At 38.7% G+C, this 72,089-nt stretch overlaps 3 protein-coding genes and 1 long non-coding RNA gene across 5 annotated transcripts; 1 reads left to right on the top strand and 3 right to left on the bottom strand.

Moving 5' to 3' along the window:
• Nucleotides 1-15,284: 15,284 nt before the first annotated feature.
• Nucleotides 15,285-21,957, top strand: LOC146659894 (uncharacterized). Its single transcript, XR_014913837.1, has 4 exons — nt 15,285-15,405; nt 17,165-17,197; nt 21,251-21,410; nt 21,630-21,957. It is a non-coding gene; the product is annotated as an uncharacterized LOC146659894 (long non-coding RNA).
• Nucleotides 21,958-25,590: 3,633 nt separating this feature from the next.
• Nucleotides 25,591-48,613, bottom strand: LOC146659893 (ferric reductase 1-like). Its single transcript, XM_085423869.1, has 15 exons — nt 48,245-48,613; nt 45,132-45,268; nt 35,697-35,794; nt 35,282-35,426; nt 34,457-34,660; nt 34,067-34,168; nt 33,770-33,914; nt 32,933-33,040; nt 32,127-32,242; nt 31,764-31,850; nt 30,139-30,230; nt 28,164-28,222; nt 27,909-28,046; nt 26,934-26,965; nt 25,591-26,848 (listed from the first exon to the last, which is right to left on the bottom strand). The coding sequence occupies exons 1-15, from the start codon at nt 48,429-48,431 to the stop codon at nt 26,759-26,761; spliced, it is 1,740 nt and encodes a 579-aa protein (XP_085279995.1). The 5' UTR covers nt 48,432-48,613; the 3' UTR covers nt 25,591-26,758.
• An 8,381-nt stretch (nt 48,614-56,994) lies between these two features.
• Nucleotides 56,995-64,501, bottom strand: rpz4 (rapunzel 4). Of its 2 annotated transcripts, none has more exons than XM_085423868.1 (3): nt 64,358-64,501; nt 60,414-60,478; nt 56,995-60,288 (listed from the first exon to the last, which is right to left on the bottom strand). In XM_085423868.1, exon 3 carries the CDS (start codon nt 60,270-60,272, stop codon nt 59,097-59,099), a length of 1,176 nt encoding a protein of 391 aa, XP_085279994.1. In that variant the 5' UTR covers nt 60,273-60,288; nt 60,414-60,478; nt 64,358-64,501; the 3' UTR covers nt 56,995-59,096. The 2 variants fall into 2 exon arrangements, with proteins under 2 accessions (XP_085279994.1, XP_085279992.1); XM_085423866.1 differs by having other exon boundaries at nt 56,995-60,284; nt 64,358-64,498.
• Nucleotides 64,502-64,688: 187 nt separating this feature from the next.
• On the bottom strand, nt 64,689-68,645 carry rpz5 (rapunzel 5). The gene is made up of 2 exons (XM_085423865.1): nt 68,488-68,645; nt 64,689-67,007 (listed from the first exon to the last, which is right to left on the bottom strand). The coding sequence occupies exon 2, from the start codon at nt 66,944-66,946 to the stop codon at nt 65,765-65,767; it is 1,182 nt and encodes a 393-aa protein (XP_085279991.1). The 5' UTR covers nt 66,947-67,007; nt 68,488-68,645; the 3' UTR covers nt 64,689-65,764.
• Nucleotides 68,646-72,089: the final 3,444 nt, after the last annotated feature.

Raw genomic sequence — 72,089 nt, 5'->3', positions numbered from 1 at the left:
TATTCTGCTAAATCATAGTATTTCTGGTACTTTTCGGTACTTGTGCTAAATACAGTATTTCTGCTAAATCATACTATTTCTGCTTTTCATAGGATTTATGCCTAATATAGTATTTCTGCTAAATTATAGTATTTCTGCTTTTTATAGGATTTGTGCCTAACATAGTATTTCTGCTAAATTATAGTATTTCTGCTTTTTATAGGATTTGTGCTTAACATAGTATTTCTGCTAAATTATAGTATTTCTGCTTTTTATACTATTTGTTCTAAATTATAGTATTTCTGCTTTTTATAGGATTTGTGCTTAATATAGTATTTCTGCTAAATTATAGTTTTTCTGCTTTTTATAATATTTGTGCTAAAACATAGTATTTCTACTAAATGTAGTATTTATGCTTAATAATAGTATTTCTATATATTTCTGCCAGGTCCCCAGGCAGCCAATCCTCTGTGAGGACTGAGACATTCAAATTTTCAAATCAGGGCCTGCACAGTTTCCCAGCCAATCAAATAAGTGTCCTGAGGCATTCAAATTTGCATATTGGGGCCTTCGTGGCTTCTAAGCCAGCCAATCATATCTGAGGGCTGAGGAATTCAAATCCACAAATCAGGGCCTGCACGGCTTCCCAGCCAGCCAATCACATATGTGGTCTCAGGCATTCAAATTTGCATATTGGGGAATTCGTGGCTTCTAAGTCAACAAGTCATCCATGTCATATATCTCTAAAAATTCATATTTTAATATTAAATTGTCAACACTTGAAGATTCCCCCATCTCTTCTGAACAAAACGGTGTAAGAATGACCGTTCTAGCCCCTACGGTTAGGAAATTACGGTCATTTGTTTGAGGGGAGTCGTCACTATGAGAAATAGACTGCAAAAATCCTGTGTCTCTCTGTGCTGCTGCGTGTGTAAACAGATGCACCTGTTTTGGTGGGGAAAAGTGCACAGCCTCTCTGATTGGTGGATTCAAATTCACCAGCTCCCAGGCTGACCTAGAAACTTACTTCTCTCTCCCTGTGTGTGTGTGTGTGTGTGTGTGTGTGTGTGTGTGTGTGTGTGTGTGTGTGTGTGTGTGTGTGTGTGACAGAGAGAGAGAGAAAGGCTTTTAATGGGATGATCTCATTCTAAGATTTAAATTCAATATATTTAGACTGGTTGACTGAATTGGATCTTGTGTGTGGGTCTCTCTGTGCATGTGTGTTTCCTCATGTGTACATATTTGTGATTGTGTGGCTGTAATAAATTTTTTTGCAGATTTTTGTCATTTAACAAGTATATTTGAGGGACCCTCAGCATGTTCAGCATTTTTTCAGCTGTCCATTTTGCTTTTCCAATTTTTCTGTTTAACTTATTACTATTGTGCTAAATCATACTATTTCTGCTATTTTATAAGATTTGTGCTTAATATACTATTTCTGCTTTTATAGGATTTGTGCTTAATATAGTATTTCTGCTAAATGTAGTATTTATGCTTAATCATACTATTTCTGCTTTTCATAGTATTTGTGCTTAATATAGTATTTCTGCTAAATTTAGTATTTCTGATTAATTATAGTTTTTCTACTAAATCATAGTACAGTATTTCTGCTTTTTATGGGATTTGTGCTAAAACAAAGTATTTCTACTAAATGTAGTATTTGTGCTTAATCATACCATTTCTGCTTTTTATAGGATTTGTGCTTAATATAGTATTTCTGCTAAATTATAGTATTTCTGCCAAATTATAATATTTGTGCTAAAACATAGTCTCAATTTAAAATTACAATATTCATAGTTCATCACAGTGTCTCTGGTAAATCACAATATTTCTGCTCTGTTGTACTATTTTTCTAAATCATAGTGTTTCTGTAATGTTTAAGTATTTTTGGCTAAATATATTCTTTCTGTTATCTTATACTATTTCTCCTAAATTCTTGTATTTTTGAGAAGTTATCATGTTTCTGGTAAGTTACAATATTTCTGCTAAATTCTGCTATGCTATTTCTGCCAAGTATTATGTTTCCTCTAAGATATTGCAGTTCTGCTAAGTTATTCCATTTTAGCAAACTTCTTTTGCTTTTGCAAAGTTTTTACAATTTCTGCAACTTTTCAGCTTTTTCAGCTACTTTTTGCATACAGCTTCAGCTTTAAGCATCCACACTGCATTTTCGCAGGAAATGCAAATTTTTCTAGTTAGTTCTGTCTCCTATTGGTGCTCTTCTACGAGTGATCAGTGCTTGATGGCTTACTAAGCTTAACTTTTTTCCACAACATTGATAACAAACACACACAGAACAACAACAACATATGTTATCTAAAAAAAACTTGATTGGACCAAAGTTTTGATGTTCATCCTACATGTTTATTGAGATTGTCTAATGTCTGCGACGGTATCTTCTCCCACGTCTGCGGACACCCGAGGCCTTGTGGGGTCTCTTGTGTCTGCGAACGGGGCGAGAAGACCTCGCATGTCTGCGTCTATACCTGCGTCGTGGCATTGTCCAAAACGGCGGTACCTGCTCCACGTCACGGGTTCTATTTATGGACTCACCTGGCAACTTTAGTGATGTCACTGCTGATGTTGTCACTGTTGGTGTGACCTCATGACTCATTCATGCCATCTGAACTGTGGTGTAATTATGAGGTCACAGGGGGACGTGAATTTATTCACAAAGTTGATAGAGAGTTTGGGTCATAACTCAAAGACGCAATGATGCAGTCAAATCATTTGGAATTAAATATCTCTGTCAGTGCGCCCCAGGGTGGCTGTGGCTACAATGTAGCTGCCATCACCAGTGTGTGAATGGGTGGATGACTGGATGTGTAAAGTGCTTTGGGGTCCTTAGGGACTAGTAAAGCGCTATGCAAATACAGGCCATTTACCATCTGTAAATTACAAGATTTAGAGGGTTCTGACATCACAGTCATCTTTCTGACATTGACATCCAGTCTCTCTGTTGTGATGTCAAATATTAATGCCAGATTCGTCTCTCTGTTGTGATGTCAAATATTAATGCCAGATTCATCTCTCTGTTGTGATGTCAAATATCAATGCCAGATTCGTCTCTCTGTTGTGATGTCAGATATCAATGCCAGATTCGTCTCTCTGTTGTGATGTCAGATATCAATGCCAGATTCGTCTCTCTGTTGTGATGTCAGATATCAATGCCAAATTCGTCTCTCTGTTGTGATGTCAAATATCAATGCCAGATTCGTCTCTCTGTTGTGATGTCAAATATTAATGCCAGATTCGTCTCTCTGTTGTGATGTCAAATATTAATGCCAAATTCGTCTCTCTGTTGTGATGTCAAATATTAATGCCAGATTCGTCTCTCTGTTGTGATGTCAAATATTAATGCCAGATTCGTCTCTCTGTTGTGATGTCAAATATTAATGCCAGATTCATCTCTCTGTTGTGATGTCAAATATCATTGCCAGATTCGTCTCTCTGTTGTGATGTCAGATATTAATGCCAGATTCGTCTCTCTGTTGTGATGTCAAATATCATTGCCAGATTCGTCTCTCTGTTGTGATGTCAGATATTAATGCCAGATTCATCTCTCTGTTGTGATGTCAAATATCATTGCCAGATTCGTCTCTCTGTTGTGATGTCAGATATTAATGCCAGATTCGTCTCTCTGTTGTGATGTCAGATATTAATGCCAGATTCGTCTTTCTGTTGTGATGTCAGATATCAATGCCAGATTCGTCTCTCTGTTGTGATGTCAGATATTAATGCCAGATTCGTGTCTCTGTTGTGATGTCAGATATCAATGCCAGATTCGTCTCTCTGTTGTGATGTCAAATGTCAATGCCAGATTCGTCTCTCTGTTGTGATGTCAAATATTAATGCCAGATTCGTCTCTCTGTTGTGATGTCAGATATTAATGCCAGATTCGTCTCTCTGTTGTGATGTCAAATATTAATGCCAGATTCGTCTCTCTGTTGTGATGTCAAATGTCAATGCCAGATTCGTCTCTCTGTTGTGATGTCAGATATTAATGCCAGATTCGTCTCTCTGTTGTGATGTCAAATGTCAATGCCAGATTCGTCTTTCTGTTGTGATGTCAGATATTAATGCCAGATTCGTCTCTCTGTTGTGATGTCAGATATTAATGCCAGATTCGTGTCTCTGTTGTGATGTCAGATATCAATGCCAGATTCGTCTCTCTGTTGTGATGTCAGATAATAATGCCAGATTCGTCTCTCTGTTGTGATGTCAGATATCAATGCCAGATTCGTCTCTCTGTTGTGATGTCAGATATTAATGCCAGATTCGTCTCTCTGTTGTGATGTCAGATATTAATGCCAGATTCGTCTCTCTGTTGTGATGTCAGATATTAATGCCAGATTCGTCTCTCTGTTGTGATGTCAGATAATAATGCCAGATTCGTCTCTCTGTTGTGATGTCAGATATCAATGCCAGATTCGTCTCTCTGTTGTGATGTCAGATATTAATGCCAGATTCGTCTCTCTGTTGTGATGTCAGATATCAATGCCAGATTCGTCTCTCTGTTGTGATGTCAGATAATAATGCCAGATTCGTCTCTCTGTTGTGATGTCAGATATCAATGCCAGATTCGTCTTTCTGTTGTGATGTCAGATATTAATGCCAGATTCGTGTCTCTGTTGTGATGTCAGATATCAATGCCAGATTCGTCTCTCTGTTGTGATGTCAGATAATAATGCCAGATTCGTCTCTCTGTTGTGATGTCAGATATCAATGCCAGATTCGTCTCTCTGTTGTGATGTCAGATAATAATGCCAGATTCGTCTCTCTGTTGTGATGTCAGATATCAATGCCAGATTCGTCTCTCTGTTGTGATGTCAGATATCAATGCCAGATTCGTCTTTCTGTTGTGATGTCAGATATTAATGCCAGATTCGTGTCTCTGTTGTGATGTCAGATATCAATGCCAGATTCGTCTCTCTGTTGTGATGTCAGATAATAATGCCAGATTCGTCTCTCTGTTGTGATGTCAGATATCAATGCCAGATTCGTCTCTCTGTTGTGATGTCAGATAATAATGCCAGATTCGTCTCTCTGTTGTGATGTCAGATATCAATGCCAGATTCGTGTCTCTGTTGTGATGTCAGATATTAATGCCAGATTCGTCTCTCTGTTGTGATGTCAGATATTAATGCCAGATTCGTGTCTCTGTTGAGATGTCAGATATCAATGCCAGATTCTTCTCTCTGTTGTGATGTCAGATATTAATGCCAGATTCGTCTCTCTGTTGTGATGTCAGATATTAATGCCAGATTCGTCTCTCTGTTGTGATGTCAGATATCAATGCCAGATTCGTCTCTCTGTTGAACAGTATCCGGGTTTACACCAGCCCACCAGATTTCTTATTTGTGTTGCCCTGTAGTAATCCTGTAGGCAAGGGATGCCTAATCCTCCTTTATCTTTGGGAAGCTGAAGTGTTTTGAACTTAACTCTTGGCTTTTTACCCGCCCATATAAATCTTGAGAGGGTCCTATCCCACTCTACAAAGTATCTATCAGGGTTTTCTATAGAAACAGACTGGAATAAGTACAATATCTTTGGGAGCATATTCATTTTTATGATGTCCACTCTAGAAGAAATGCTTAGATAGACCATCTGCTAATATTTAGCATGATATCTTTTTTAAGTAGGGGGTAGTTGATTTCTTCCAAGCTAGTTATATCCATTGATAAGTTTATGCCCAGATATTTGATAGTTCTTTTGTCCCAGCTTAGTTTGTATTTGTTGAGCAGATTCTGGGGAGGGCTATAAAAGCTACTAAGAACTTGTGTTTTTTGTATATTCAATTTATATCCCGAGTATAGCCCATACTCCTTTAACACTGACATGAGCTCCATAAGTGATTCATTCGTCTCTCTGTTGTGATGTCAAATATTAATGCCAGATTCGTCTCTCTGTTGTGATGTCAAATATTAATGCCAGATTCGTCTCTCTGTTGTGATGTCAAATATTAATGCCAGATTCGTCTCTCTGTTGTGATGTCAAATATTAATGCCAGATTCGTCTCTCTGTTGTGATGTCAGATATTAATGCCAGATTCGTCTCTCTGTTGTGATGTCAGATATTAATGCCAGATTCGTCTCTCTGTTGTGATGTCAGATATTAATGCCAGATTCGTCTCTCTGTTGTGATGTCAGAAATTAATGCCAGATTCGTCTCTCTGTTGTGATGTCAGATATCAATGCCAGATTCGTCTCTCTGTTGTGATGTCAAATATTAATGCCAGATTCGTCTCTCTGTTGTGATGTCAAATATTAATGCCAGATTCGTCTCTCTGTTGTGATGTCAAATATCAATGCCAGATTCGTCTCTCTGTTGTGATGTCAGATATCAATGCCAGATTGTCTCTCTGTTGTGATGTCAAATATCAATGCCAGATTCGTCTCTCTGTTGTGATGTCAGATATCAATGCCAGATTCGTCTCTCTGTTCTGATGTCAAATATCAATGCCAGATTCGTCTCTCTGTTGTGATGTCAGATATCAATGCCAGATTGTCTCTCTGTTCTGATGTCAAATATTAATGCCAAATTCGTCTCTCTGTTGTGATGTCAGATATCAATGCCAGATTCGTCTCTCTGTTCTGATGTCAAATATTAATGCCAAATTCGTCTCTCTGTTGTGATGTCAGATATCAAAGCCAGATTCATCTCTCTGTTGTGATGTCAAAAAACATGTAAACAAGACGGGAGAAAAGGACATTACTGAAATACATGAAGGGCCAGGGCTGGGACAGCCAACCAGTCACTGACAAAGAGCCACATCATACACCTGGGCACACATGAACATCACCCATCCCTTCCTCTGTCCTGCGTTCAGTTTAGGGTATCGAACTCAGGACCCTAGCCTCATCAGGCCGGGGTCTTTGTGTGGAGTCTGGATGTTCTCTCGAGCTTCCTCCCACAGTCTAGGGACATGCAGTTAGTGGGGGTCTTCTCGCCCCGTTCACATTCACACAGAGATGAATTGAAGATCACCTTGTGGTTAGTGCCTTCTATTCGATGTACAGACTGAATAATAACACCTTCTAATTAGTTCTGTCTCCTATTGGTGCTCTTCTACGAGTGATCAGTGCTTGATGGCTTACTAAGCTTAACTTTTTTCCACAACATTGATAACAAACACACACAGAACAACAACAACATATGTTATCTAAAAAAAACTTGATTGGACCAAAGTTTTGATGTTCATCCTACATGTTTATTGAGATTGTCTAATGTCTGCGACGGTATCTTCTCCCACGTCTGCGGACACCCGAGGCCTTGTGGGGTCTCTTGTGTCTGCGAACGGGGCGAGAAGACCTCGCATGTCTGCGTCTATACCTGCGTCGTGGCATTGTCCAAAACGGCGGTACCTGCTCCACGTCACGGGTTCTATTTATGGACTCACCTGGCAACTTTAGTGATGTCACTGCTGATGTTGTCACTGTTGGTGTGACCTCATGACTCATTCATGCCATCTGAACTGTGGTGTAATTATGAGGTCACAGGGGGACGTGAATTTATTCACAAAGTTGATAGAGAGTTTGGGTCATAACTCAAAGACGCAATGATGCAGTCAAATCATTTGGAATTAAATATCTCTGTCAGTGCGCCCCAGGGTGGCTGTGGCTACAATGTAGCTGCCATCACCAGTGTGTGAATGGGTGGATGACTGGATGTGTAAAGTGCTTTGGGGTCCTTAGGGACTAGTAAAGCGCTATGCAAATACAGGCCATTTACCATCTGTAAATTACAAGATTTAGAGGGTTCTGACATCACAGTCATCTTTCTGACATTGACATCCAGTCTCTCTGTTGTGATGTCAGATATCAATGCCAGATTCATCTCTCTGTTGTGATGTCAAATATCAATGCCAAATTCGTCTCTCTGTTGTGATGTCAAATATCAATGCCAAATTCGTCTCTCTGTTGTGATGTCAGATATTAATGCCAGATTCGTCTCTCTGTTGTGATGTCAGATATTAATGCCAAATTCGTCTCTCTGTTGTGATGTCAGATATTAATGCCAGATTCGTCTCTCTGTTGTGATGTCAAATATCAATGCCAGATTCGTCTCTCTGTTGTGATGTCAGATATTAATGCCAAATTCGTCTCTCTGTTGTGATGTCAGATATCAATGCCAGATTCGTCTCTCTGTTGTGATGTCAAATATTAATGCCAGATTCATCTCTCTGTTGAACAGTATCCGGGTTTACACCAGCCCACCAGATTTCTTATTTGTGTTGCCCTGTAGTAATCCTGTAGGCAAGGGATGCCTAATCCTCCTTTATCTTTGGGAAGCTGAAGTGTTTTGAACTTAACTCTTGGCTTTTTACCCGCCCATATAAATCTTGAGAGGGTCCTATCCCACTCTACAAAGTATCTATCAGGGTTTTCTATAGAAACAGACTGGAATAAGTTTAATATCTTTGGGAGCATATTCATTTTTATGATGTCCACTCTAGAAGAAATGCTTAGATAGACCATCTGCTAATATTTAGCATGATATCTTTTTTAAGTAGGGGGTAGTTGATTTCTTCCAAGCTAGTTATATCCATTGATAAGTTTATGCCCAGATATTTGATAGTTCTTTTGTCCCAGCTTAGTTTGTATTTGTTGAGCAGATTCTGGGGAGGGCTATAAAAGCTACTAAGAACTTGTGTTTTTTGTATATTCAATTTATATCCCGAGTATAGCCCATACTCCTTTAACACTGACATGAGCTCCATAAGTGATTCGGTAGGTTTTGATAAGTAAACCAAAATGTCATCTGCAAACAAGGCCAATTTCTGCTCACTTCCAGTGATATTAATCCCTTTTATGTTACCATTCTGCCTAATCCTTTCAGCCAATGGCTCTATAAAAATAGCAAATAAGAGTGGACTCAGTGGGCATCCTTGTCTTGTGGACCTTTCAAGCTTGAAAGCATCTGAAAGTTCACCGTTAATCTTTACTTTTTCAGTTGGGCTATTATACAAGGCCCTCAATATAGTGATGATGGACCCATTAAACCCATGGATTTTTTTTTAAAATATGAAAAAAATGTAACTTTTTCCTTCCGTCATACTTCAGAAATATAATACATTAATTTTTTGAACATTTTAAAACATTTAAGTTTGCTCGTTGTATTTATAAGATCCTACATTGACGTGCTCCACAATCATTGGTCAGTCATGTTAAAATCCATTATCAGTGGAAAACAAACCTGATCCTCTACTAGAGGCGATTGTGCAATACCTTTTAGACATAACACTCAGCAAACAGTTATTATTAGTTAAAGTCAGTGAGATTTGGAGTGATACATGACACATGACGGAATAAGACACGCAGACTTAGCATGACGAGCCGACGAGGAACACGTACACTGTGAATACATACAGAGGGAAAAGGGGACAGGAGATAAGACATGGACATAACTAAGCACAAACAGAACATGATGGCTGGGGGGGAAAACACACGTGACCAATAATAGTAGACCTGTGCTACATTTGTCCAGCTAGGCAACACATATTTCTGCATAAGAGATACATGAGACACCCTTTAAATAAGCAAATTTCATGTTTAAAACATGGAAATGCAGCCAAAATGGACCATACAATGGCCTCAGTGAACACATCAGCACATAAGTAGAGATAAGGAAACTCAATCACATTAGATATTAATATTACTATGAGTAAATTATATATATTATATATTCTGTTATATGGTTTAAAGAATACAATGTGATAATCACACAGGAGAACGCTGTTTCCAGTTATACAAATTTATTTTATTTCACTATTAAAGAAACCAATTATGTAAATAAAAGCTCACCACAAGAACATCTCCCAACCCAGTCTTACAAAGTTGCAGTTACAATAAAAAATGGGTAGGGAACATGAACTGTTGGTGAGCTAAAAAACAATCCTGGTGCTGATGCTTGTCATTGAACGTTTTGGACAGAGCTCTTGATTGAAATGCCTACCGTTGTGTGTAGGCATTTCGGTCCAGATGTTATGGAGTTCAGTTCAGCTAAGATGTATTTCTAAAGCACCGGATCGCAAAAATAGCCGCTTCTCGGCTGTTTATATTGTAAGGTAAAGACCATACAATATAAGAGAGAAAACCCCCCAACAATCAGATGATCCCCTGTGAGCAAACCCTTGATGACAGTGTCTGTGAAGGTTATCAGTCATCAAGGCCATAGTAGTCTAAGGAGCTTGGAAAGAAAAGCGCCTGGACTTCTTTAAGTTAAAGAAGTCCAGGCGCTTTTCTCCAAGCTCCTTAGACTTGGTGACGGTGGGAAAGAAAAACTCCCTTTTAACAGGAAGAAACTTTCGGCAGAACCAGGCTCAGTGAGGGGCGGCCATCTGCCTCGACCGGTTGGGGGGGGGGGCACAGCTGTTATAACCCCTGACGCAGCATAGCTTCTAATTCTGAAAGATACGTAGATACCTTAAACCTGCACTCTATGCAGGACACCAAGCGATGACACGACTTGCAGTACTATAGGAGTCTATGCAGAAACAGTTTTCTCTCTTGAATCTCTGTAATTTTTTTGCTACTGAGTGTCTGGGTGCAGTCACTCATTTTGGGCCAATTAAATCAAATGAACTTCCATTGTCTAAGTTATAGCCCTATTGAACCTGCGTTAACCAGGTTTAATAGGGAGGGCCAAAGTCGTAGTTGTGCTAAATTTCCTCGAATTCTCCTCGGAGATTTTCGAGTAGCTTCCTTTGTTCTTGAAAGTTCTTTTCCATTTGTCTCATCGCTTCCCGTCCATTCCACATCTTTTTGGTAAGGTCACTAACCGTATTTTCTAAGGCCTTATTTTGTTGTTTGAGTATGTCAACTTGGACATCGTAGTTGTTTATCAGATTGTTATGTTCTTCCTGTGAAACTTTGGGAGTCTGAGCTTGGGTTTGCAACGCCATGTCTTCTGTTTTCAAGGCTTCCTGTGAATCATACTGATTTTTCTTGACCTCTTCAAGCTCTCTTTTCATTTCCTCAAATTCATGGCACAACAACTCCTTTTCTCTGTTGGTCACTTCAAAATCATGTTCGGAGTCTTTCTCAGTGGCTTTGGAGATCCGTGATTCTCCTTTCACACCCTCATCGTGTGGTTTCAGTTCTTTTTGAGAATCACCACTCCTTTTGGAAAGCTCCTGGAGGTCCTGTTCAAGAAGTTCGTTATGCCGCCTCAATATGTCAATTTCATGTGCAAAGCATTGGCGTTCCAGGGTCTGTCTGAGCTGTTCACTGTCCGTTGTTTTGTTTTCCTCATTCATGATCCTTTTTCTTTCTTCACTCTCTTGTAACTCTTTAAAGGCTGTGTTTGCCTGATGGAGCTCAGTTTTAACAGCCTGTATTTCCTGTTGCATGTCATCTTTTTCCTTTTCAAAGTCCCTTTTCAGCTCACACATGCGTTTTACCATCACATCATTTTCCTCTCTTAAAGACTGGTTGTCCTTTTCCATGTCTCCCACTTTTATAACCAAGCCTGTCTTGCTGCTTTGCAACTCTCTGATTTCTGCCTCCATTTCCTGCATCACCTCTTTCTGTTGCTGGATCTCTTTGGTTTTGGAGCTGTTTAAATCCTTTAGAATTTGGTTCCAATATTCCAGCTCTTGAATTTTGAAGTGAATTGTTTCATTCTCTAGTTGCAGGTCTCTTTTCCTCTTGTTTTTAGAGAACCCACTTCGTTTGAAGAGAACTTCAATGTTTTTTTGGAGAATCTTGTTCTCATTTATGAGCTCTCTTTTTTGCTCCTTAAGGTCGGCGTTCTCGACTTTAAGGTCACGTATGGTAGAGTTTTGTTGTTTGAGAGTTTTATTCTCATTTTTCAGCTCTTTGATTTGCTGTTTAAGTTTTTCGTTCTCGGCTCTCATGTTGCATACAACAGGATTTGACAGACTCATATTTCAAATTGAAGTTGATGCTAAATCTCTGTACCAACTAAAAGATTTTTTAAAAATACCGTCAACTGTGTCAGAAACGCAAGTTTCGAGTAGTTTAAGTGTTTTCCTGCCTAGTGAATTCTTCCACTCTCTTTGAAAGACTGACAAGAGTGAGAACCTCTCCCCTATTTATAGGTTTTCGTGTGCTGATGTCATAAAGAAGACCAGAGATCAAAGGGATTCTGGTGAAACGTCACTGTGTCTGGTCTGGGCAGTTCTGAATTGAATAATAACAAAATGACGGGGGGCGTGTCTGGTAGCCATGTGAAGACGTGTTGTACAGGGCTCCTCAATGGACTAACTTGTTCCCAGCCAACATGTATATATGGGCCCCACCTGGTTTTTGCTCGGGCTGGATGGGTACCATGTGGGCATGGGCTCAAACTGGGCTTTTTGTATGGGGCCTACTTGGGTTCTTCACATTAAACCCATATGGGCCATCCCAAGTGAGCACTTTTAGTAGGTCCTAGCTGGGTCAAACATGGGAAACACTTAACTTGGTCCAAAATGGGAAACACATGTAGGACCCACTTGGGTTTTCCACCTGGGATAGACATGGGCAAACACAGTCATTTAAGGATAGGCTGTTGTTGTGTGCCCCAGGTGGGGCAAAGTTAGGTAATCAATATATGTTTTAGTATCGATGACACAGGTGGGCCCCACCTGGTCAAACTAAATGGGTCGCACATGGGCAAATGCAAGTCAGACCCTGAAAACATGTCTATGTGGGCCCCAGGTGGGGCAAAGTGAGGTAATCAATATATTTTTTTAGCACTGATGACATAGGTGGGGCCCACCTGGTCAAACTATATGGGTCGCACATGGGCAAATGCAAGTCAGACCCTGAAACATGTCTATGTGGGCCCCAGGTGGGGCAAAGTTAGGTAATCAATATATTTTTTTAGCACTGATGACACAGGTGGGGCCCACCTGGTCAAACTATATGGGTCACACATGGGCAAATGCAAGTTAGACCCTGAAAACATGTCTATGTAGGCCCCATATGGGTTATGTTAAGTTAATATGGGCATATATTTTATGTGGGCTCAAGATTGTTTAGTATATATGGGACCCACTTGGGTTTCTCACATGAAAGCCATATGGGCAAAACCAAGTGGGAACATATAGTAGGTCCTGGCTGGGTCAAACATGGGAAACACTTCACTTGTTTCAAAATGGGAAACACACGTAGGACCCACTTGGGTTTTTCACCTGGGTTAGACATGGGCAAACACAGTCATTTAAAGAAAAGCGTTTGCTGTGTGCCCCAGGTGGGGCAAAGTTAGGTAATCAGTATATATTTTTTAGTACTGATGACACAGGTGGGGCCTACCTGGCCAAACTATATGTGGCACACATGGGCAAATGCAAGTCAGACCCTGAAAACATGTCTATGTGGGCCCCATATGGGTTATGTTAAGTTAATATGGGCATATATTTTATGTGGGCTCAAGATTGTTTAGTATATATGGGACCCACTTAGGTTTCTCACATTAAAGCCATATGGGCAAAACCGAGTGGAAACATATAGTAGGTCCTGGCTGGGTCAAACATGGGAAACACTTCACTTGTTTCAAAATGGGAAACACACGTAGGACCCACTTGGGTTTTTCACCTGGGTTAGACATGGGCAAACACAGTCATTTAAAGAAAAGCATTTGCTGTGTGCCCCAGGTGGGGCAAAGTGAGGTAATCGGTATATATTTTTTGGTACTGATGACATAGGTGGGGCCCACCTGGTCAAACTATATGTGTCACACATGGGCAAATGCAAGTCAGACCCTGAAAACATGTCTATGTGGGCCCCAAATGGGTTGTGTTAAATTAATATGGGCATATATTTTACATGGGCTCAAGATTGTTTAGTATATATGGGACCCACTTGCGTTTCTAACATCAAATCCATATGGGTGGGCATCCAATGTAGGTCCTAGTTGGGTTAGTGATGGTAAATGTGTACATTGGTTCAAAATGGTAGCACATGCTTATGTGAGGATTCTTCTTCTGTGAAGAGCCTGAGAAAGTGTTATTTGAATAAAGGAGGATTTATTCCAAACAAGCCCATCACAGATTGCGCACAACCCAGGGAGTTCTGAAAGTCAAATTGTAAAAATAATCTCAAAAGAAAGTATGAACATAGCTCTCTTTTATAACCTGCAGACGGCACCCATGTGGTACCATTCTCTAAGAAATCACCCTAACTTTAACATATTTGGCACAACCTCAGTCTATCACTTTTGCTACCCTTACGTACAGTCAGATGTTCTTGACCCTTCATTTTTGACCCTCTCAGTATTTAGCCTTGGCTAGCAAATGTACTCAAAGTCCACATTGAGACCTCAAGATGTTATGTGTTATCAGACACTACAACCCAGCTGTCAAGTGAGACTATAGGAACTTTGGTGTTTTTGAACATTCAATGTTACTCAAAACACTCTGCACACTATTCCAAATAACTGGTTTGAAACTGGTTACTTTTTAATTTTAGATTTCATTTTATGTACTTAATGTGAACTCTGCATGGTAGGCTGCATGGTGAGGCTCAGATAAGATAAAATAAGGACTTCATGATTCTTCTTAGGTAAATTCACTTGTCACAGCAGCAATAATAAGTGATTAAAACGGACACAAGAGTAGAAAAAAAGAAAAGCAAAAAATACGAATAAAAAACCTAAGATAAAAGTGAATTACACAGACAAAATCCAGATTTGGCATTTGCAAATTAAGGATTACTGGTTGTTCAAACAATTAAGACTATTTACTTGAGCAAACATGCAGTTGAGGATTTTTAGTAGATCAGACACACTCTACTGTATTAGAGAAAAGACAGTTAGTTACATGGAAGATGGAAGTTTTGGTTAATCAGATCCAGTAAAGCTCCTGAAGTATATTACCGATCTGTTAAAATGTTACTCTTCAAACTTGTGCCCTCAAATTATATAACCAGAAATAATTTATATTTTCTTTGAACTAGTGGAAAGGAGAGGGAATGGGGTCTTTCAAGCAGTCACACTTCAACTGTGAAACTCCCTTGTCCTTATGGTGTATTGACACTATTGAAACTTTTCAAAACCAGTCTAATGTTAGAAGAGCTTTTAGGTAAACTGTTATTCTTCTTCTTATCATTATTATATTTTTATTAATTATATTTTTATTATGATGTTGATTTGGGTGACACTTTTTGATAAATATTATATATTACTTTTTAAAACATATTAACCATCCCTATGCTTAAAAAACTTTTAAAAATAAAATTGTTCTTTTAAACTTGTGCATTGTTTGACTTTTAAAATTTTTGTATCAGGTGTAAAACGACTTTTTAAATAAAGTTGTTTTTAATGTGAGCAGCTCCTATTGGCTCGTTTAAAAAGAGGGAGGAGCAGATTGCACCGCCTAGCGTCTAGTCTTCGCGGTCTTTCGTCTGTAGCGCCTTTTCTCTCCCTGGTGTTTAAGAACGTGGAGGACAAAAGGATACCAAAGAATCGAAAACTATGACAAAGGTAAATACTTAAAGTTTGATACGTTTTCATCAATGGTTATTTTAGTAACTTTCTATAGTCGTCCTAAACGGTATAAGGGGGAGAAGCATAACATCTTTAGCTAGCAGGTAGAACTGGGTTAATTTGCTGCATTGTCTTTGGCAAACATAATTTAAAGTTAATTAAAAAACTCTTACTGCCTATATTCTACTCAATAAAGTTCATCTTATCTTATTCTGTTTTCATTGCACCATTCTCTCTATACAGTTTTTGAATTTACACACTATAACGTACACGGCAGTTTTTTTCTGTGCTTCTGCAACTGTTTCTTGGGTTTTCCTATAAGGTTTTTGTAATTAATTAAAAAAATTTATATTATTTTTTTGGCTTTAGTGGATTCCTGCTCAGCTAACTCGGCCATTATGCACTACCCAGTAAACAAAATGGCTGAACAGTATCTTAAATGTCTGAACATGAGCTAGTCATACCATGTTACGTAATATTCATGTGCAGTGTAGCAAGGTGATTGTTTAAATTACAGGAGTAGATGCCTGCAGCTGAAACGGTTTTCTGATCTGAATACGGTAATGTTACCAGATATGCATTGTACTATGGGAAAACGGTGGTGGATCAGTGTGTAAAAAGCCCCCAAAAGAAACACACAGCGTCTTTAGCTCAAACACTGTCTGATCACTCTCTTAGATACTGTGCTGTTCCATCTAGTTATTGGTTACTGAGAAATGTTAGGTCATTAATTAATTAAGAGAGTGCAGCTGTTCAGATCAGATGGTGAAGTAGGAAAATGCAGAACATGTTATTATAGCTGAATGCTGTGTAAAATACTAGTAATAAATCTAACTCCCATTTATGGCTTTTACTACTGTGGGGCTAAATAAAAAATTACAGACATAATGAAATCTGCTACAATTACAAAGCTTAAGTTTAAAACAATTATTATATATTAAGCATTTTTTTGCTCTTTTTTTTTTTAATTCTTTTTGCTAATAATGGACTCAATTTTATTATCAACTTCAAAGACCTATTAAACTTTTAAACCATTAAATCCAGGAAATTAGATGCCCGTAAATGTACGAGACCCTCTTTATGTCTAGTATCCCCAAATATTTAATAATCCTTTCTAAAAGTACACAAATTTTGTTCTTTTCAATTAAATATTGCATGTTCAATGTATTCTTGAGCAGGTAAAAATTCCACTAAATTAGTTTTTGCATATTTTTAAGTATAATCAAATTTTTATAGTTTGCGAGTACTTTTAATTTGGAGATTTTGCCACTTGATTTGAAGTTTGGATAGTGCTTTATAGTAATTTGTAAATGTTTTGAACTCATCTGGCTTCTTAATAATTTAATAAAAAATTAACAAGCCATGTAATAATTTGAAAACCACTAGGGACCACTTATAAAAAAGTAATTCCTTTTTTACTTAAAGGAATTTAGGATTTATGTCTGTCAAGTCATTTGTTCTGGCATATGCCAGAACAAATGACTTGACAGACATAAATTATAAAGTCACCATTTTGATATATCTTCCTGTGACTTTAAAGTCTGTCAGCTAGTTAGATACATTTTTGCACTGCTAGTGTTTGCTGCTTGAATTAGTCAGTTTATCATATAAACACATGCAGTGCCTTTCAAACTTTTAATTACACTGTTCATTTTGTGCATTAGTAAGAGAATCTTTTTTATTGAATTATCCTGGGAAAAAACAAAAATGTTTGTATTTTCTCATGCACTTTCTTTCATTTCCTTATCACGTTTAGATTCTTCAAGATCACAAGCACCATCTTTGACATGTAAGTAACTTTCATATTATTTGTATTACTTATTATTATTATTATTATTATTATTATTTTTGAAAAGTGATGGTCTTTGGGGCATCCTTTTTTTTTTATTGGTATTAAGTATATATATTTATTTAGGCACAGGAGGCAATGATCTATTTTAAAATTTAACATTTATTTAATTTTCATCTTTTATGCTAACAATAATGCCAACAGTGTTCTCTTCACTTGACCCACAACTCTGACAGTTTTGGTCCTCTGCTCTCCTCACAATTGGCTGATTTCCATCTGAGCTGCTACTGTCAACTGCATTAAACTGATTTTACATTGCCTTGTTATTCTAATCTTTATCTGCGTTTTGGACTCCAAACATTCACACCTGCTGTTAGTAACCAGAGCTCACAAGAGTGTAAGGCGTGTAGTTCAATAAAGTGATCGATGTGTTCACTAGCTGATTTCAATAAACCGGTAACTTATCAAATCCATATTTTATAGGAAGTACATTACTGATAAAAGTGGTAATAAACACGGTAACCAATAAAAATTTAAATTTCCTGTTATAAAAAAAAATACTGCAGTGAGCTCGGTTTTCTAACACCAGGTGTGAACATCTACAGTCTTTAAGCGCTGGTAAAGATTTAAAAATAAAAGCATTCAATAACATAACATTAAACACTAAATTAGTTTGATGGTGTTGACTGCAGCAGCTCAATGTTAATCAGCTGATGGTGATGGAAGCAGATGAGCGTTTTTCATCATGGTTGTTAGTGATGTGTTGGTCAAAACGAAACGGCTCTTTGAAGTGAACGACACAAGCGTGTTTTTTCTCTCTCTCTCACCCTCTCTCTCGCACTTTTTTTCCGCTTCACTCCGCATGCGAGCCTTGTGCTTTGCGCTGGGAAGAGGGGGGAGGGGCGGTTGTTACACACGCAGTAGCACAGTAACAGAGCAGGAGGGAGAGAGAGAGAAAGAGAGCCAGGGACAACAACGTCACATTAGAAAGGTATAGTAATCATCCACAACTATTTTCAATTGCGGATGATAAAGGATTCAGAAAGTTTATTCATGCAGGCCCATATGACAGAGAATGTGCATCTTCTGTTTGTTTTCATATTATAATTTATATTTAATTGTGTTGTGGTTTGCAGTGTTTTGTGTTGTTTCACTTTAAATTTGTTTAAAAGGAAAAAGCTGAAAATTTAAATAGTTAAAAGTTGAAATGTAAATAGTTGGTTTTTTTTGTATTATATGATTTATTTATTACATTTTATGTGGAGAGAATAAATAAAAGTATATTTACGGTGGCTGCTAGAGACAAAGCACGTACAAACCCCAAAACACGTAAAAACTCCATAGCACGTACAAACTCCAAAGCACGTACAAAACACAACAGAAGTGCTCCAGGATGCTAGGCACAGTGTTGAGATTTTGTTACCTAGTGGCTACACAAGCCAGGAAGTACCAACGACCGGATTTGGTGTGTGGTAGTAACAGGTAAATGAACAGCTTTTGGAATTTTTTATGAATATATATGAGTGCTTGTGTATAAATACACAAAAAATACACATATGATTTCAATTGTGTAAATTAAGTGATCTAGATAGCTCTGTTTTGGAAGTTCAGTTGACGCTAGAAATGGGTTTTGGAGTTTGTACATGCTTTGTCTCTAGGGGCCACCATATATATTTATATATAAACATATATAAATAAAACCACATTTCTTTTTTTACATTAGTAATTCCTTTTGTTCATAATTTTATATTGTTGTTAATAATAAATTAATTAAAGCAACAAAACAACCTGAAGAGCCGGTTGGGAGCCGAAAGAGCCGGCTTTCTAAAAAAAGACGAAAATCCCATCACTAGTTGTGTAATATGCTGGTATTGATATGATCAAAAATGAACTGAGTTGTTTCGTATTCTATAGAAATTGTACATCTAATTAATAACAAGGCTTTCTGCTGATGTTATTAATTAAAAATTTATTGTTTTATTTTTAAGCAACAACTTTTTAGCATGCAATCAGTCCATGCTGTACAGGACAGATTTGTAAACTGTGCATACAAAAATAGACTATTTTACAAAATTGCTCTTTCAACAAATGTAAATCACAGCAGATTTTTTTTGTTGTAGGTGCACTGTCACAACTAGAAATGTGGGGGGAAGTCCTCAAAGTTGAAGGCAGAACAGGAAAATACATGGAAATAACAATTTTCCTTTAAATGGTAAATGGCCTGCATTTTTATAGCGCTTTTCTAGTCCCTAAGGACCCCAAAGCGCTTCACACTACATTCAGTCATTCACCCATTCACACACACAATCACACACTGGCGATGGCAAGCTACATTGTAGCCACAGCTGCCCTGGGGCGCACTGACAGAGCACATCAGTAAAGGTCGATCTGGATACTTGATAACTGTTGGTATAGGTATGACATGAATTTGAATCTCCATTATCACAGGTTTTAATTGGGAGGGAACATGCAGATATACAGGAGGACTATAAACAGCAATTCCTATTGCATACAACTGTTTTAGAAAATACCAACAACACTGTTAATTTATCACTTGCTGGTCTATAGACTTTACAGTGTGGATGGATGGAAAATCCATCTGGCTCCACTCTGGCTGAATTGGTGCTACAAACAACTCTGCGCTCGGCTTTCCTGGCTGTGTGTGGATTTATACTTACACATCCAAATTTTGACCCTATTTTTCTTCCTTTCAGCTGATTGGTCAATTTCATGTCAATCACCAATTAAACAATCCAATCAGAGAACATCTCCAGAAGTTGATTCTGTTCATCTGGACGTAGCATTTTCAGTGGGAGAAAATGCTGCAAGCGCTACGTCCAGATGAACAGAATCAACTTTTGGAGATTTACTTACCTGGATGATTGAGCATGCATCAAGACAATCAGAGAACAGATAGGTTTGGCTGTTGGAGGGCTGCATTACGGAGCTTCAGGTCCTGGAAGAATAAATTCCCTTTTACATACCAGACCAGCATTTTTCTTCATTAGCACGAAGGAAAACAGTCTGTGCGTGTCAGAGTTCTGTGGTTTTTGTGTCACAGGGCTTATAATATGTGTAAAAATCTGGCCAGGGACCATCACATCACACTGCTATCATATTTTTCTGTTGCTATCATGTTTCTTTTCTGAGATGTTGTTACTTTTATGACAGATGTAACGAGAAATCTTCCAGAAAGTTAAATTTTTTATTCTAATCAAATATTTGATTCTGATAACAGATAAAGATTTTTTTTTTTACTTTTGTTCTGCTATTTCATAGTTTATACAAATTTTGGCCAATTCCTATTTATTTTAACCCTTTAGCCCCCAAAAAGTCGCCAGCGACAGGTTTTTCCAAACCTGTCTCGTCAAACCTGAGCTCTGCCAGGGGCCCAACACGCCTGGACTTTTAGAAGAAAAGAGATGTCCGAAAATAAACCACAGGGTCAAATACTTAATTTTGTTCAGTGTTTTAGAGTTATTAATTTGAATTGACTAATTTAAATATTTTATTCATGTACATTTTGATTGCCTTTAGTAAAAATGGCAAAATTTCAATTTCTTTTTTCTTTCTGTTATTAATCCTTGATTACATTCATATAGTATACAGTAGAGGAAAAAACCTACCAGACCTACCAGTTATCCTGCGTAACATTATTGGGGATAAAGGGTTAAGGAAGCGGAATTAATTTTTTTAGTTTAGCTTGTGTTTACTACCATTTTTTTTTTATCACCACACAGTAAACATTAAGTAATATGTAAAGTGTCCATTTATCCTCCATTCCGGTCCATTATCTTAAGCTTAGGCTGCTGCCCCTCGACCCAATCCGGTACTAAGTAGAGAGGCCCAGACTTCGCTCTCTCCAGGCACTTGGCCCAGCTCTTCCGGGGGAATCCCAAGGCATTCCCAGGCCAGCCGAAAAACATAGTCCCTCCAGTATGTCCTGGGTGTTCTGGGTCTCTTCCTGGTGGGACGTGCCCAAAACACCTCACCAGGGAGGCATCCTAACCAGATGCCAGTATCTAATCTGTCCTTTTTGTATGTTCCCCTCAGGTTGCCATGGTAGCAGATACAGGGGAAACAAGTGTAGACGATGCCACAAGAAGGATGATGAAATTCCTCATATCACCTGAGCTGGCTGTGGAGTACAACATGCTTGGCCGACATGGGGAAAAAAAGTTCAGAGATTTGCGTCTTTTTAATGTTGTGTATGGTAAGTTAGTTTCACTTGAGACATTTGAACTTTAGAAAACTAAACTTTTTTAATAAAGTGTTTGAAAGTGTAACTGAGATTGGTTATCATGCAATTTGTATATATTTTTTGAGGCAATAAAGTGAAATAAACATTGTTCTTTGAAAATCATCACCAAATGAAGTAAGCTAAGATTAACTTTACTTTGGCTTGCCCGTTTTTCTTCTTCTTCATTTGCAGAGGCACTGAAGAATTATTTAACATCAAAAGTCAACTTGCAAGAAGCAGAGAAGGCTCTGTCCAAGTGGTTCAGTGGAGCTAAAGACAGAGGAGGACCGAGGGCTGCAAGGGTACAAAATAGACTTACGGCTCTGTAAAAAAACAAACCCTGCTGATTCAAGATAAGCTTTTGAGTTTTCCATCTGACTTTTTCCCCATGTTGCTACAGTTCCAAATATCTAAGGAATTTTGCTGTAGTTTGACATTTCTAGTTTTTAAACGTTTACGCACTTTGGAATACAGTTACGTAAAATCACAGTTGTTGGACAAAATAAATGTGAAAAATGTTGTTTTGTGTACCCTCGTGATTTTTGAAATGGTTTTATTTACAAACTAGATTTTGTTTGCGGTCAGCTTTAATATATTTGGTGTCTTTGTGTCACAGAACCCGTATTAGCCGTCTGAAAAATTGATTTTGTGACTGTTTTACTACATGGGGCCCACTCAGTGCCAGAACTTAGGCAATTCAAACTAGAAATAAGATGCAAATACAGAACCCACTGCTAATGCCATTCCAACTTTTTAGCTCATGTTTTCCTCATGTTGTACCCACTAAGAACTTGAAAAATGGGGCCTAGGTGGGTTTCAGTGTACTTTGCCCAGTTGGGGTCCATTTAGTTCCCAGATTTTACCTATATAACACCGAGATGGGCTTATAAAATGGGGTCATTATGGAACCCGCGGACAATCCCACTTAAAACCCACTTTTTAGCCTATGTGGTACTCACATGGTACCCACAAAACAACTTGAAAGGTGGGGCCCGGGTGGGTTTCTGTGTACTTTGCCTAGTTGGGGCCCATTTAGTTCCCAGATTTTACCAATATAACACCGAGATGGGCTTATAAAATGGGGCCATTACGGAACCCGCGGACAATCCCACTTAAAACCCACTTTTTAGCCTATGTGGTGCCCACATGGTACCCACAAAAAACTTGAAAGATGGGGCCCAGGTGGGTTTCTGTGTACTTTTCCCAGTTGGGGCACATTTAGTTCCCAGATTTTACCAATATAACACCGAGATGGGCTTATAAAATGGGGCCATTATGGAACCTGCGGACAATCCCACTTAAAACCCACTTTTTTAGCCTATGTGGTGCCTACATGGTACCCACAAAAACTTGAAAGATGGGGCCCAGGTGGGTTTCTGTGTACTTTTCCCAGTTGGGGCCCATTTAGTTCCCAGATTTTCCTAACATAACACCTATATGGGCATTTAATATGGGGCCATTACGGAACCCGCGGACAATCCTATATGGGGCCCATTTTTCAGCCCATTTCCAAACCATATGGGCCCCACATATAAATGTTGGCTGGGTTTCATAATTCCATTGCTCCAAAACTAACGAACTTTTAACAACAGTACGATAACACGCCCGTGTGCTGCTCTGAGGCACTTTTTTACATCTTCAAGGCTACGGTGTACGACATATGAGCAAAACTAGATCGGGGAAAGAGCAGGCCGCAAAAGCCTCGGACCTGTCACGGTTGTTAAAGAGTGGACTCAGGCGCGGAGCTCAGAAATAATGACAGTGCATTTATTTACAGTGCAGCAAGGTGACAACAGCTCAAATGTGCAACAATGGTGATAGTGCGTCCCTCCTTCCGTGTAAGCCCGTGCGTGGTAGTGAGTAGGGGTGGGTTTTTATAATCGATTCATTGATTAAGATCGATTATGGCTTGGATAACGTAAAATCGATTAATTAAAATCCTGAATCGATTTTTTTAATATAAATTTATTTTGCCCGAAATGCCAGAATCTCTGGTGACATCTCACAAAATTTCAAGAACCACCAAACAGCTAAGACAGTAAATGAGAGCAGGAACACGGATTCTGCACAAAGACTTAAACACACAGCACGACCCGCGGATCAGAATCATTTAGATGTCGCCTTTCTCACCCGACGGCACGGACACGGTCGGGGCTGAAAGCCGACAGCTCACTGATTCTGATCTGTCGGCGGGTCCGCGCTTTGTGTTCACGCCCTTTATGCGCTGATTCTAAAGCTGTTAGTTTGATCTCTTTCCAAACAATATTGACCGAACCAGCAGCAAAAGAAGATTCACATAAACATCGTCATGAATTCACTCTGACTTTTACTGTTTTGCTTCCACCGCGATGCACAGCTCTCTCTCTCTGTCTCTCTCTCTCGCCCTCTCTCTCTCTCTGTCTCTCTCTCTGTCTCTCTCTCGCCCTCTCTCTCTCTCTCTGTGTACTTCAAGAACAGTTTCCCTTTCTTCATTATTCGCTTGCTTGTTATGCACAAGTCTACCGTTGTTTACAGCGCTGTCGGCCGCTGTTTTTCTTCCCTTTTACATTCTTCCGAAAAGAAAACCTCATTTCTGCTGTTCAATACTGAACAAATTTAAACTTTTTAAAATTATTCAAAATGCAAAACGCTTAACCGTGTCTCTAATAAAACCTCTGTAACTTCAGAGGTAATGTTCATATGTTGATTAATGGTTTTCTTTCGTTTTTGATGTACTGCAGAATATTTTTATAAAATCCCAGGCCAGGAAAACCACCTTCATGTTTTTCTGTGTTTTATCTTCAGCTACTTTGACACAAAGGCATCTGCTGTGATGCTTACACCTTTGATAAAGTCTTGCGTGTGTCAGCTTCCTTTTTATTGATACAAAAATATGTAAATGTACTGATCTGAATTATAATATTTCTGACTGTCAAAATTTCCCAGATTTAAATCGAATCAAATCGAATCAAATCGAATCGTGGATCGAATCGATTCGGGACCTTGTGAATCGGAATTGAATCGATTCTAGAAATCAGTGACGATACCCAGCCCTAGTAGTGAGTGCCCGTCTCTCCTCCAAGTGCTTCCTTAGTGTCCGTAAATCCTCCGTCAATCCCTGGGTGAACACACACACACACACACACACACACACACACACACACACACACACAGAGGCAGGTCGACCGGTCAGGGCGCCGTCAGATCCTGACAGGACCATGCTGAAGACAGACCGGAGGCACCACCCCATGACATGAGTGAGATTATGAGAGCTATTGCTAGCTCTGAAAAAACGATATTGGACCGTATCGATTCAAGCACGAAAGATTTATTATTCCAGAGGTTGGGACATATTTTTTCTGCACCTGCATTTTGGTACCTGAATGGCAAGCTCGCAAAGTCATCTGCTCTTCGTTTTATAAGCTGGAATGTTAAAGGTATAAATAATCCGGTTAAACGCACAAGGGCTTTGACTCATTTAAAATCATTGAGATCCGATGTTGTATATCTGCAGGAAACACACCTCCGATCAAGTGAACAAATTCAACTAATTAAACTGTTTCTCTGCTTGTCTGCATTGCCACAAATTGTTCTATTTGGTGATGTATCATAGAACTGTACTATATAGTGTATGTAAGTTTCTGTGTTTGCTAGTAACTACCATCAACCTAAGGTCTCAGCTAATTTATCTTTGCAGAGATGTTCATTTGATTGTAACAGCAGTAGGAAAGAGCAGTAACAAGAGTAGGACAGCTAAGCTAATTATGGCTAAACATTTGGAATTTAGTGAAAGCAAAAATTGACCTTGCAAAGATGGATAGGTTTATTTAGAAAGTCAGCTATTTACATTTAGTGTTCGTCCCAAGTAGGAGATTTTGAATTGAGTCTAAATTGACCGCAAATTTACTTACATCAAAACTTACAAATTTACATCAAAACTTCTGAAGATGCAGGTCTCTGTGCAGCAGCTGAAGTCTGTGGTGTAGAGGGTGAAGAGGAAGGGGGAGAGGATGGTCCCTTATGGTGCTCCTGTGTTGCTGATTACCTTGTCAGACACACAATGTGGAAGACGCACATATTGTGGTCTTCCTGTCAGGTAATCAACAATCCAGGAAACTAGAGAAGCATCCCCCTGCATCGCTGTGAGCTTATCACCAAGCACTGGAAAAGTAAAAAAAACATGAACCTCACAGTGCTCGCCGGCTGGTCCGGGTGGATGTAGACACGATTGAGCAGATAGATGATGGCGTCCTGTGAGACGGGGCTGGTAAGCAAATTGAATGGGATCCTGATGTGGTCTGACAATGGGTGAGATCTGGTCCAGGATGAGCCTTTCCAGGGTCTTCATGATGTGGGAGGTCAGTGTCACAGGCCTGTAATCCTGGGGGCCACTGGGACGTGGCGTCTTTGGTACAGGGACGAGGCTTGATGTCTTCCACAGCACTGGGACCCTCTTCAGACTCAGCATGAACAGTTTATGGAAGACTCCACAAAGCTGGGGGGCACAGGCCTTGAGGGGACTCACTCCATCTGGTCCAGCAGACTTGCCTGAGTGGAGTTTCTTCATTTGCATCTGAACCTGGTAAGCATTTAACACTACTACACTGACATACATAATTTTCAATTTAATGAAGTTAAAAATTTGTTGTCTTATTGTCAGTTGTTATTGACAGCAAGATTATTAGAAATATATGAAAAAATGTACATTAAATGGGAAGTTCAGGAGCTGAATCAATGACAGTTTTTTTTTTTCAAATGAAAGTGACAAAGGTGCAGATTCATACATAGATGCTGTCATATTAACAGATGTTAATGTGTGAAAAGGGCTTTAACCCTCCCATTATGATGTGGGTCGAGTTGACCTGATTTAAAAATGTAAAAGGAAAAATTGTTAAAAGTACTTTTTAATACAAAATTGCTGTTTGGCTTAAAAAAATGTAACCAGCTTGTAAAATGAAACTGGTTTACCTGGCAGCCAGAGTGGAGGCTAAAGGCGACTGAAACTACTTCTTTCTTTGCAACTGTGAGACATATTATATACACACACACACACACACACACACACACACACACACACACACACACACACACACGACAGTAATGCTTGGCCCAGTGAAATTGAATGCTGATTGAAAGTACACCTTAATTATCAACTAAAAGCAAAAGAGAAAAAAAACATAAGTAATATTTTTTAAAGACATTACTGAGAAACTTTCCAGGATTCGCCAACTGATGGATCAGTGGGTCTGAATTTCCAGTGCAGTCTCTCATCAAGTATGTTAAAATTGATGATAAAATTCAACAAAACTACAGGGAAACACTCTGGAAGATTCTGCTGCTGCTCATTTTTCTCCAATTCCAACCAGAAGTGCCACCAAAAAGCAAAGGTTTCCCAGAAGGTACACAGCGATCAGGCAACTGTCACCTTTGACCTGACAAAAAAAGTAAAATTATATTAGAAATACTCCATCTTGTGGCAATCAGTGATTGCTTGCTTTTATATTTCTTTCAGCTTACCAATGCTGATTCCATTTGATCAGCAGTATCATCTGAAACCCAGAGCAAAGAACAGTGAAATATTGCAGGGCACATTAACTGAAGTGAACTAAAGCAGTCAGCTATGTTTTTAATCATTTTATTTATACAGGTTGAGTTATGATATTAGTTTTAAGCTTTAACAGAAGAAGAACAATTTGAAATCAATTTAAATAAAATTGAGTCGAGTTGAGTAGTTGTGGTGATTGAAAAAAAACAAAAAAACAACAACTTTCAGAACGATAACAATGTGCTGGAAGCTCTATGTAAACATTTAGCATGTCAAGTTGCCATTGGTCATGGAAAGTGTGTGCGGCACGGGGGGGTAAAACATTTTTTAAAAATCACCAAACATTAACCAGTTTTTGTAGACACAAAGAGGTTGTGATCATATTTTTTTTTAATAATTTGTGTGACTGAGCCACACATTGAGCCACAGCATTGTCAAACTACACGTGTCCAAAATTGGATAGTCTCAGTTGAGACATTTCAATGCAAGTTCTCTCTGATAACATTAGGTTGGTGGTGCATGAGCTGAGCCTTCGTGTATAGTATTCCCAGAGTATTTTCATGCATTTAATAAATCGAAAGATAAAGATTCCTTTGTCGCTGTACTTCAGCACAGTTAAAGTGTAACAGCTTTTGTTCCAGCAGACTACCATTGAGACATTCTTACGCGTTTTCACTCATCAATTCATAAATACCAATATTTGATGCTGCTGTGTTATACACAGAAAATCTTGTGATACAGTGCTGTTTATTTTACCCATCCAACCACATTCTGAGGTGTACAGGGGTTATACTCTTCGCTCAGTCAGCTAAATGCTGCTGAACTGATCAGGTGGCTCTTCACCGTGCAAATGGACTGTTGGGTCTAGATTGGTTTTTGTCATTAAAGTGTATATGGGTAGTGATGATTTTTTCCTTCATCACTGAAATGCAAAAAAAAAGGCTTACCTCTGTGTTTAACTACCCAATCATGGACCTCCAAAATGATGATGAAGAGAACTTCCCAGGCAAAGAAGCCACCCATCACTTTCAATAGCCACCCATCATCACTGTCAATCCTGTCCAGGCCTGTAAATATGGCTGCCACTGTGTGACACAAAGAAGCAGGCATTTTAAGACGAGCAGCATGGGTGACAGTGTGTCTGCTATTGAAAATGTTAGCATATATGCAAGATGGTAGAATGAAGTAAAACACAAGCTTACCAGCTATAGATTTTATTACCACCGCATTTAAAAAATGTGTCCAGTTGAACAGATACCTCCTATCAAAGAAAAGAGAAGAACTATAAAATCATCAGCTTCTGAAGTTCTTGTCTAAGATTTCTCCTGCATCCAATTTATGAAAACAAGTATCATTACTGAACATACAATTTTACTAAATCTATATTTCACTTAAAAAATATTTCATTTACTGAGTCTGGCCTCCAAAGCTACAACCAGGCTATATTTATTAAAAGTACCATTATTACTAAGAGGAAGGAATAACTTTCACGAGTCATGTGCAAATTAGTTTCCTACTTGGTGTTTCAGTGTGAAAGTGTGCTCTGATAAAGCACATGCAGGCTACACTTTGCAAAAGTTTGAAATTTTTTTTTTTTTAACTTTTTATTTTATTTATTTGAACAACTCACCTGTCCATTACGCATACAGTTTCTTCAGAATAACAGAATACAAAGAGAGTCACAAACTCAAGACAGTGAAATTAGAAAGAAAAAGAAACAAACAAATATATATGTATAAAAATATAGATACATATAGAATAATAATTAGAAAAATAAGATAAAGGAAAACAAAAGAAAAAAAAGGAAACATGCCTGTGGTGTCAAACATTTCCATCGTTCATTTCACTTTTTTTTTTCTTCTTGTATGCTCATCTTCATTCAGTTCAGTCTGTTTTTTCCCCTTCCGTTGTACGTCAACCATTTTCCCCAGTCCTTCAAAAAGCGTTCTTCCTTTAATTTCAGTTTATATGTAAGGTTCTCCATCTCCATAATGTCCTCCACAATTGCTACCCACTGCTGCTTTCCTGGTGTTTCTGTCTTAAGCCAGTTTTTGGTGATGGCCTTCTTTGCTGCCAAAAGGAGAATCTTAGCCAGGTAACGATCCTTTACATCTACAGTACCTTCCAAGTACCCTAGATACAAAACAAGGCAGGTTCTAGGAATAATATAACCTAATATATCACAGAGAGCCGAGTGAATTTTAACCCAGAAAGTGTGAATTTTTCTGCACTTCCAGAAAATGTGTGTATGGTCTGGTTCATCCCATCCACACAGCCTCCAACATTGTTGTTGTGTATTGGTTTGTTTATTTTTAATCTTAGGTGTAATAAAATAGCGAATTTGATTTTTCCAGATGAATTCTCTCCACCTCAATGAGTGAGTTGTATTCTTATGTTCTTTCCATGTTTCATACCACACCCTCTCAGTGATTTCTTCACTCAGCTCTCTTTCCCATTTTACTTTAACATATACAGTTGATTCCTGTCTTGATTCCATCAAACATTTGTATAGGGTAGACACTGTTTTTGGAATAACACTTTTATATGCCAGTATATTTATTTTTATAATAGGATGGATTTTGTCTTCCTCTATTTTTATGTTTTTATTAAAGTAATCTCTCACCTGTAAGTATCTGAAAAAATCCTTGTTATTTAAGTTGTATTCCCGTTTTAATTCTTCAAAACTTTTAATTTCTCCTTTTTTGATTAATAAACAAATTGCTGTGATTCCCTTTTCATTCCAATTTTTAAAACCAAGATCCAATTTTCCTGGTCTAAATTCTTCATCGAAGGCTATCCATTTTAGCAAACCAAGCTCTTTGCCAATCCTGAACTCCCTTACTGTATCATACCATACATTTAATGTAAAGGATATTATCGGGTTCAAAAGTTTGAAATTTTAAAAACTTTTATGGCTGAAGTATGAATACAACTCTTAGGGTTATCAAATAACTTTATAACCTCACTTTGCCGAGTGAGCAGTGCATTTAGTCATTAAGCATGTACTGCCCCATTCCTTTGGTTTATCGTGTTTTCAAAATTTGTTAAATAATTGTAGAGAAAAAAAAAGTGAGGCCATTTTTAATTTTTTTTTAAATAATATTTGAACAGAGTATTCTTAAATGTGTATAGGCATGATATAGTATATTAATTAAACACACACAGATGGATACATACAGGTGATGTTGTGGTCCGCAGCGCAGCAAGGCCCCGATAGGCTGGATGAGTGAGAGGATCATAACCAGGCACCCCAACACTGGATGTGCTCCCTGGATACCAAACACATTAACAGTGCTAATCATGGGGCATAAATATCAGTCTGAGAGCTGAAACACACAACTAAAGAGTGCTTAATGAATATCAAGAGAAAAGAAAAAAAAACACTTTGAAGGGGTATATTAATCTTGCCTGTGGATGCAACTTGCAGACTGGAGGAGCTGAGGATTGATCTATGGACCTTCTGTTTGATAGATGACTTGCTCTACTACCCAAGTGAAGGTAAAGCCTCCACAAATAACCCCAGAGTGAAAAGTACGAGTACCTTTGAGAGTACCATGAGAACTTAATCATTTCTAGATGTACCTCCCATGAGGGGCACTTCTGCTCCACTTGCCTTTTGTCTTAATGACTTGCAATATTGGCTTATAAATATGCACCAACTTTTTGTCATCTCCATAGTTTGCATTTTGTCCTTTAGGTTTTACATGGTGTCGCTATTCTCTTCTACAATCACATCACAACCAAAAGCTGGAGATGATCGTCCTCCTTCAGTCTGGTTTTGCCAGAGGGTCCTACTGTTACACGGGAGTTGTTTCTGCACACCAAAGCCAAGGGTTGGAGGGGTCCATACCTGGTTGGTATGGTTATCGCATTCATATTAAGTTGAATTATATTAAACTCCCTTGGCTCATCCTTCTAATGTAAAGCACCATGAGATGACTGTTTTATAAAAAACTAAAGTGAAACTAACTGGATGCAGCCCACAGATTCCATTTATCCCTCAAATTATTTCTTGAACCTGTTCATATGTGGATTGGTTGTCAAAAGGCATAATGTTTCTGCATCACTACTACAACTGGTGGAAGCAAGCTTTTGGTGATAGTGGGAAGGAAATATTCCCTTCTTTTCTGTTAGAAACCTCCAGCAGAACCAGGCTCAGGTGATGCAGCCATCTGCTGCAACTGGTTGGAGGTGATGGGGAGACACGACAGGCAAAATGTTATGGACGAGAGCCAGAGAGTAACTAAGGATTAAATGCAAAGTGGTGTATAAACACACTCTTTGCACTTTCTAAGCAACAGGTCTTGCATAGGTGTTTGGACTATTTAAAAAAATGAATGGCTGATCATTTTCTTCAAACAGAAAACAAAGTCCTTGTTTGTGCCTAATGTAATTAAAACTCTTGATGTCCACGCAATATCAACTAAATCTTCAATGAGGAACGTTTGGAGTTCTTTTTAACTTAACTATTTTGATTGTGAAGCACTTTGCAGAAATGATCTTGAAAAGTGCTATATAAATACATTTGTACTTAAATATAGGGTTTAAAAACTGGGATTAAATGAAATCTAAATGTTGCAACATAATTTGGAGGGTATTTGCATTCATATAATCAACAATTTGTATTCAACAATTACCCCCAATTCTGTGTGAACAACACATAAAATTTAGTTGGAATAAATAAGAAAATAAATATTATTACAGAGAAACACGGTTTTATCATTTGATTGTCGCTGTAATGAATAGTACAAAACCATAACTTAACTAAGATTCTTAGAATCTAGCAGAGTCAGTGTACTAACCCCAGACCAGTCCTGAGAATGAACGAACACAAGGATGAAAGCAATGATTGTGGCTGCTACCGTCAGACACATTGCTCCAACATGGACCTGGAGGAACACAAAGAATACAGCATGATACTGTGGCAGCTAAACCAATACATTTGTCCAGATAACATTAGGCTTGGACCAAGCTGTCTTACAAGTCTATTATATCTTGGATTGGATTGGATATCTGAAATTACTTATGAAGTTAATATTTTTAGTCATGAAATTTATTCTGGAAACACACCAAGTTTAAGTTATTTTCAAGCCTAGTTTAGTTTACAAAAACTTTGGTTCCACATTGAAAAGATAATACATGGTTTTTTGTCTATGATGTCTCACCATAAACCAGAGATCTTTGTCGCACATTTTTTTTCCCTTGGCCATTTTTTTTAGATATCGGGCAACCATCATGCCGAGTGATCCTGTGGTCATCCAGGCAATCAGCATGAGTGATCCTGAAACACAGTTAAATATTGAAATTCTCTCCACTTCTCTTTGTTTTAGGAGTTAAGATGAATTTCTTCCCCTGGAGTAAACATGTGGTCTGTCAACTGACTAAAAATTTAGAGCAGAAACATTTGACAGTAGTCGTCAAATTCTGGATTTAAACTAATGAGTCAACAGAGCAAAGGTAATATAGACAGTGAGCAGCCAAACAGCAACCTTGGGCCAAGAAACTGAGTCCATTGCCATAATTACAGGTATACCATTAGCAGAAAAGCGGCACAGAAATGTTTTTCACATCTTCAAAATTCTATTAGTTTTCAAACATCTGAAGATTGTTATAAATTATTGTTTTGCATATCCTTGTCTCATGAAAAAGGACAGTTATTGTTAAGAGACCACCCATCTAATGTGTCCAACCTCATCCACTGTTTTGGTTCCTTGTTTGTGTAACTTGTGTCTGTGAAACATGTGCAGTTCAATTTAAAGGACTGCAAGTCTACTCAGTATTATAGATTAAACACTTTAATCGTGCTAAAAGTACAAATGAAATGACCTTCCTGGTAGCATTTATCTTCCAAGGACTTTCAAATCATTTAGCTGTGAACAGCTTAGCAAAAAATGACAAAGGACTTTGCTGAGATTATTTTGGACTAAAAAACATTTTTATTTTACACGTATCACTTTGTGCAAGGTCTTACCATGAGCTTTGATGATATCAGGAACATCATCTTTGCCAACAACAAGGGGATTATTAATATTGATCCTTTTATTGCTGGTGAAGGTACCCATATGGATTCTTATTGATCCTGTAGGAAAGATATATCAAAGTTTACAGACACTTGTATATGTGTATGCATGTGTGAGTGTCACACAGGATAACATTTAACCATACCAACATTTAAATTTCACAGAATAAGCTATGAATACGTTTCCACATACCACAACCAATCTCTCTCTTGTGGTGGCATAAATTGAAAGTGGGATTCATGAGTGAATAATACATAAAAGGAAATAGTCTGACATTGAACTTGATGTGAAAAAGAAAAAGTGTAACATGCCTAGAAAAAAAAACCCCATTGGTTGGAATAATGAAAAAAAAAATGGTGAGAGTGAATATGGCCAAAAGGCATCAGCTTTATGTGCATATAATACATTCAGCTAATAGCTAATGCATGAGTAGGTGCAAGTTTGTAATCTACTATTTAGATACAAGCTGGGTTAGGATTCCTTTTAAGGAAAAAGACTAAGCTTTGCATGCCTATGAAACAAGTTTCATTTTCATAAACTGGTAGAGACAGAGGTATTAAAAGTGAACTCATTTGACACTTTTTACATTATTGGAAAAGGAACCACAGTCAAAGGCCCTGCATAACCATTCCAAGTAAAAGTATTTACTGGAGTACAATTGTAAACAATAAAAAACACGTGCTTATTAGATCACCTGCAAAGTATCATTTGAAAGAGACCTTTCCAAACAGTTTAAAAGACTGACTTGTTTGGTGTAACAAACCATCTGACACATCAAATTATGTTACCATTGTTGCTGGGTCCATAGGAAAACAAGAGGTAGTAGGACTGGTTGAAACCAGAAGTCCCCTCAATAGAAATTGTGTTTGTGGTAGTAAAGACACAACTGATGACACTGTTCTGCAATGACGTTGTTATATTATAAACATTCCCCTGTTGGAAACAAACACACATAAATCTCAGATGTAATTTATGGAGTAAGATGGAATTCACAAAAAATACACATGCAGTTCACTTTTTCCACAGAACTGAATGGAAACATTCTAGCCTTGTATAAATCGCTGCTATCACAAAAAATGTAGTACCAGAGGAAGAACTTGTGGCTTTGATCGTCCTGTTGAATACATATGTTCCACCTCAACTTGTCCATTGCTTTTCATAACACAAACGTAAATGTCATCATTTCCCTGGGGAAAGACAAATTTGGAATGAATTAGCCTGTTTTACAAGTTGTGAATGATTTAGCGTTGCTCACAAAATTGGTGGGAATCATCAGAATATTTTATTAGTCCTATAGGAAATATGCAAATTGGAGGTAAGTGAACAATGACTGTGATACAGCAGCTTTTCACCAACAGGTGCTCTTAAATACAAATACACCAAGAGGCTTATTGCTGTTATTGCTTAAAAAACAAACAAATAAACAAAAACCTAACTTTAATTTCAAGGGACTGATAATTTTGTCTTTACATTACCATTCTTTGATCATCAGAGAATCCAAAAGCAATATATCCTTCATAAGGACCAGTCATCTCAAAGTGGACAGCTTCACCACCGGCTAACATCTTGGCTGACATGAAATAACAGCTAGCACTGACTGCTGGGTCACAGTTTGAAGGCTGACTGAAGCACACCTTGGTGACCCCACAGTCAGCACTAGAGATGGGTCCAGCTGATTTCTGCACACACAGGAAGAGAAAACTTTGGCATCATCATTTTGAATATACTGTGTAATCTTATTTTTTTATTTATACGGCACCAAATCACCAAATCTGGCGTGTGGCCAGAAAGAGAGTACCAATTTGTTTATTTGGTAGTTCAATGAAAGGCTTCAGTTTGGTAAAAGTGAGAAAAAAATGCATTCACATTTGCAGTTTTGTCTTGTTATACAATATTGGAAATTTTAAAAACAAAATGCTACATTTTCGGAAATATTTGTGGGCATTTTCTTGTTTGTTTTTGTGCTACTTGAACACTAAATTGGCCCTCACATGAGATGACAGTGTCAGCAGTGGCCCACAGCTCATTTAAGTTTGAGACCACTGTAGTAAATAAACTGGTCCTTATAACCATTCACACACATGCACTGTGACGTACAGACTCGAGAAACTGGTGAGTGAACCACCAAAACCTAAGCAGACAACCTGCTCTATTTTCTGAGCTGCTCAGTCCCAGAGGAGTTGCAGAATACAGAAGATGGTAGACTTCCATCAGCCTCTAAGCCAACAGATAATAAATCAGTCCATTTGTAGGATGAAACTGCCAACCAAACTATGTTCAAAACAGACATTGTTACTTACAACAAGTGATCCAGGTTGTAAACTGCCATTGTCAGTGGATGTAGTGAGGGCACCTGCAGATCTAGCAGCTCTGCCGTTAGTGAAGGTCAGGACAGGGCTCGTCACATTGATCCAAAATGTTGTAGAATTCTGCACAAAGGATGCACTGCAGCGACACCAAAACCAGTGTGAACTGGGGTATAAACACCTGAGCTTTATGAAAGTGCTTTGCTAATTTGAGCAAGGCAGACAATGAAATTATTCTTGTTAAAATGGAGTTTTTCCTTTCCACTGTTGCCAAAGATCTTGCTAATAGTAGTGATGATTGTTGGGGTTTTCTCTGTATGATTGTAGGGTCTTTACCTTACAATATAAAGCACCTGAGGCAACTGTTGTTATGATTTGGTAAATAAAATGTAATTAATAGACCATTTACCAGAAATGAACAGCTTTGATGTCTCTTGATGGTTCTGATCTCCATGTCACCTGAACGTAGCTGCTATTAAAGCCTGATGTGTGGGACACAGCCGAGTTCTGGACACACATTTGCATAAAGGGAGAGAGAGTGCAAGTGACATGCCAAACACAATATACCTTGCTGCATAGTTTTAATTAACTTGTCACAAAAACTAATGACACTGTATATAGGACACGTAAGTCATATGTTCTCTCCTGCACAATGCTGCACATTTTCTATACTCAGCCACATTTGTTAGGTGTTTTGTTGTATGTTGTTATACATTGCTGCTCTGAGCAGAAAAGGGAAGAGTACCAGAGATTTTGTGGTTGTAATACAGTCAGATGTCTAGTAGGCCTATAATTTTTGTCTCTTTGAATATAAATGGCATAATTAATCCAATTAAAACAGCAAACATGCTATTGCAATTGACAAAGACTAAGGTTCAGATAGCATATATACAGGAATCTCATCTCACTGATAGTGAACATACAAAATTAAACAGAATGGGACACTCCAAGGTATATTTTTCCTCGCGTAGAGGGGTAGCAATTTTGCTTTCCAATAAAGTTAATTTTGATTTCATTTCCGACCACAAAGATAAGGAGGGAAGATACACTATGGTTAAGGGTAAAATAGATGGAGTCTTAGTTAGTCTGCTAAATGTTTATATGCCTCCAGGTAGCAACTGGGGATTTTACTAACAGATACTTGAGCTATTCACAACCCAAAGCCCAATATGTGGGGGTGATTTTAACATAAGACTGGATCCTAAAATGGATAGTTCTAATGGGAGGACAAATACTAAAAGCATTAGTAAAAAGGTTAAGAATTACATGAAAGAGCTTGGAATAGTGGATATATGGAGATTCAAGATGTTATTGTCATGTGTCACACAAGAAAAGGCATTTCTCCGTGCAATGAAATTCTTTTTTTGTTGTCCACCCATAGATGCCGACTAATATATACAATAGAAATAGAACATATAAATACAAATAGCACAAAAAAATAAATGAAGACAGAAACAAAGACAGAAGAAGGAAACAAAATATGGAGATTTGAAACAGAGATATGTGCAGGGAACATAACCTTACTGTACGGGATTATACCCACTATTCCTCAGCACACAATGTTTACTCCCGAATTGATTTTTTCCTGATGTTTAAAAGCAACAGGTACAGATTATTTTTTTAATGTGTCATCGATACCTGTACCATTTCAGCTCATGAGCCTGTGTATTTGACACTTAATATAAACAATGAAACAAAATCTACCATCTGGAGGATAAATACAAACATTCTGAATACAACTGAAGTTAAAGACATTTTGAAATTAGAAATTCAATCTTATTTAGAATATAATGATAATGGTGAGGTTTCAAAAGTAACACTATGGGATGCTTTAAAAGCATGATCTGATATCTTTGTGTTGGTGTTGTTCCCACATCATCATGACCAATCACATTGTTGTGACACCATACTTTTGCAACTTTGGAAAAAAACGCCGTAAAAAAAAAAAAGTACTTAACTTGCGAGAAACCGCCTCTGTCTGCCGATCCAGCAAAATTCTGAATTCTTTGCATTTCAGAATACTGTTCTTTAATAAACGGTAAGTATTATACATATTGTCCTTGCAACATTGGAATTTCATAAATGAATGACTCACTTGGCTTGCAAAAGTATTACGTCACAACAAGGTGATCGATCACTTGCAATGTTGAACCTTGAACAACATTTATTATGATGATGTGGGAACAACACCAACACGAAGATATCAGATCATCCGCTTTAAAAGCAGTAGTTCGTGGTAAGATCATAGCCATCTCCTCTGTGCTAAAGAAGTGCAGAAAGCAAAAACTACAAGAGCTAGAAAGTACATTTATAAAACTAGTGAAAGAACACTCAGTTTCACTATGTAACTCAGTCAGGACAAAAATAAAGGAAGTACGGAGGGAGACAGATGCGATAAATATAGAAGAGGTTCAAAAGAACCTTCTGCTTACAAAACAACGGTACTATGATACAGGAGGAAAAGCATTAAAACTTCTGTCATAAGGTTAAGAAAACAACAGGCAGAAAGAACAGTCTAGAACAGTCTAGAAAGAGGAACCCATCGAGGATGTGGAGCTTCCGCACTTCTGTTTTCTCTATTTGTCAATATATAAGACAAAGCGTAGAAATAACAGGGGTCCCCCATGGGTTGCCCTATTTGCTGATGATATATTGATTTTCTTGACTAATCCAACTGAATCACTTTCAAATGTGATGAGATTGTTAGACGACTATGGTTTTCTTTCAGGATATAAAATTAACATGAATAAAACTCAAGTATTAAAGCTTAACTACACTCTAATAAGTAAAACATTGGTTCAAATAAAAAAAAACATGTTAACGTTTTCCACTAGAATTTTTGAGTTAAGCCAACTTCTGGCAGAATAACATTAATTCAAAGCAATATTTTTGAGTATGGTGAAGTAGCTTTTTTGGCCACAATTAAAAACATTCTTAAGTAAAATTAACTTAATAATTTTCGACTAGAACACAAAAATTTAAGTTGATCCAACGTGAATTTTATGTATAGTGAAGTTACTTTTTGGCCACAAAAAAAAAACACATTCTGAGTAACATGAACTTAATAATTGTCAACAAATACACAGGAATTTAAGTTGATCCAAGATTATATTTATGTATGGTGAAGTAACTTTTTGATCAAAATAAAACACATTTATAATTAAAATGAACTTAACTGTCGGCATAAATAGTATTTATGTTGGTCAAATATGATATTTTGGTTACAGTGTAGTAATTTTTTGGTCCCACAGGAGATTCTATAAGGCCATTTACCTGTTTCCCAGCAGGCTAATTCGCTCCAAAATACAACCTTGATCATTTGGCTGTGTCTTATAACCATGACTACCGCGTAGGCAGGCTCATGCATGGTGGTGCCTGCCCACAAAGAAGTCAAGGTTCTAAGACCTTAGAAACTTGTCGATCACTTTTTTCCCCAAACGAACGTCAGCCTTAACATGGGCTGTGTGTGCGCTTGTGTCATGACCTTCAGAAAAAAGAAATGGATGTTGTGTGTATTTGTTTGAATGCGGCAGATGTGATGCCAAATACCTGGACATCAGCTAACGGACTCGTACCTGGTGCTCAGAAAGAATAGAAATTCAGACAGATGTATTCAAATGAGTTAGACCCATTTAATTACAATAACAAACATCACAATTCTTTAACGTGCATGCGAAGTGCAAGATTTGTGGGCTTCAGTTTCCTAGAACACAAATTGCCCGCTGAAACTTAAGGAACTGTGTATTAAAATTGTAATAAAACCTACTACTTGAATCCTCTTTTTTTTACTTTAACATGTGACAGTGAATCAAAACAAAAGATGACAGGCTGCTATACATTAAATGCACTAATTTAAACATAAAATGAGCAAAGCTTCTTTCATTCAACTTTGTCAGCACTCTTACAAAGTATTCTTGATTCTCTTCCATATTTGACTTTTCACCCTCAAGATTAAGGCCAGCTAAAGAGGGCATTACACAAACTTTAAAACACACCAATACCCTCAGAACACAGGTCATGGGAGAAATTAAACGCATTCCTTAAAAATGTGCAAATAACAGCATTTAAGACACAGCAAACCATTAACTCAGAAGACTTAAGAACAGCGCTTTAAAATTTAGTAAAACACAATGAAGTAGTGCCAGAAATGCAGGAATAAGGTTTTTGTGAAACTCACTCACGAATGGTCTATCAAGTCTGCTCTAGAAAATACCAAACTAAAGATTCATTACTTTAGAGCTGGCTTTTTGTCCATCAAGCTCAAGGCATAGCTTTTGAAATACCTCAAAGGTAAATTTCAGCTGCTTGGGATAGGTAAGGTTCAGAGCGTAGATTACTCCCATCATCAAAGCACAGGATCTGGCAACATCAATCCTCTCCAGGATCTTGGATCCCTCAACGATGATGGTTGGAGGCCCATCACCAATGATAGCAATCTTCATGATTTGCATTGCAAGGTCTGCGTTGAGCTCCTCCTCATCCTTGTAGGAGAAATTAAATGTTAGGATGTATAAAATACATAGCTCAAGCACTTCAGGATGACGTGCATAAGGGAATGAACTACTACAGGTAGGAAAATAAGCTAAAACAGGTTGTCTTTTGTGTTTTTCAGTGATTTTACTTTGTCATTCTGTAATTTTTAAAAGCTAAATTAAACCATAATCCAACGTTTAAAATAAAAAATGTCTTGTTTTTCACAGTTTTGTTTTTCCACTTTGAAAAGAAAATCTAATAAATCATTTTTAAGGGTTATTCCACTTCTAAGTGAAATTTTATCTATTGCCATATTGCCACAGTTAGAAAGTGAGAAACAAGCCTTTTGTAAACAGCACACTAATTCTCCTGATCCGGAAGCAATCCATTTGCTTTAGCAGAGCACAAACAATGGAAGTGAATAGCAGGTGCTAGCATGTTGTGTGCAAAAGTGATTAAAATGACTAACAAAAATGAAAACAGTAATGAAAACAAATATTTCTTGGGAGCTCAGTAATCATGTTCACGGCAAATGAAAAGTGCAAAAGTAACACGGAAGATTTGCAGAAGCTGATTTAGACTTGAGACTACATTGCAGTTACGACAAACACCGCTGTAAACATCCACTGCATGGTGCATGGATATAACGCAACAGTTGGAAAAGCCTCCAGCTTCCATAAACAAACACACACAGCCACTACTATACAAGCATGGTAAGCTGCAGTAACAATGGATGGGTCTTTGATTTGTTGAAGAAATATTGCACAAATAGCATGTTGGTTTATAGACACTGGTCGGCAGTGGCTTCAACTGCTGTGTTATAACCATGTGGAGGCTTACAGCAGTGCTTTGTCGTAATGTAGTCCCAAGTCTAAATCGGCTCCTGAAAATCCTTCATGTCAATTCATACTTTTCATTTGCAGTCAGCATGATTGTTGAGCTCCCCAGGAATACTTGGTATCATTATTGAGTGATTTTAATCACTTTTGCACACAAAATGCTAGTACCTGCCATTCACTTCCATTGTTTATGCTCTGCTAAAGCTGCTGCCAGATCAGGAAAATGACTGCGCTGGCTACAAAATTTTTTATCCTGTGTGTTTATGTTGCACCTTATCACGGAAACAGGTTTCTATTCAGCAAATTATGTTCAATGACAATGGCAATAAACATCTTCAGATTGTAATTCTGAAATGCTTTTTTCTCACTTATACATGGCAATAGACATATCTTCACTTAGGGTTGGAATGTCCCTTAACTCATTCAGTGCCAGCCACTCTCAGATTTCATACTCCCCTCAGTGCCAGAGATATTTAGCTTTTTCACTGATTTTGAAGGCTCACAGAATATTTTGTTCTATGACTATGTGAATTCTGAAACCACCATGACAAAAATTAGTCTCTCTTCTTTCAGCAGCAAAAAAAAATGTTTCTACCTCTGTTATTTAGAAATCTGCAGTAGAAAAGAGAAACTTTCATGACAAAACACCTGTTTCTGGATCAAAAGCGCTTTGTGTAAATAGGTTTTTCTAGCAGATCAGTGACTTTGATGTAAATATTTCGTGTTTCAATGATTCATGCAACATCTCAACTATGTTTTACTACTATGAAGTAAAAAAATCACCTGTAAAAATGTACTTTTGGCAGATTATTTTTTGTATAAAAATAGTTGTTTATAGACAATTTCAACATTTGAAAAATATATAAGAAAAAAGCGACTGATTTATGATTCAGAGAGTCTGTGTGTGTGTGTTACTCCCGCACAAGTGAGTGCGCGACTTAGTCTGTTCACCCCCCACCCGGCCATCGGTTCGTCTATCAACAATTTCTGTGCGTTTTATGCAGCAAATCGTTCATTATTCTGGTCCCTGCTGCCTTCAGAAGTTTCTAACAGGAGATACTGGTCAGATAAATCCGGTTCATGTTCACTGGAATCGCTAGAAAAACCATGACGTCAGGCTGCAGACACCTCAAGCTCGAAATGACGAGCTGGATCAAAAATCGCGCCACAATACTCGTTCTCAGTAGAGCCGACTGTCACGCTGGTGGGATTTTATCCATGTAATCAACTCCACCACCTTCTCAATTCAATAAAAAGCTCAAGAGGCGTCTATGGCACTGAGCGTTCGGATTCATTTTGACGTCTAAAGACGTCTATGGCACTGAATGACTTAAATACTCAACCCTGAACAGAAAATCCAATGAACAAAACACAAAGACCCAACAGAGACATGCATTCAAAACCAAACAAAAAATTAAAAACCAACTCAAGTACTTGCGCTGTATTGTTTGAAAAGATCCTCCTCCTTCTCTCCAAGATAGACTATGAGGCAGCGAATAGCAATTTCTCTGCGCTTTTCAACTGTGTTGTCCTGATTGATAGAAAAAAATAGAAGGTGTTCAAAATACTCTTTTTCAGTGGAAAATGTGCCCACATTACAGAACTGGCAACAGAAACTGAGTATTTCAGAGGTTCTCATTGTTGAGTGAGTTGAGTGTTTCCTTGATCTGTGTGATTTTAGGCTACCCCATGACTTAAATGAACAAAAACAATCTAGGTAAGGACATGGCAGAGGCTGTACACTGGGGATATGGCGTAACCTATAATGTTTCATCAGCTCTTCCTTAGTGGAGGTTGCAAATTTACAGATTTTGCAAGGCCAATCCATACTTCATGATTCTGAATTACTCAATTCAAGCTTACTTGTTAAAGCTTACTTCAGAAGGTCCCTTGGTATTCGATACCAGGAGAAGATGATGGTTTGAGCCTTTGTCCTGGCAAGAAACACAGCAAAGTAACTGAATATTTCGGTGAGATTCCCACTTTCTTTAGAAGGCTGACCACGTCTTAACTGGAACCCCTAGATCTGCAACGCCAGGACAGTGTATAACACCAGAAAGTTGTGCCTGCACAAAAATACAAAAGATGGTATTTTCAACTTCACCTGTGAGTCTTCAATACAGTGAATAAGTTTCACCTGTCAAAGCTGTGTGAGCTAGAACCAAACATTCAAAACTACATAGACCTGAATACACTGGGTGCTGGAAGGCCTAACGTGGCTTTCCATAGATCAAATATACATAGAGGTGACATGGACTGGGCCAGTCTGTTGGAGTGTGTATCCCCAACGACCGCGATCTTGGAGGGGTCTCCACTCGCCCCCAGTGCATGTATTTCTACTGAGGAATGTGTTAACTCAAAAAATAAATAAATAAATAAATAAAATTATATATATATATATATATATATATATATATATATATATATATATATATATATATATATATATAGAGTTTTTTTTTATCAACAAAAGCAAACATAAGGTGTGGCATGACAGGACAGAATCATTTCTGACAGTAAATACGAAAAAAAAAAAACCAAACTTTTTTATACACAAGCTACAATGTCAATAATCCCACTTGATCTGTTTTCATTTCATTCTCCAAAACCAAATTGGAATCAATGCTGAGTCAGCAGCTATGGTCATTTTTGTGCACCCTAGTGTTGCAAAAACTGGCATACTACTGAAACCATATGTGGGATTATTGACCTTTCTTGCCTTATCTGTTTGGAAAAATATTTAAACATTTTCCTTATTTACCATGGGTGAATACATTCCTCAGTAGAAAAAATGCACTGGTGGCGAATGGGGACCCAACCAAGATGGCGGCCCGCTATTGATTTTTTTCTTACTTTCAACCTTTATTGAGGCATATCAATGTTACAGCCAGTGCCAATGCACGTCGCCTCTACGTCTCTACAAAACACGGAAAGTACCCAAAAATTAGGGACAGCTAACTAGCCTACCATATGCGGCACAGTGCACTTAAGTCTGGTCTTTTACCTGTGAAAATAGGCCGAGCAGCCGGTGAAGAACCGCTCTTAGCGGTCAACAGACACACCGGACTAATGGCGACCGCACTTCCTGCGCAGAAGCCAATGGGGTTGAACTTCACCCCGTAACGTTACGAAAATTTAGAAGCGTTTCTTAACAATTACTAACATAAAATGCTTCCCTTCAAAAAATAAATTTCACATTTCAAAAATAAAATCACAGTGAACACAACTTAGCTTGGCTAGCTACGTTAGCATAGTAGTTTGCGCCGGGGCGAACAACGTCCGCTATCTTTTAAAAATTATAAGACAATTACAGTGGTCTGCATTAGAGTAACGTCAGTGTTAAATTTTCCAAAAAGAGCCCAACAATTTATGCTATCGCGGAATTAGCTGCTGTGTGTATATTAAAACACACAAACGCGGGGGCAAGCTAAGATGTATGTTATGTATGTTACGTCGTTGTTTTAAAGTAAACTAACAAAATCCAGAGTGACTGCAGATATGTGTAATTTCGCATAAAATTACTCACCGTTCGCGACGAACACAGCTCTTGATAAACCTTGAACACGTGCTGTTGAATATGTCCGCTTGTGTAGAAGAAGGGAACTATGAGCTGTTTACACGTCATCAAGTTGTATTTTACATCGACAGAACTTAAAATTATATTGTTTTTTGATTAAAAGAAGATTTTAAATTCAGACAAATCACGATTATATATTGAGTAAAGAGGCATAATTTATGTGTCACCCGAACTCAATAAAATAACAATTTTAATTAGGAAGTCTAACAGTATTTATGAACTTGATTTTTCATTTCACAACAACATATATATGTAAGTAATGACTAAAGATCCCATTAATTACTTTTTAGAGTGTACCATCCAACAACTAAAATTAAAAACGCATAACGGTAAATGGAACTGGGACTCAGACCACATCAAATATTTGGGGGTTGTGCTGACTGAAGATCCAACTAAACTGTTTGAAGCCAATTATGACCCTTTGCTCTCAATGATTAAGAAAGACTTGCAAAGATGGAAAACTGTTCCCTTCTTGACGCTGCAGTCTCGGGTGGAATCAATTAGGATGAATGTCCTCCCTCGCTTACTGTATCTATTTCAAAGCTTACCGATTTGGATACCACAGAAACATTTTGAGGTATGACAGAATATTGGCCAAGTATATCTGGCAAAATAAAAGAGCAAGAATTAAATATAAAACAATGCAACTATTGGAAGAAAAATGGGGCATCAGTTTACAATGCCTTTGTGACTATTATTATGCAGCCCAATTAAGACCCCTGATATGTTTATGTTCACCAACCTATTCCTCAGGCTGGAAAGATGTTGAAGGGACGGTTATAAATGGGGTGCCAATTATGGCACTTTTGGCAGATAAGAACATTGTTATTGAAAACTTAAAAATAAATATATTAAAAAAAAAAGAATGACAGCAAAAACTTTGGCATCAAACTGATAGCAGACTTAAGTTCCAGTACATAAACATGCTGCTCAAATTAACTTCCAGAATACTCACAGCTCTCTGGCTGCAGGTGAGGAGTTGAGCAGCCCCTTCTGGTATGGCAAAGGAACCCACAGGACTCTTGCTTCCCAGTTCTCTAGCCTCCAATAGGAAACCAGTAAATGGTGTAGAGGCTGGACCCTGCAGCTCAACTTGGAATCAGAAAAACAAAAATGAAGAAGAATGAAACTGGTGTTATTCTTTGACAATAAGATTTTTGAAAAATAACCTTAGTCACTTTTAGGGCTGCAACGATCAACTTACTTAAATACCTTTATTATTTCAAAAAAAGAGAAAGAAAAAAGAATTATCAAAGATTTTAGGAGGAGTTGATGCTTCATTTAATGCATGACTGGAGAGCTCAGTTGTCAACATGTAAATGCAAGCGTGTCACCCACATCTGCGGCTAAAACATATTTACAATAGAAATGTTTCTAGGAGCACGCTGTGCATAACAGTCATGACAGCCTTAAGCCCAAGCAGCCTCTGTTTACACAAAAAAACTGATAACACAACAGCCGCAGTGACAATGATGTTATCACAGTTTAACATGGAGCCCGAGTCAGTCTACACACAACACAAAGAGCAAAGAGGTTCATGTGGAGTGAAAGAAAACATTTTTCTAGCGCCCAAAACAGCAGCACTTCGAAATGTAACCACCATTAAAACCTTTACTCGAGTCCTTCAGTCTCCCTGTTTAACAAGCACCAACGTGGGGAAAAAGGTGAACTTTGTAGCTGCTTTATCCACTGCCATTTGTTTTACACAGAAAAACATCTACCGTAAGTTACGAAAGTTTCATTAAAATATACTGATGAACTGTTAACTTAGACTGGTACAATGCTTAAATCAGGCAGCTTGCTTGGGGCTAAATGGCAGCCATTTCGCTTTCTATCACACTTACACCTCCAGAAAGCTGGCGCGACTAAGACTGTGAAAGGACCCGACATGACTCAGCACATGTTGTCTATGCTTTGGTCCACCAGCACCTGGCGTGTACACCCTTGGTACCTTACCAGAACCCAGTATGTCTCTCTTATACCAGGGGAAGGGTGGCGCCGATGTCACCACAATATTGAGGCTCGCCGGCCAGTTACAGAAGAGCCACGGCTGCAACCACCTGACTGCGGCATCATGAAGTCACTTTGCCAGTTGCTTCTCCACATGCCAGAAGCAGTGCCAATGATCTTTGGGAGGCCAAGCCATCACATCATTTGTCATCGCTGTGGCGGGAAGGCTCACAGCAACAGCTTGGGCCTTCCCTGAGAGCAGCGGCAACAAGCGGAGGGTTCGCTCTTTACCCAGCCACCGGCACGCCTCCTCTGTAGCCACAAAGACCCCTAGAAACACCCTAGGGGTGTTCCTTCTCCACCATCCGGTAAGCGTCATGGGGGAAATGGCGGGGGAGTTTTCCAACACCTCTGTCTGATGTTCGACTTGGGGCTGCAGCATCACCAGTCATTTGCGATGCACTGCTGCCTGCTCCTGTTGCGTCGCCACCAGCTGCATCACAATCTGACCAAGCGCCTCAGTTGGTTGCACAGGTTAGGGCTCCAACATGATCCAAAATGTCATGTGTGGCTGTGTGGCAGGCAGGATGAAGGACCCAAATGCAGGACTCGTACACGGAAAAGGAAACTTAAAGCAGCAGCTTTATATGCTGGGAAAAATATTCCATAAAATAAACTCATCATAAACAAGCCAAAACCCTGAACATGGAAACTAAGAACTAAACACTGGATAACTAGAAACAGAAAGACTATAGGAACAATGGAAACCAGAAACACTGGGACAACATGACAAGAGGCAGAGGAAAACACAGGGCTTACATACACAAGGGAGAAACAAGGGAATGACACACAGAAGGAGAGCACAGCTGGGAGTAATCAAACATAATAAAAATAATATCAATAATCAAAATGATAAATGGCCTGTATTTGTATATTGCTTTACTTAGTCCCTAGGGACCCCAAAGCGCTTTACACTACATTCAGTCATCCGACCATTCACACACTGGTGATGGCAAGCTACATTGTAGCCACAGCTGCCCTGGGGCGCACTGACAGAGGCGAGCACAAAACACAAAAACTGGGTCACCACACTCAGGACCATGACACGAAAGGACCCAACACAACTCGGGTATATGTTGTTTATGCTTGTGCTTCATTTCCCACTTCAGCAGCATGATGTCGGTACAAGCGGTTACTAAAATAGAGAAAGCATATTGTTTTGCCAACCTCCCCCTGTCAAGATGCCCTGAACCTGCTGTTCCAGCCCTCCTCTGCAGCCAAGCCACAAACCATACTTATCACAATGCTTTCATAAAATTTCTGATTTAAAGACAAATAATACATTTTTAAATTAGATTAATACTTTAAATATATAATTTAAAATTTATTTAAGTGTAAAACTCATTCACTAGCCAACCTAGTCAACGGAAACACGCACGCACGCACACACACACACCCACCCACCCTCATCCAGGAGATACAATACTGTCAACTCTTTTTGGTTAAGAGGTGGAATCTGACCAAAGAAAGGGTCCACTGAGTTTTTATTCTCACCAGCTAAAAAACAATTCTGTTTTACACTGCTGAAGAAATACCTTAAAGTACAAGTCATCTTTATTGTATTATTACTATAAACTAGAACAAACTCCCAATTAACAGTTTGCATTTTATTCAGAGTCAGACAGTTTTCAGTCATGTGATGATCACAAAACAAAGTTGTACTATATTACAAGCTAATCTCCAAAAAACATCCCAAATTGTAACTTGTATTTTTATTCCTATTTATCCCCTTCGTGTGTATATATATGTGTGTGTGTGTGTGTGTGTGTGTGTGTGTGTGTGTGTGTGTGTGTATAATATTCTGTAACTGTAACTTCTGTCGGTGCTGTGCTTTTGGAAACCGAATTTCCCAGAGGAACCCACCCGAGGGATTAATAAAGTTTTATCTTATCTTATCTTATCTTATCTTATCATAGTTCACACGCTGGTTTGCCATCTCCCACAAAATCACCTCCAAAACACACTACAAATTTCACCAATAATTCATTTCCTTATAAGCCACTGAATCGAGTGACATACCAACGGCCGTCGAGCTTTCTCTCACTCATGTTTACTTACCTATGACATCCTCTCCGAGTCCGTAGCGCCTTTGCTCTGTAGTGACAGTGAAGGGTGACGGTGCAGTCTGTGGGCTCAGCCCAGAGTGGTGGAGTTCCATGTCTTCACAGCTGTCTATAACCACACCTGAGCCGTGGCCCCGGACCAGCGGAGCAGTGCACAGCAGCAGCAACACAGGAAGAGCCATTGCAACAAAAGTATTTTCCAGTCGACTCCTCTCTGTAGTCAAGAAAAACTGCAAAACAGAGTATCACAGTACTACCGACGAGCGGGGTGGAGCACTGCAGGTGAATCTGGGTGCGACGCTCGATACTTCTGTTTCGACAGCATGTCGAGTTTAGAAACGGTAGATGTTTTGAAATTCCGTGATTAAATACACCCACGTCACGTGACCATGGAGTTTCCAAAGGTGACTTACTGTGTTCAGGCGGAGGAGGAGACGGGATTCCTATTTTTACAAACCAGAGCACACGCGTGTGTAAAGGAAAATGGAATTGTTTTTTGGGGTGTGAATTGGGAAGACCAGTATATGTTCATAAGATTGTTGGGTTTTCCTCTGTATCTATTATTGTACGATCTACAATATAAAGCACCTGGAGGCGACTGCTGTTGTGATTTGGCGCTATATAACTAAAATTAAATTGAATTGAATAGAAAAACCCACTTAAACGCCGAGATCCAAATAGCAGATAAATAATAAATAGTCTATCGTCCTCTTCTTTCTCCTCAATATGATTGATGTCACAAAGATTAGAAAGAAAGACTGCTAGGTGAGCTTCATTAACTCAGCAAAGAAAGAGCGAGAGCGGGGGATAAATGCCAATGTCACAGTATATGACATGCATAATAGTTTCTAATAAACTTCAGTAGAGATTCTTTTCTTTGCTAAGCAAACCATCAAAATGTTTTTTTCCGATTTAAAAGGCATTAATCAACGGGAAATGGACTTGCGAATAGTCATAATCACCCTATGGCAACTTGATAAACGTTATTTTTTCTAAATAAGGAAAAAAAAAACCTTGTACTGACTTAAATATTCATTTTTGAATGAATTACAGTGTTTTTTTTCTATAGTTTGAAACAACTGTGGTAACTTGCTGGCTACTCGCTAACCCCTTAGATTACACCCTAGTAAAAGCATCTGGGAACTAGATTATAGATGGCAGACAGTTGGTGTCATAAACCACCGCCTCTGGTCAAAGATGGTCGTGCACAGTGGACATAGATGGCTTCTTTTACTCATCCTTCAAATCACCTTTCTTCTCTGTCCAAAATGTGAACATTGCCACGTTTTGTCTTGTCCCGTGGAGGTGGCTCTTCTATTTTGTGCCATGCGTTTATGAAGTGGCTGTGTGGTCTCTACAATGTAGAGGTCTGGGCATTCCTCCCTACACTGTACATCATACAATATGTTGTTAAGCTTGTGTTTGGGAGTTTTGTCTTTGGGATGTGGCTGGATCTGAAGTACACTGGGATGTTGTGCTTGGAGAAGACTCTCCTGAGTTTCTCTGATAAACCTGCTACATAGGTGATGACAATATTGTTGCATTTGTCTTTCTGATCCACCCTAGTTGGTGTCTGATATTTTTTTCTGTGCATCTTTGCTGACTTAAAGAAAGCCCAATTAGGATATCCACGTGTTTGAAAAGCTTTCTTTACGTGGTTCATTTCAGTCCATACTCCTCTTTGACTCCCAACACACTCTGGAAGACAAACTTGGGGTAATCAGGACCCTACACCACCAGGCAGAACATGTTCCCTGTAAGCTTGAAGGGAAAAAGAGAAACGCACATATTTACGCATTTCTTTCATAGTGAGTTTGTCATGACACTGATGGCCACTAGGTGGAGTCCTAATTTCACAAAGTATACCCGCATATCACATGCAGAACTGTGAGTTGCTGTGCTCGTAGTTTCATTATTTTGAGAAGATAACCATAATTTTTTTTTATTTGATTTTTTAAATTAATTAATCTTTTAAAATATACTATGTCAGATGTTTTGCCTTTAAACTAAGCATAAGCACAAAATGTTAGAAGAGTATTAAAAAAAAACATGAAAAATAATAAAGAAAAATTATTGCTGAATATCTCTGAGTACCTATCCCAACAAGCTGCATGTCTTTGGACGGTGGGAGGAAGCCGGAGTACCCGGAGAGAACCCACGCAAACACGGGGAGAACATGCAAACTCCACACAGAAAGACCCCGGCCTGATGGGGGAATTGAACTCAGGACCTTCTTGCTGTGCAGCAACAGTGCTAATCACCGTGCCACCGTGCTGCCCCTAATGCCTGTTACACAATCTGGTTACAAACAGAGGCTTAAGGTAGAACCACAGGTATGTCTGTGTTTTCATGTAATGATGAGGTGTAAGAAGTCTCTGTAAGTGGTATTTAAAGAATGAATGCAGGATTGGAGGTTGGAATCACTCACAAATACTGCACTATTCAACAATGCTGCTCAGTTTCTGATCTTTCTGTGAAAATCAACAACCCAATGATCTATGAGAGGGGCTTAAAAAATCCTTCAAATCTTAAAAATATAATCTTAATAATAAAAATTATAAATACAACAAAAATGAATCAGTTTATGACAACAATTCATGATGTAATAAAAAACTGAGAAACCACAAATCCTACATTTACTTTAGTCAGAGTATACAGTGGGCAGTTGTTTTGTTTGATGCGTCGTGGCAACCGAGTGTGTATTTTGGAAATGCTGGAGAAATAAATTTAGTTGTTAGTGCAAATGTCTTTATAAATTATAAAATAGGAAATTTTCATTGAAATTTCTACAGTTAGAAACAATTAGACACAATTTATCTTTTAGATAAGAGCATGAGAGCACGCTTTGTTCAGGTATTCTATTTGTCAGTTATGATACCAGCTTATTCTTGTATGAAAAGCTATTTTGAAACTGTCTCTTAATCTTCTATCTAATCAGCCAGGAGTTATTTGTGTATTTTTTATAGTTAACACTAAAAAAGACATTTAAAAATTGAAGAAAAGTCTGAAGCCTGGGGCAAAAAAAAAACAAAAAAACAATACCACCTCTAACACTCAATAGTAAAGAATTTTCTTTGACAGCCAGTCAGCAGTGTCACATGTGCATGCTGGTTCTTGCCTAGACATTGGTATGTAAGGAGAAAGGACATTACAGTAGGTGAAGGGGACAAGGAGATGTGGAGGCAAAGTCTTTGAGTAGTAGTCAAGTGATCTGCGTTTCTTTACCCACAAAACAGAACCATAGTATCTTATCAGTTTGGAAATAATCAAAACCTTTAAATCTTAATGTTCTGAGTTGTGGCCACTGGCCACATGGTGACAGCACAGCAAACTGAACACACCCTGGACATACTACCTAAAACTCCCAAACAAGACTGAAATGTCCAAATATTAAAGTCATATTCCACTAACTGTGTGCTCCATTGTTAATATTTAAAATAAGTCATACACTGTGTGATTCTTTTAATGGATCAGCTGTATGACATGTTGCCATTAGACGGTCCTAAAGGAGTATTTAGCAGTTAATAAAAATGACAATTCATTCAAGAGCTGGTGGAGACAAAAACAGAGCTAAAAGTTAATAATGCTAGTTCCTGTATTTATAAAGATAATTTTTAATGTTGGTTGCTCGTCTAACAAATCTAAATGCAAAGCTGTAAGCCACTTCTAAGCCACTTATACGCTCAAAGCAACTGCAATACGATGGCTGAATAACTTTCAAGTATTTTAAACAGTCACGGTTTCATACTGTAATAACTCTAAATGTAACTAAAAAATAAATTTGAGCCATGAATCTGAAATGTAAGCCATGTTAGGTAAAATGTAAGGCTATACAAACTTTACACAGCCTGACATTAACAGCCGATATTTTCTCCCACGGAAAAAGATGATTAAACACAACCTTGTTAATGCTAGTAAGTGGGCTCTTCTGAAGTAAAATAAGCTGTAAAACTAATCAGCATTAACCCAGCCACTGCCAGACTATTTAATAGAAACTGAGTAAGAAAAGTAAAATTGGACGTTGCAGACAGCAGCTGACCCACAAAGATTTCCCTTAAAGGAGATGAGACTCCATGGACTCAGACATCAACTACATGAAGGAACAGCCTAACTTCATTGGATTTTCTTTGAAGTTTCTCCCACTTGGTTTAAAGTTGACACACTGCTTCAGGGTCTCATGACACAAATACAACATATTCATGTCTGAATCTTCAACTGAGCTGCAATCAGGACCCTGAAGCAGAGGATGCATGTCAGAGCTTAGCCCCTCCCACTCACCATCTGAGCTGCACCACCTGACTAAAATATGTGACCTTTTTTTCTTTTATTAAAACCAAAATGTCCTCTTTTTCTATTGAGACTGAATTAAGTCAGAGTCGTGGGTTATGCCGAGGTGATGGTAGCAGCACAATGTATTCCTGCAAGTCGGGCGAATCTTTTCGTGGCCACGTGATGTTTTTCTGCGTTCCTGAGATCACCTGATGGTTCAGCCTCAATGCAGGACTGTGTGGCCAAATCATATTCATGGAAGAGTAATTCCGGTCTGATTAAAAGCATCACTTTGCCTATTCAACTGTTTTGGGTCAGCAGCCCCTTTAACCTACCTGGGCGCAGACACAAACTTGCCTCTAGAAGTGAAAAAACACAAGTGTAAGGTCAAAAAGCTCCTTGTGATTCTGAAAATATTTATTTCTAACAGTTTTCCACTGTGAGCTTCGATCATAATTTTGTAGCAAAAGCTTAGATTAATATGGGTTTCATAAAAAATCATCACTGCCTCAGAAAGTAATTAGCATAACTATGTCTTTTTCGTTTCTTATATTGGAGGTCTTTACTTATAATATCTTTGTCCAATGAGCCGATAAAGTCATTCTCCTTATAGTAATTGGTCAAGTCAAGTTGTAAAATTCCCCCAAAATACAGTGTAGTTGTTTACACTAACATATTTTTCATTTTTGCCCACTTTAGGACAATGGGCAAAGGTCATGGATACAGTTTGAAATGCCTTTTGCAGTAATTCTATTTGCAAATATTTGAATCTTTGCATATAGTTGTTCTTTTGGAGTTGTGTTTCTGTCCACATGATGAATATGTCCAGTTTTACTTTTTTTTAGCTCAGTTTTTGGTCTGCACCTACCTATAAAAGACATATCTGGTTCTTTTGTTACTAAATGCTTCAGCATACGTGCTAGTTATGCTGTTTAGTTTAGTGATAAGGAGATGTGGGGTGAGAAGGGAGGTCTTGAACATACAAAATTAGTCAACGATATACTCAAATGGTGCACTTTTGAAATGTGGTGAAACTGGGGGATTGCACTGTTGATGTGCTGCCAACCAATCTGCAACAACTGTGTGATGCTATCATGTCGATATGGACCAAAATCTTTGAGGAATGTTTCCAACGCTTTGTTGAATCTCTGCCACAAAGAATTAAAGCAGTTCTGAAAGCAAAAACTAGGTCCAAGGTTAACCTTATAAAGTGGCTGGTAAGCATATATAAATCTTCATGTGCCTTTTTTAAGGAGTACCTGTAGCAATGAACCTAAAGAATTATGGCAATTCATTTTCTTTCAGCTCAGTTGTGCTAGTTCAACAGCGTAAGCATTTCTCAGTTTGCATTTCGCTGTTTTAGCTTGATTGTGGGCCCCTACAGGCAGCCAGCCAGGTGCTTAACAGCAGAAGAAGAAGACAGCCACAGTTAGCAAGGAGTAAATGAGCATATCTGTAAGGTCCAGACATTTCAGTCAGTAGTTAGTAGTAGTTAGTACAGAGCAAAGACTGAAGCTTGCATTCACTGGATGAGAATCATAATGATGATTTTATTGTGTTTCTGTTGGATTTACTAAACGGCTTTTAAATCAGCCCCATTTACCACTGGTTGTCATATTTCATATATCTCCTTCAGTGCAGTCTGTTAGTTATTTGCTAACACGTTTTCGAGGTCAACGTAAAATGAGATATGTTATTGTTGTGAGGCCAACCCTTCAGTACATGTTGATCATTTTCAGGCTCATTTTCTCAAAGCTTTACTGTCTGATGAAGTTGCTGATGAAGCAGACTGTGAGGTCTCAGCTCACTGATGTAACAGAGTCCATTGCCAGTGGAAATTTGGAAAACACTTAAGAGAGATTTGGTTTGCTAAGAAGCAGAGGGAAAGTTTAAGCTCCTTCTGTCTCAGTCTTGTTCCATTGGCAAACAGGTATCCTGACAACAGGCCCCGTCTGCTACTTATGTCAGATTTGGTAAATTGAGCCAAACAAAAGAAAATCTGAGCCCTTCAAATTTATTATAAAGTTCCTGCTGCAATTATAGTTTTCTCTCTGCTTTCTGATTTTCTCCCATGGCCTTTTTTAAAATTATATTATAAGCTTTAAATCCAAGTTACAGGCAGTGTTGTGTATAATTTTGCTGCATCAGTTGCTTTGTTTGAGTTTTCTTTAAACTTCTCTTTGTATCCTTTTGTCTTCTCTCCGTTCATTTTACTATCAAAGTCTGTTGAAGCTTGCTCGTATTAAATTCACGACCTTGAACGTAAACATGATAAAGAGTAGATGCATATACAGACAGGACTGAGACACCAGACCACATGTTCCCAACCTAGACTAAGCAAACTAATTTACAAGCTCTTGTCAAAGGTTTCATCTTTCTATGAGTTTTAATCATTTTGAGCAAAGATCAGTAAAACCTTCTCAGAGTTGGTCTGTTTAAGATCTCAGTCATCCAGGTAATAGTAGTCTTCGTTTGGTTTTTGTAGATGTTTTGCCTTCATCCAAGCTGCTTCTTCAGTTTTAAAGCGGCTGGTGGAGAGTCCCAGATTGCACCCCTAATGAGAGCTGTCCTCTTCAGAGGTGTTCCCCTGTAAGGTAGTTTTTCTATTGTAAAGTTCAACAGTTTAACACAGGAGTCTGTGGGGGACTGACTCAGTTTTGGAGCCAACCTCAAGTGGACACTGGAGGAACTGCAGGTTTTTGGACTTGTGTGGGGGCTTCATTTTTTAGCAGTTGGTAATGGTTCTTCATCTCTGTTTTCTTGGATCATTTTGTTTTGAAATCATTCACCATCACATTAGTTTTACTTCTAGTTTTTGTTTAGTTCTCCATGGCTTCCCGCTTTGCTAAGCAAAAATCATTGAGACTTTCAGATTACTGATTAAAGATTTGAATGTTGGACTTCAGTCTGTCTTTGGTCTCCTCCTCCTCCTCCTTCATCTATAAATTATTAAAATGTTTCTGACAGCCCTCAATTAAACCATTAAAATAAGCGTAAAGCATCATATATTGTGACACTCCTTATGTTTCCATTTACTCATTTTATTTATTTATTTATTTTAAACTCTATAAATATCTCGTTGACACACTGGAATTTTGTTGCACTTGTTCATTTCTGCTGGGGCACTTGACCCACAGTGCAATGCGTTGCAGGACTGATGGGACATGAGTGTATGCCGAAGATAGAAAAGCCACAACCACATAATTACAGAGCACTTTGGGTGTCTCCAAACTAGAAAACCATAATGTCCTTCCTTTTTTTCTAAGCTGTAAAATAGCCACAGAACAGCTGAGAGTTAAATATCTTACTCAGTCTCAATGGGGCAGAATTTTATGTAATATTACCTCTTTTCCTCTTTCTAGATAACTGAAGGTCTCTCTCTGCTGCTTACCTGAGATCTTGACTGGTGGAGGTAGCACGGTGGCACGGTAGTTACGTCAGCAGATGGCCAGCTGGTGTATTCTCCCGTGTCTGTGTGGGTTCTCTCTAGGCACTCCTGCTTCCTCCCACAGTCCAAAGACATGTAGTTAGTTGGGTTAGGTTGATTCTCAATTCCGTCTGTCTGAATGGTTGTCTATTTTAGCCCTGCAACAGACTTGCAACCTGTGCACAATGTCTCCTGTTTTTTGTAGCTGGAATAGGCTTTAACTCCCTGTGTGGTAGAAAATGAATGGATGGACTGGCTGGTGTGATGAAATTATTCCATACCAAGATATAGAATGCAGTGGTCAAGATCACTGGGTTTGTCCTAATAACGCAATTACTTATCACATTTAATGAATAGGGCTTCATCTCTGCATCAAGTTTAGTAGAGCTGGAGCTTCAGAGCAGATTCTCTAAGATCAAAATTTATGGACTTTTTGATAAGATTGATAAATATTCTCTAATTTACATTTGTGATTAGAACGAGGTAAAACTAACTTTTATCAGGGTGTTTTTTGGTGATTGTGTTTCAGCTTCACATTTCATTCTGTGGACCAGTCAAATGTTGATTTCACATCTTCATATTTACTAGTGACTGAATTTGAGGATGTCTTTATCAAGTTGATTTTTTTAAAGTACAAAACAAATAGTTCAGTGCACAAGTTATGTTTGTTCTTTTACAACAAATGCAGTACGAATGACCGCTGAAGTACCAGTGTCAGCTGGAGCCACTCTGCTGCTGATGCTGACTTTTTAATTGAGATTTTGAGTGAGATTTCACCCTCAAGAATCAGCAAAGTATTCAATAAAAATATAGAAAGTTTGAGTAACAGACACATATTCTGATGAATAAATGTCTTGACAACATTGGAGTCAATAAATAATGTTTTTTGTTTTAGTAGTAAATCAGGTCTTGAATTATTTTGTAGAACTTAACACTAATTAGCCAAAACGATCCCAGATTAAAACATTTTCCAGTTAGAAACAGTTTGGATCTTATAACGAACACGCAAACTGCAACTGCAAGAAATTAATTCAGATAAACAAAGAAAAGATGCATGATTATGTTTACTTGGAAGCTTTATTACATTCAGTGCTTTTTGTGCATAAAATTTGATCTGAGACACTAATTTCCTCAAAACACTGTATGGAAATAATATGACACAGATGTGCAACATAAGAATTTTCTGTCAATCATTTTTATATTCAAATCGGTGTTGCATACAATTTTATTGATAATTAGTAGAATTTATTAGACTTATATAATAACATAAAATAATAAAGAAACAGAAGAAACACAGATTGGTTATAGTGGTGTGGAAAACTATGAGCAGCTGCTACTGTCCTTATAAAGTGGAGTCCATATAGTGGTCAGATTATACAATTTATGTATTAAAATCTAAATAAAAATCTATTAATTTCATATCCCAAACCCAAGATTGATCTCACAAAAAAAAAAAACAAAACTGTTTATACCCTCAACAAAGTGAAGGTCGGGTTTTGAGTACGTTCAAACTTCCAGTTTATGTTGCACAACCTCACAGGCAAAATTGTGACACAAGAATATTTTAGGCACCTGTCTGTAAACAAAACAGCACCTCAGCATGTCAGTAACAGGGTGTGTGGATAAAAACTGAGCCCTTTTCTTTTGTGAGCTCTTGTGCTGTGTGCTGTACAGCTTCAAGTGAAGACATTTATTACCGTATTATTTCACCAACTGAGAACAAGAATAGTTTCCATTTCAGTCTCTCTGCCTGGAATCATTTTCTCTCAAATGCTTTGGTGTAGATGTCCTCAACAGGGCGACGTCAGCACTTATCAGCACCAGCACAATCTCTCTGTGACAGATGAACCGTAACGACAAAGTCCCACGTCCTCCCAAATTTCATAACAGTGGAAAATATTAGCTGATTAGCTCCTGGCAAAGTTTCTGTAAAAATTTTCAAACCCACAACTTTCATAAAAAATGATACAATTTACACTAATGCAAAGTAAGCCAAGAGGTGAGCACTTGTATCTGTCTTGAGAAAGAAACAAAGCTCAGTTGTGTTTGGTCAACGCTGGAAAAAGTCTTACTACTCTGCAGCCACCTTAGCAACGCCTTCAGGCACATTTGGGCTATTTTGAAACCTTTCTCTCTGAACAGGATGACAGCCTCAGGATTCATTTCTGTGGTCAGGGGAAAGCAAGAAAATGCTTCCTGAGTTTGGGAATTTTGTCCCAAAATAATGTTTAAAAAACTTTTTAGCTTTTTTAGGTGACACATATACCACACTTATTATCGTTATGCTTGGAGTTAGCAGGAAAAAAAGGAAAATGGCACACTTACCTATAGCTTTACTAGATAACAAAAAAATATGCCTCCCACAACACAATTTAAGCACAATCATGAACCTGAACTGTGGAACATCACGCTCCACTACATTTCAGCCGTGGATCAACCACCATGTTTGCTGTTTCATTTCTCTGTATTTTTGTTTTCACAATTCTTTGTGCCTTTTCTCCAGTCTAGTTTATGTGAACTTCTTGTGGATAAATGTCAGAAAAAAGAACATTTCAGCATAAAAAAATGATTGTGGAAGTGCAGTTTGGGAAGGCATATACTGTATAATATCAGACACTGGTACTACAAGAATCGTGAATACAAATCTATGAAAGTCTATGAAATTCCTTAATGGCAAAGACTGCAGATGTTTTGACCCTAATCAACACCTGGGAAACATATTAGCCATATTCATGACCACTGTAACTGTTTAAACATGTCTTCTCCTTTTATATATGCAAAATGTCTGTTCCGTGTGCTGGTGAGATGAACAGCGACTGATTGTGTCGTCACTCCAGACTGAGCAATTAAATGAGTTGTAACATTATCAAACTTTTCATTAGTAGAAGCATAACTGCTGAGAACAAATCACTTTAACCGTTCTTTTGAAAGAAACGTCTTTTTATCTTCTAATGACCACTGAAGTAAATAATCTGGCTTTGTACCCATTCATTTAGATAAGGGCTTCAAAATAACTGCCCAGAGGAGCAACCAAGATGAAGGTTAAAGATGAAGGTGCACCAATTATCTGTGCAGAAATGATGATGTGGTACACAAACAAACACAAACACAGAATGAGCGACTTTTGGAGTTTTGTTCAGTGTCTAAAACATCAAGCTGAGTGAACACAGACGTAGAAGTTTTTGTGCTCCTCCCAGTAGTGAAGTTCATCTTCGAAGCTCCACGAGCAGGCCAGGTCTTTGGTGGATTTGATTGTGTGAACCACACAGTCGCCGGGTAACTTCTCGAACAGGAACTCAGCGACCCCAATCACTGTGAGTTTCTTCTGAGACTGGATCAGCTGTTGGATGTGGCTCTTGTCCACAGGCTCAGGCGAGGAGCTGTAGGACACCCATACGTTCAGTTTCTCATCCGATGAAGGCACTTGGAAGCGGTTCTTTCCCGTTGCGCATTGGAAATCCCTCTTGTTGACAAACAGGCCTGAAGGAGATTTAAATATACGCACAGACCAGCCCACCCAGTCATACTTCTTCTTTAGCTTCTCTACCATAGCATCAGCTAGCTGTTGGTTGGTTAAATCTTGCTGATCTCTCACCAGTCGTCGGGAGTCTTCTTCAGCTTGTTTAGGGAAGCTGACGATGCAGTCTTCAATGACAGCGTTCATTTTACCCTGGACAGCCTTCATCTTCTCACCCCACTCTTTCAGAAGATCGTCCTCCTCGTCATATCCTTTCAGAGCAGCGTGGCCCAGCAGTGCAATGAGCGCAATGCAGAAGAGCTTCTTCAGACGGGCGCAAAAGTCTTCCATCACCCGGCGATTTTTCTCCTCATAGTTAAGGATGATCTCGAGCAAAGGTTCCCCAGAGAAACTTTCTCCCATCACAACGTTGTATAGGGTGTTAATATTTTTGTCGCCTCCGGTCTTGGCGAAATGCTCCAGGAAGAGCTTCTTCTTCACTTCCCGGAACTTAGGTTTGGCGTTGAGGATGTCCATGTACTTTCTGAACTGATTAGTAATGTTTTCCTCAACGGGGAAGTACGTAGAATCCACTCCGCTCTTCTTGATCTCCTCGTTGATCCGCTGAAGCTCCTCAGACACTACATCCAGCCGATCTCTGACCTTCTGAAACTGCTCCTTCATGAATGCGGCCTCTTTGCTCTCCACGTTGTCCAGAGCCAGCTTGACAATCGGGGCTGCGATGGAGAAGACGGGGAAGAGGTCACCGGCGATGCTGGCCACTACTTCAGCTCCTTGCTCAAACACTTCCATCACTGTCTCCACCATGTCCTTTTTCTCAGACACAAGCTTCTGTAGTGGATTTGCCATCTTTGCTGACGTCTGTCTCAGACCGAAGAAAAACAATCACATTCTTAGAAACAGTCAGAACTGATCCTCTTGTAATACTAACAACAGTCAAAGTAAAACAGAGATTGAGGGGTCGGTTTTTGGTCTTCTAACTCTACTTACAGCTCTGTTCCAGTGTTGTTGGACTGTAGACTGTAGGCCTTGTGCTTCTTACTACGCAGCAAACACTGATAAGGAAAGAGAGAAACAGCCAAGTGAGCTTCAGTGCTGGCTGCTAGTCACACCCAATGAGCAATGACTCAACAATGCCAAGAGAGTTCAGTAATGACGGAGGACTGGTATGGGCTGAACTGCTGCATGTTATTCATATGTTAACCGCTGGGAGGTAAAATGTACCTGCTCAACATTTACATTTACATTCAACTTAAACAGCTATTCCTCAACAGAGTGACTATTATGCAAAGACAACATGGAGGAGCACTGACTGGTTTCAAGCCACGCCAAGCCAAGCCTAACGGAGAAACACAGAGCTCACATGCTTACCATGGCAAACTTGCAGAGAATAAAAGCATGTGGAACTAAATTATGTACTTGGACTGTTAAATGCAACTATCTCCTCTTTAAGTCACACTGTTCAATGGGCTGTTTTCCAAGTTAAAAGTAAAATTAAATGCCGAAAGAGTTTGAAATCCATTATTTTGTTGCCTTTTTTGCAAAGGGTTAAATTATAAAATAGATTCAACATTATACTGAAGCTGTAGCCAGCAACTTAGCTTAACATAAAGACTGAAAACATGTCTGGAAAAACTGAAAACTCAAGGCCAAAATTATCAGGAAGTCTCTAAAAGTGTAACACGTGAAGTCAGGACAGTTCATGAGCTTCTGGCAACAGATCAGTTCCCATAAAAGCTGAACGAAAGGAAGACGGTGTGATATTTCTGAAAGCTTCACTTTGAATAGTGAAAGTCTGTCATTTCCAAAGCGTTAAAAATGGCCATAGCACCAAAGCTGCTAACCGACACACATAAGGTGTGTGTGCTCGATGCTCTGGGTTTATAGAAGTGAAACAGGTCATGACAGACATATGAGGGCTTGTAAAGAATCCTTTAGTCTCATATATTGGATGGGCTTCACTTTTCTACATGCAGGACTAACGTTGTCGAAGCAGTGAACTTTTCCTAAAGCTAATCAAGCAAGTAAAATCAAGGGTTAAATTCAAGATGGCAATAACCCTTCCACAAATTAAAGCATGCTGTGCATTTATTGATATGCAGGGGGAAAAAGTTTTCCCTTCATTTCAGCCTAAAAACCGGATCCCTGTTGAACTTGGAAAGTCTTAGTCTGAACATTTCCAAATTCCAGGACTCACAGCATGAGCAACACTAACTGATTTCCTGGGCATGTTCAGACATGTCCTTGGTGCAAATCTGGAAATGTGCAATTTTGGGAGAAACTTTCATTTGTGTGGAAAAAAAACAGTCCACTGTGACTGTTTATTTTGCAGCTCTCGGTAAAGAATCTGCCGTCACACTCTTCAGTTCAGCTTTCTGGTCTTGTTCACATGGTGTGTTTCATTTGGAGCTGAGTGAGAAGCAGCAGTGCTGTTTCTCCTCAGTCGATATCAGAGCAGCAGGCGTGGGAAGTGATTAAGCGTAAAGAGGTTAAACTTGCTGGGCGAGGCTGCGTTTTCCAGTGAAACTCAGCAAGTTACCACGGCAACAAGACAATGGAAAATAATCTGTAGGCTCATTTATCTTTCTGCTGAGGTCAAGTCTGTCCCAGGGGGGGTTATGTGGCTAAACTGCAGTAGATAGCACCATTTCTCAGGCTGATGCATCTCACACCTCTGCAGCTATCAGACACCAGCACGAAGGATGTCTAGACAGGTGATCAGAATTTAGCAAATCTGAACACAGATTAAAGGAATAGTTTGGCCTTTTTTGAAAACACACCTACGTTTTTCTTGGCAGGATGCAGATAAGAAGCTATCCTCTCACAATAAAACAACGTTATAACCAGCACAACGGGTGGTGGAAATGAAAGAAACTTAGATGTAATCGTCTCTGACTATAACCTAAGTAATATATAAAAAAAGACATATTGCCTTTTTGACAATGTCAGCAAATACTGAACACATTCAATCTTTATTTGAGGGGAAAGCTGTTGCACTGGATTGCATTAGATTTTTACACTTGTACTTAATAAAGTGCCCAGTAAATGTTCATCTTGTTTGATTAATTTATACAAAAACTTAAACGCAAAAGAATTTGGGGTTTAGCTATGTTTTATTGGCTACATTTTGGCCTGGAGTCAAAGTCACTGCTCCCGGCCAAGAATTCTTTGGGAAAGGGCCAGACATGTTGTTTACCAGTCTTTATGACAAACTAAGCTAATCAGTTGCTTCATATTTATGGAGAAATATGATTAATTTCATCTAACTCTCCACAAGAACTCTATCCTCAAAGTGTCACACCTGTGAATAAACAAACACAAACCTCTTCAACAAAAAAAGTGATATAAAGGATATGATATGTTCAGCAACCCAGAAAGCAAAGAGGAAACGGGAAGGCTGTTCACTTGGCTGTTTCTCAAATATAACATATGTAGGATGTTATATTTGTGCAATTTTGTTCTAAAAATTAAGAAAAACAGCAAAGTAGGAAATTCCAGCAGGGGTTTAGAGCATTTCCAGTTACTGCATCTCATTTGATTTAAGCATAAAAAATGTTTCCACTGATGTTATCTCTCGGTTTCGCTACTTCTCGGGGTCTCGTGGGTTTTGTAACTGCAGTCTGAGTGCATGAAACACCTCCACGCAGATGCTTCAAACATAAAAGTGCTTAAAGAAATCACATTTTCATAGACAAAGAGCTGCTGCGGCTCACATAACAGAGATGCACACCGCAGTCTGTGTACTGCCATTTAGATGCTGTTTTAGTCATTCTTCTGCTGCTCCTATTTGACCAGTATATTTTCTAACTCCAGGGCTTTTCAGATCAAGCGTTTACACTAAAAATCTAAAGAAAATGCAAAATGATTTCTGTGATTTTTGGGTTATTTAGTTACATTTCAGGTATCTTTAAGTTGTTCACAGTTATACAAACATGAATTTTCCTTTTTAAGTACTCAAAGACCAAAGAGGAGGGTAAATACAGTATATTCTACAAATCAGCAAACATTATAAAAGTGTCTTTATCTTTTTTGTATTACATTAATACTATGATGACCTTTCAGTTGTGTGTGTGACCCACTGGAGAGGCGTAAGCTTTGGCTCTGTCAGCTCAGGACTGAACTGACCAATAATATGCTGCTTATGCGTTGATACGGTCTCAAAGAGCAATATAATAAAAATATCAGCCAGGGTGACGGTTTTCTTCTCATCTATTATTACTGTGCAGAATTTAAACACTGTGATATGCCAATGGCAAATTTATATGAGGATCTGTGCAGTGGCAAGAAACGCACAACGCGCATGCGCTATCTGCACTGACTTTAGTGCCAGCTTCATCTGGACAGTAGAACAAACCCTCCATCTGACAGCTGACCACTCAGTCTGACCACTGAGCAGGGAAAAAACTTAACGCTCTGTTAAATGCGCTCTCTTAATGGATGAAGTATCGATCAGTCCGCGCGCGAGGGTTGTAATTGTATCGTTTTACATCTGATGGGCAGAGAAACAAACAAACACAGCAGCTTCACACCACAGATTAGGTTTGCGTTACAGCGCAGCCGCGTCAGTGGATTAAAAAAACAAGCACTTCCTGGAAAAAGTAAAGCGGTGGCACCAGATCTGGCAACCAACGCCCATAAAAGTTTTGCCTGAACTGCATTAAATTTTGCAGATTCGTCTAATCACCCACTCCGCTTTATTAAAACAACCCGCGTTAACAAAATATACGAGGACTTTTAACAGCAGTGAACAAAAAGCGGGTTTAAAAAAACAGCTCGATTATGTAACGAGAGTGGCATGAAGTCGATTAAGCTGAATCGATCCTCCACTCATCAGCACTAACACTACCGCCACAGGACCCTTATAATGTCTCTGCTCACACGCAGTTAAAATGTGCCTGTCCACTATGAAACATTTTCAAGAGAAACGGACTCACCTCATAAAGTTTGCGGAAGAACTCTAACTTCCAGACTGTTTGCCTTCCTATTGGTCATGTGGCTCTCATGTTACAGAGAGCAGACACACCCAGTCAAACCCAGAAGAAGTACAAGAAAAAAGAAAAAATCCTGGGTGGTGGAGGGAAAATCAGTTGTGAGCATAATAGTCTGTTGTTGATATTGTATACAGATCGGCCTCCACCCATCTAATAAACAAAGGCATGTTATTACAGCATTATAACCGTTAAAGAGCTAATCTGACTGAGTTCGTTTGAACGCAACACGACCCTTTAAATAAGAGAGTAACGACGATAACAAAGGATGACAAAATATCCGTAATTTTAGTTTATTAAGGATGAAAGTAAAACATTAATCGTATGTGAAAGGTTTCCCACACAGCACCAAACACAGCAAAATATTTGATTTTTTTTTAAATAGGCTTTTATTTGGAGAGTGGGTAATATTAATGGCACTATCTACCACAGTATTAGTCATTTGTGCACACACAAAACAAAAAAAATTCCACCTGTATGACTAACAAAGGTTATCTTATCTTTTTATAACAGGGCACCTGAATTTTTTTAAGTGGTTATTTTTTGTTTGTTTGATTGTTTTGTTGGGATTAGACGAGCTCTACTGCTCTAATGTGAACTTAAATCATTCTTAAAGCCTTCATGAGTGCTTTGGCTTCCTTCCACAGTACACATAATTGTGACTCTAAGTGGTTCTCAGCATGAATATATCTCTGTCTGATATAGCGGTGATCCATGTTACCTTGGCCCTCACCTGTGACAGCTGAGGTAGGCCCAAGGGACAAGCAGAAGAAAATGAATGGACGGATTTCTCTTTCGATTTTTAATATAGAAATCGAAGGCTAAGCAAGCAAATATGCACATTTCCCCCAAATGTAGAACTATTCTTTTAATTGTTGAACACCTCTTTAATATTTTTTTTATTCAGAACCAAGTCGCTGACTAATAATCCCATCCAAACCCAGTTTTGATAGTCACGAATGTCATCTTCAGAACATCCAAAGCCAGCATTTTTCCAAGGGTAGATTTTCACATATAATCTTAAAATCTCTGAAAGCTCACAAACACATATTTCTCAGTCATCCACCCTTAGCAGGCTAATATTCAGTGGGAACAGATTCACGACCCTAATGCTAAGACAAAGCTGGCATGGACACATCTGGCTCTGAATTTTCTCACCTCAAAGCTACACATATAAGAATATAAATTGTTGCATTAGACAATGGGTCACATAGCAAAACCCAGCTGATTACACATCAACAGAGGCAAGATTTAGGAATACATTTCTATATTGAATGGAGATATTTTCAAGTCTCTGATAAAGACATTCATAAATTCATCAATAAGAAGGTACACATTACATTTTTCATTGGCCTACTCAGGATGAATGCACAAGTACGCTCGTTTGTGTTTTCCAAAGTAGTAACAATCCTCTTGGAAGTTGGTGGACTGCACCACTGCCTTGTAATGGCTGACAGCATGGACCAGGCAGTTGGGGAAGCTTTTGTTCAAAGACAGAGCAACTGCCATCATGTTCCCCTTCAACTTCTCCTGCTCAATCTTCTCCTGGATCTGACTCTTGTTAATAGGCTTGGGGTTGACACAGAAAGAGACCACAATCTTGATCTTGTTCTTGGTCAAAAGGTCAAACCAGTTGGCTCCCCCACTTCCATGGTACTTCTTTCCAGCTAGCCAGTTAAAAAAGAAAATGCGCTCCCGGTCATTAAAGGCCCTGATGGACCAGTTCACCCAGTCGTATTTCTTAGCAAGAGCATCCAAGATGGTGTTGGTGAAGTTCTGGTCGGCAGTGCCCGGGTTCTCCTGAACTAGATGCTCTATGTCCACCTTGGCTTGTGTGGCAAAGTTCTCTGTACAGTCATCCACAGCTGCTTTCATTCGCTTTTCCACTTCCTCCATTCGTCCTTGCCACTTCTTCACCATCTCCTCCCCAACTCCTCCTTCCTTGAGGGCAGCATAACCCATGACAGCGATAATGCCAACCACAAAAAGCTTCTTCAGTCGAGCACAGAAGTCCTCCACTGCTCTTCTGCTTCTCTGCTCTGTATTAACTACAGTTTCCAGCATAGGGTCTCCTGAGGTGTTCTCCCCAGTGACAGAATTGTAGAGGGCATCCAAGTTTAAATCCATATCGGTGCTCTCATAATGGCTGATGAATTTCTCCATCTTTTTCTCCTTGAACTTTGGCTTGGCGTTGACAAAGACCTGAAACTTCTCATACTGGCTGATCATCTGTGCCTCTCGATCAAAGTTTTGCTTGTTCATCGACGTCCTCTGCAGCTCCAGGGCAAGTTTATCAATCTCATCTTGGATTCCTTCAAGTTTCTGGTTCACCATCTCGAATTGTTGAGTTAAGTAGCGAGCCTCTTTGCTGTCCGGGTTGCTGAGCAGCTCGGCTGAGGCCACAAACACGGCCTCCAAGACGGGGTGTAACTGGCCCACAGTGGCAGCTAGCACCTCAGAGGCTTGCCCCATGATCTCCACACCTTTCTCTATCTTGTCCCTGTTGTTCACGAGCCAGTCTGCCACACTGTTCATCTTTGAACTATATGTTTCACAGTAACTAATCTAAAAGGATTTCCAAAGGCTTTGCTGGTGCCTGAAAGGAGAAGAAACACGAAACCCTTGTGAAGTTCATTGATTTGAGACTTTTTAGCATTTCAGATAAAATATGGCTCAGCTTTTTCTTTATTTTAGCAAATATAAGTAACATAAAGTCTCTCTCTGTCTTTTTCAATCCTTTCTCAGCATGCATGGTGCTCCTGTGTAGGAGAGTGTTTGCAGTCTCAGGAATAGGTTCTCTAAGAACATGTTCCTGACAAACAAACTCTACAATAAAAGCAAACAGCAGGTCATGTCAGCACATGTAGGCATCCAGTTTCAGGCCGCGCCCTCAGAGCACGAGTTAATGACAGGGACTCGTTTTTAAGTCCTGGTGGCATTGACATAGGTCCAAAAAAAAAATAAATAAATTAAGTACACAAACGAGTCATGGATGGTAAAACAGAACAGATGTCAAATATGGTATGTGTACTCATGAATTATGACGTGGACATATTGTGCAACACTGCAGTGCTGGCCTTTTGGGATGTCATTTTTACTTCTCTAACAATAGCCAAGAACCAAAGCAAACACAGATGTTCACAACATGGGTAAAAAAGGGGATTTACTTCGATGATGATTCTATATTTTTCTATGTAAAATACCTAAAAGAGATGAGCTAACTAATTTCTAGTTCCCTGGAGCTCAGAAAAAGGCACACCCAAGACTGAGAGAAGAAAATCCCCCACCAGTGCACTTGTTCAGTAATACAACCACATTTCCCTCCTCATTACAGCCTCAGTTTAATTGAATGCACCCAGATGTAATATTTGTGAGGATTTACTTTTGTGTAAAAAACCACAAAAATACAAGTTTATATGTAACAACAGTTTATCAGCTCACAGTGACTGCTGCAGTGATGAGATCAGTGGTGTCATTTTACAGCCTTTCCTATCACTGTGCTAATTAGATTTACTTCATTTGGTAACATACCAACAGATTTTTTTGTGCATTTCTATGAGAATCAAATGACAAGCAACAAAAATTAACTTTTCAAAATTTTAATTTGGAATTAAATAACAGATTTAGATTCCATTCTAATGAAGGAAAACAAAAACAGGGAGTAAGTATTTACTGAACATCTTGGTAATTACTTGGTAATAACCTCCCTTGTTAAACCAAAAAGTCTTCTTTGACATCAAACATATTTTGGTGAGAGAAAGAGAGGAGAAAAAGGCGAGTCCCACACAGGCACTTGATCAAACTCCGGTTTTTCCTCTAAGTGCGACGGAGACTTAACGGCTCTGTCGCACTTAGGATGTGGTTTTTCAAGTGCCCACATCCTCTGAAAGACTCACTCTACCTGTGGCATTCCAGTTAAAAATTTCATTTAATGTTGAGAGCATGAAATGAAAAATGTAAATGTTTATATGGATATAGGCAATGAGTTTCTCTTTCTTCCTTCCTTTCTTTCTTTAAAATAATGATAAATGATGAAGATTCTCAACAAATAATAAGAAAAGAATGAAAAAACTCACCTTTTTAGTTAAATGTCCAATGGGCTGCAGTCCAGTTATCCAGTAGTCCAGCTGTGCCTGTGAGCACCAGCCTCCTTAGGATATATATATAGTCTCTCTCTCTCTCTCTCTCTCTCTCTCTCTCTCTCTCTCTCTCTCTCTCTCTCTCTCTCTGTCTAGGCTCTTGTCACTCCCCCTTTGCAACTCCTCTATCCTGTTCCAGCATTCCATAAAATAACCCACTCAGAGGGATGAGAGACCAGCGCTGACACAGATAACATCCTGTAAACACTCCCCTATGCAGGGACACCAAGCACCCTGGGAACAGATAAAAAAATAAAAATACTGGTTTGTGTGCGTGAGTATGAATGCAAGAGAAAGAGAGACAAAGATAGACAAAGGCAGTGTGAAAGAGACTAAAAAGGAGGCCAGTCACAGTAGGGCTCAACTACGTGGCCCACCAGCACAAAACCCCTCTTGTTGTGGCTCGAACAAGGTTGCCATGGCCACTGCACTGGCTCCCCCAACTTGTGTGAGACGCTGCATGCTTGAGAACCAAAGTGAGCTCTCTGTTCTCCCAGTGAGTTGGGATCCAGAGCAAGTTAGCTAGACTCCTAGGTGATCTTATAAATGTTGACCTACTTTACTTTAAATCTGATTATTAGCAATAGAAAGTTACAGCTCTGTGGAGTCAAGCTTTACAAATCGGGATGACATTTGCCCTGCAGGGGCAGCACTTTCAGAATCAGTCCGTCACAGCGCAGACTACAGACAGGCGGTCTGTGTTTCTGACATTCAGAGTTCACTCTGAGCCTTTGTGCTTTCTAAAGCAGTCATCTGTGCCACTTTAGGCACGATAAAGAGGCAGGAGGAAGAGGAGAAACTGCAATGTGTGACAAACTGAAGCTGGTCAGCTGGGCTTCCTTGTTCCTGTGTCGTCCTTCTGTCACATCTCACACTTGAACTAATTGTGACCATCGGAAACCAGAGAGTGGGTTTCGCAGGGACTCAACAGTATGTGGTGTGATGGGTGGTACAGACTGATGCTGGTAAACATTCGCTGCAGATGCCTGAGCGTGACGTCGCTCAGCTGGAAGACCTCGGATGCTGCTTTTTCTTTTCTTTAAGCCGGCAAAGAAAATGATCAGCAAACACACACACACATGCACTGTGTCCTGACATTTACTTTCAAGTGAACAAACAACACGGCCTATTAAAGGTAGTCTGGCTCCAGCATCAATAGAAAGTGTTGAATTTGTAGAAAAGTTTGGCCTTTGTTGTTTGTGGTTTCAGGCTTGCCAGGTGGAAACATGGCTGAAATATTTGCGATAATGACAGCCAGCTGAGGGGAAAGAGGCCGTTTCATCTCTTTACACTGCATGTTAGGAAAGCTGACTTAGGAGTCTCATTCCTGATTTTGTGTAATGAGAAGTCCTTTGAAAGTTGTGCCTTCCTTTGTTTTTAATGAAAGTACAAACTTGGGCTTATTGCGCTTCATTGCCTGCTGCTGAATAATATTTGAATCAGCAAAACACAAGTAAAAAGCTTGTGTAGATTGTATATTATGCATTAATGGCATGTTAAACAAAGCTCATGACCATTTTGTCTTACCTTGACTTATCCAATCACAGAGTTTGTTTATGTCTGGAAGCTAAAATGATAAACGGCTGTCTTTTTCAAGGAAGCATGGCCATGTTTTATCATTTTGACCTTGGTCAATGACAAGTGTTTTCTCCTCGCCACAAGATGTCTCTTCAGCTCACAGGAAAAGCCCCCATTGGTTCATCTCATGGCAGAAGATGCACAGCATTTTCTGGGAAGGGTTGAGTGTTTCAAAATATCAATAGCTCTAATTATGAGACAAGAGAAAGCACTTATTCAGAAGATAAGATTTCTATTATGTATATTAAACTATAGATAGAGGTGCAGACACAGGCTCGATACAAACAAGACAGATGGCCAACGATTTTTAATTTGAAATTCAGACTTCATTTTGGCAGAGCTACAAGCAAACCTCTGAAAATGTTGAATACATGCCTCAAGATAAACGTGCTTCACTCACATCAAAAAGACAGAAGGTGCTTACGGCCATTTTCTACCATGTCCCGAAAATCCACACAAGAGTATGAGCTCAGTATGTCGAAGGATTGCTTCATAAATAGAAAGTTGTTTAGTGGGAAAGACAGGATTTAGTAACCGTCATTGGCTGACTCCCGTGGGAAAATAAAGGTGGGCAGGGCAGACAGGTCCTTTGAAATGTGTTTCCTGGTGAGATGGATGTTTGATTGTGAGATATTGCCAGAGGGACGAAACAGCAGAATGAAAGTTGATTCGAGTCCAGATTATCACCTTTTAACTTTTCTCTCTGCGCTGTGTGTATTTGAATGACAGGAAGGGATATGTTTAGCTGTTTGAAGAGCTCAGTGTAGTAAAAACAGAGATGAGCGATTTAAAACTGTCCATAATGTCTCATAATGAACTGTGTTATAGTTGAGCTACATCCCACATTATGTGACGTAATGTGTGAATAAAGACAGACACAGTCAATGCCACAAATGCACGTAGACCATAATATGACCTTATTGCTGTCAAAGCCAGCCAGACTCATTTGGAGATCGTAATGCCAGATGTAACTGCAAATGATTCATTATGATTGATTTATCAGGAAAAGCAACAACCAACAAGTTAAAATGCTGTTTGAAAAACCAGCATGAACTCTGTAAGCAGATTGCCCAATCGGCTCACTGCAATAATTCTTGAAAAATCTCATGCAGAATAGGTTTTTCATATCTAAAGCTATTTCAAAATCACCTAATCCTTTGGACAGCTGATGGCATTGTTTCCTTTAACACTGAACATCTCTATACTTAAAACATCTCAGACTAAGTGGTTGTTCCTTTATCAGCTAATCCTAGTAACACTGGTCTTTATTGAGTCCTCCAAAGCCACTGAAAAGTAGGATCAGCCGAGCTGGTTTTCAGTCACCGAGATGTCTGCGAAGTCTTGTGGTTACTGACTAAAGGAGAAAAAATATATATAGTGGAAACCGTCATTGGTAGCTGTTTGGAGGAAAAGGTGAATGGGCAGGTGCCAATTTACGGCCCAGCAGGAGGTTTTGTTTTAGGTGATTTATACTAAAGGTGATAAACAAAAAGGAAAAAAATCTAATTTTTAAAACTTCTGTTAGAACAACTGTTAGATAACATGAATTAGGTACCTCATTACACTGCTCATTACAGTGCTGGTAAATGATGAAGGAGATTATAAAACTAAAGATAAACAGAGGAGGACAATAAAAATCAGAAGTCAGAAGGAAATAAAAAAAAGTGTGTGTGCCCCTTTTTAGTTTGAACTCTTTTGTTTGTCCAATGCAAAAATGATCTTTTCATTTACTTATCAGAGCAAGTAGCAGCACACCAAAAAGCTGAGGATAGAAAAGGAAAATATAAATATATTTCACAGCAGGTATGTTGGATATGTTGGACATGCTATGTCTGCCATGGTGTCTACATTTCAGGGGTTTTAATGCGGTTGGATCATTGAAAACGAGCGGAGATGGAGAGAGTAAGTTCTTCTATGAAAAGACTATTGGAGACTTCATTGCAAAAAGAATATTCTGGAGA

This window comes from Rhamphochromis longiceps, linkage group LG11 (genome assembly GCF_057381845.1).
Source record: "Rhamphochromis longiceps isolate RC_006_pf linkage group LG11, R_longiceps_female_GT1.1, whole genome shotgun sequence".
In the NCBI taxonomy this organism is placed as follows: domain Eukaryota; kingdom Metazoa; phylum Chordata; class Actinopteri; order Cichliformes; family Cichlidae; genus Rhamphochromis; species Rhamphochromis longiceps.
The sequence above is the reverse complement of the archived record's forward strand: the minus strand, read 5'-3'. Positions and strand labels throughout refer to the sequence as shown.

Bases quoted from the DNA above. Each gene is read 5' to 3' on its own strand.
- LOC146659893 (XM_085423869.1), bottom strand. From the start codon at position 48,431: ATGGCTCTTCCTGTGTTGCTGCTGCTGTGCACTGCTCCGCTGGTCCGG. The intron at 35,795-45,131 runs GTGAGTATTCTG...ATGTGTGTCCAG, and splicing joins TCACCTGCAGCCAGAGAGCT to AACTCGGCTGTGTCCCACAC. The intron at 28,223-30,138 runs GTATGTATCCAT...TTTCTTTGATAG, and splicing joins TGCGGACCACAACATCACCT to GAGGTATCTGTTCAACTGGA.
- rpz4 (XM_085423868.1), bottom strand. From the start codon at position 60,272: ATGGCAAATCCACTACAGAAGCTTGTGTCTGAGAAAAAGGACATGGTG.
- rpz5 (XM_085423865.1), bottom strand. From the start codon at position 66,946: ATGAACAGTGTGGCAGACTGGCTCGTGAACAACAGGGACAAGATAGAG.